General features: G+C 38.1%; 1 long non-coding RNA gene across 1 annotated transcript; it reads left to right on the forward strand.

Moving 5' to 3' along the window:
- Positions 1-1,361: 1,361 nt before the first annotated feature.
- On the forward strand, positions 1,362-45,833 carry LOC122457726. The gene is made up of 3 exons (XR_006277400.1): positions 1,362-1,440; positions 35,931-36,035; positions 45,725-45,833. It is a non-coding gene; the product is annotated as an uncharacterized LOC122457726 (long non-coding RNA).
- The last annotated feature ends 26,256 nt before the right edge of the window (positions 45,834-72,089 follow it).

Here is a 72,089-nt window from a genome sequence, read left to right on the forward strand (position 1 = left end):
CCCTTCATTTAATTTAGAATGATTGAGAGGAGACTTATGTATACTTCTACATAGGGCTCAGCTTCATAAACAAAAACAGTAGTGTGAACTTTTCAAATTGCCCAAGTAATGGCAAGCTATTAGTGTGTGTGAGAAGAGCATAAAATAAGCTTATTAATTAAACAATATTTCTGAGGGCAGCAAGGAGAGTACGTCTGTGAAAATTGGCCTTGTGGGAGAATTAAACTGGTTTAGAATGAACAGGGGTATAGTATTTTTAAACATAATCCTGAAATAGAGCTAATTCAAAATTTTATGTGAATCTTTGATTAAATGTGTCAAGGTTGAATCTCTGTGATACTTCTGTGTTCACCTCAATTTATTAGCTTTGATCCTATATTTTAAAAGTCACTTTATATCTATAGTATTATATGGACAGTCACAATAAAGAACTTAGGCCAGAAGAAGTCTGCAGAACTATTTTGATCAAATAAAAGGTATTATAGGATTATTAAAGACAGAGAAAATTATCCACTAGTCATTTTTTTTAAAGAAAAAAAAGCAGATCTCATAGATACACATGTGATGATGTGGTGTTAGAGTATCCCCAAATACCTATTGTAGCACCAGATACTTATTTCATTTATTAGTTTATTAGCAGGTTAGGAGGTGGGAAGATGTGTGGGGAGGCAGTGCTGTAGAGGATGAGTTCCCAGTCTCAGACAGACATTGTGGGAGATATTGAAAAATTTAAATAAAATCTTCATCACAATTTGAATTTTTGAAGGGCTGGAGCCACAAAATTTGGATCTGGATTTTGAAACTCTGCCAATCAAACCCACAAATAAAAAGATCAGAGGACTTTAAATCCAGAATTTTGGTTTAGCACCATTGTAGAAATGTGGAAGCTGTCACAAATTGTTGACTTGTAACAGACTTTGGATTGTGAACCACCTCCCATTCAGTGGTGTTTCCGTTCAGGGATTTGATTTACGTACAACTTTAATTTGAAATAACAAAAGACCCATTAAACCCAAGGTTATTCATCTTTGGGGAATGCTGGTCATTCATAAATTGCTTAAAATATGTTGTATGAGTTTTTGCTGGTTGATCACTTTAAAATGCAGTTCTGCTCTGCAATGTGAATGTGTAAAAAATGCATTGTGGGTATGACAGGGTGGTGATGTTTAGGAATACAGGCTGATCTGTTAGTCACCCTAGGCACAGGTGATAAAACTCTGCATTAAGATTCACTGTAATTACTAACTAATGGTGCTAGCAGGTGAGGCCAATTAAGTCCAACAAAGCTGTAAGAGGTGGAAGTCAGGTTAGGGAAATGTAAAGCTTAGGCTGATGCTGTAGTTTTGTGAGTATCAATAACGCAAACACTCCTTCACTCTGGGACATAATTAGGACACTAACTCAAGGTCCCTGTGTTCTTCCTATCTTGGCCTGCTAACAGTAGGTTTTCATGTTTATTTATTTTTAATGACTCTAGATCAAATGTGCTTTGTTTAATGCTTTTTCCTCTAACTTCAATCCTGCCATCTCATTCTCAGATTTGAAAGTAATACGACTTTCTTCTACCACAGAGAGTTTATTCATATTTACTTATATACTCAGTTCCAACTTTGCTGTCTTCAAAAACCACTTTCAAAAGACTGGGCAGACTTGCACTAGTGTAACTGACTTGAAAGGTTAAGAAACAAGACTGTTGTTCATGCATAGAATCTAGCTTACTCTCCCATAGCTGCTTTTAGTTAATCACAGCCAACAGGAATAAAAAGTACTAAAACTTTTAGTTACTGGAGTAAGTGGATAGGACTTTGAATAGATAGAAGGTACAGATTTGTTCTAAAGATAGTACTATTTTTACATAAAGCACATTCTCTCCTAGTTAGTGACTAAGTGATTTATAAACTAGAATTTAAGCCGTGTCCATTTCCTGTAGGTAAGTGCACAGTCGCACAGAATTGTATGAAATCTCACATTCCTATTTTTTCAATTCATGCTACTTGGAGAATTATTAGAATCACTTAGCATTCTACAATTCTCACTGAATAAACTATATAGGCTTAAAAGAAGGGCATTTACAAATAATTACCTCCTACAGACCATCTATGTTGTTATCAAGGGGCTTGTAACCTATAAGGCTTCACACTTCTCCTGTGCCATTTGGTGTTCTATGGAGTGAGACCAATGTAGAGCTTTTCAAAACACACTGCCACAGCTATTTTTCCCCTTCTACCTACAATAAATACAAGTAAAATCCAATGTATGAAAGTGTGTGTACCTCAAATATTTCATGTAGTTGTTAAAGATGTTTTATATAAATCTTCAGTAGATCTGTTGTTTGGGTGAGCTAGTGAAAAATACCAACGCAACACTTGTTTTAATAGTCTTTTACTTAACTTTTGATTTTTCTACTTATAAAGGGGATACAGCTGCTTTAAATGGGATAAATATATTGAAAAATGTTAAATCTTAGGAATTAAATTGGCAGTTTCAGGACTAGATGATAGGTCTATTAGTACAAGCAGGAAGAACATCAACATAAAATAAAAAAAATACTTTCACTTTTTCCCACTTTTGTCTGCTGCTTTCTCCATTGATATTCTCCCTGGTCTCAATCCTGCAAACACGTATTCAAGTAAAGTTAAGCACATGCTTAAGTACTCCTTTGAAGTCAATGGCATAGTCACATGGATAAAGTTATTCATGTGCATCAGGGTTGGGGTCTAAACTAGTATTCATTAATGCTTTGGGTCAGCAAGGTACTTAAACGCACTTCTGACTTAAAGTACAACAGTCCCTTTGACTTATAAGAATACTCACATGCTTAAATGCTTTCCTTAATCAGCCTCTGATATCTCACTGTAAATTATTACAGTGGCATTGCTCGCTCCCTGCCCCCCCCCCCATCAGGGTCAGTGGCATGATCTTTGTGTGAGCTATTTATTCTATTATCAGTTTTTTATTGTCTTTCAGTTTTCAGCAAAGTGATACTGACTTTCCAGAGCAGATTACCAATAGCGGGTCATTTGTTTTGGTTTTCATTAAAGTAATGGTTATATGCAAAAGGTTCAGCATCCGAGTAGAGTGATATATTTTTCAAGTATAAATATTGTTGGCCTGATCTTCAGAGGCAGGGGAAAGTTCAAGATAAAGGACAAAGATAAAACAGAAAAGGACTGGGGATATGAGAGTGAGAGAGAAAAGAGAAGATGATAAAAGAAGAAAAATCAGAAGTTTATACCAGGTGAGGGAAGGAAAGATGATTTAGCAATTAGGGCACCACTTCTGTGATTCAAGAGGCCAGTCTTTAATTCTCTGTTCCACTGCAGACATCCTGTGTGACTGTGGTTGGGCAAGTCATTTAGTCTCTCTGGGCTTTGGTTCCCCATCTGTAAAATGGGCATAATAGCACGTCCCTACCGCACTAAGGTGTTGCAGATAAACACATTAAAGATATGAGGTGGCGGGATACTATAATAATGGAGGGAAGGGGGCATATAAGTACCTAAACTGGAGATGGAGCAGACTGTGTGCATTGGCTAGAGTAAGAGATGACATCAGGCAGATTGGGGTAAGAGGTACACTGTGTTTAAAATTCCTTCTCAAATCAATGAGAAGGGATTTCAGTGGTGGCAGCACAAAGCAATCCCTGCCAAAGTTATGTGAAACATTCCCAGAGAAAGCAGAAACCCAGATGAAATACACCTGATCTGGGGTCTCAATCCAAATATTAAATTGTGTGAGGTCAGCTGAAGGATGTGAGAGAGAGAGACACCCGAGTTATGTTCACTTTACTAGTCAAGCATGTTCTATTTTCAGCCCTGAAGAAACAAAGCTATTTCATAAAAATCACAATCTGTTTTTTCTTATACATGTATACACTATTAAATGGATGGAAGACTAGTTGGCTCAAAGTATGGATGATGGAATCTAAAGTTTTATTACTTGTTTGCTCTTCAAACATAGTGCAGGTAACTAGTAACCAAAGTTATCACACCTGCAAAGTTTGGTACCCTAAGTGGAATGATCTGGAGGTATGTGTTTCCCCTACACTGTTCATCACAAAATCCACTGATGCAGTTGACACTAACCAGCAACTTTTTTGAAGGAACAGCTCAAAGGCAGTCTGAAGAAGCTTTTAGGTGCTCCTGATTTGTAAGATAAATACACACATCAGTCTCCTGAGCTGCTAAATTGGACCTTTTCACCTGAATTACGTTTATGTACAATCCCCATTTTGGATTTTCTGCTGCTTTTTATTGATCCTTGAGAGACTGATTTTAGTTAGTAGCTGCTAGTGGAAGGGCTAGAAGGTAGAAAATGTTGTTGTTCAATTTTATGTAATGTTCCTTTGTGTACTTGAAGGGTTTAGCCAAAATTTCTACAGAATGTGCTCAGGGCACAGGTCTTATATGCTCATACTGTAATTCAGAGACACCCAAACTAACTTCGTAAGGAACAACATCATGCACTGCTCTTCAGGGTGGACTATTTCCATACCAAATTGCAAGTTTCCACCGAAAAGGCAAAGTTTTTTCATTATCTGAAAATGGCTTTTTGTATTTAAGGTACTTCTATGACTCTGCATTATCATAATAGCTAAATAAATAACCTTCTTTACTGTATTTACCCAAACAACACTCCTGGGAGATAGGCAAGTACTATTTATTCCCATTTTTACATTACTAAGAACTAAGGCACTGGGAGACTAAATGACTTGTCCAAGCAAGTGGTAGAGCAGGGACTTGAACACAGGTCTCTAAAATCCTGGTCTCTTAACCACTGGGTCATTCTTTCGCTCCATGGAAAATGGGATCATGGCTCATAGAAAATATTTTACATTCTTAATTATGGGAGCTTTATTGCTTCCATTCTGAGTTATACAGTTCCTTCCTTTAATATTATCTTGCACTTACTGTGTAAGAGCACCTGTCATATGAATGACTAAAGTGCTATAGTTTTAAACCAGGATTGGCAACCTTTGGCATGTGGCCCGCTAAGGTAAGCCCCCTGGTGGGGTGTGTGTGACGTTATTGACAGAAGCTGGGACCGTATAGATCATTGTTGCAAGCAAGGTCCTGTAGTGGAATCAAATCTTATATAAAGAGGGTCAAATGAGGTGTCTAAGACAAGGTTATGGTTTGCTGATTATGATTTTGCTGTCTATATGTGTGTATCATTTTTGTAGTTGAAGTTATGAATATTAGCTCTATACTGTCTGTATTTCAAGCTTATGCTATGCTTCTGGATGACACCCCAGACAAGTTGGTGTTAGCTCTGCCTAGCCTGCTGGATGGCCCATTAAGGACCAGCTACACAATTGACCCATTGAGAGAAGGCAGACACGCCTTGTGACTCATCAAGGTATGCAGGGACATGCCTATGGATAGAATTCTGAGGTTTTTCCATGCCGTGTGTTGGACAGCTTGTCTTTGGAACAAAGAAAGAAAGATCACATGGCATGAGAATATAAAAAGCTGCTGCAGCTCCTCCTTCTGGTCTTCAATCCTGCTTCTTACCTCTGGAGGAACTTTGCTACACTGAAGCATTGAACAAAGGACTGAGAGACCCATCTCAGCTGTGGATGTTCTCCAGAGACTTAATTTGAACCTGCAGTTTATTCTATCACTGCAGCAAGCCTGAACCAAGAACTTTGCCATTATTGTATGTAATTGATTCCATTTAATCAGTTCTAGCTCTCATCTGTATCTTTTTCCTTTTATGAATAAACCTTTAGATTTTAGATTCTAAAGGATTGGCCATAGCGTGATTTGTGGGTAAGATCTGCTTTGTATATTGACCTGAGTCTGGGGCTTGGTACTTTGGCATCGAGAGAACCTTTTTTCTTTTACTGGGGTATTGGTTTTCATAACCTTCATCCCCATAACGAGTGGCACTGGTGGAGATACTGGGAAACTGGAGTGTCTAAGGGAATTGCTTGTGTGACTTTTGGTTAGCCAGTGGGGTGAGACCAAAGTCTGCTCTGTTTGGCTGGCTTGGTTTGCCTTAGAGGTGGAAAAACCCCAGCCTTGAGATGTAACTGCCTTGCTTGAAGCAATTTGTCCTGAATTGGCACTCTCAGTTGGGTCTCACCAGAATCAGCATCGTTACAGTGGGACGGGACTGTTTGTTTACCTGCCGTGTCTGCAGGTTTGGCCAATAGCAGCTCCCACTGGCCACGGTTCATTGCTCCAGGCCAATGGGGGCAGGAAGTAGCGGCTAGCACATGTCTCGGCCACACTGCTTCCCACAGCGCCCATTGGTCTGGAGCCAGTGGGAGCTGAGATCTGCCGAACCTGCGAACGCGGCAGGTAAACAAACCGGCCTGGTCCTCCAGGGGGCTTACCCGGGCTGGCCACGTGCCGAAGGTTTCCAATCCCTGTTTTAAACATTACTTAAACCTGTAAACATAGGAAAGTGTATTAGGGGACACTGTGGTAAACAGAATTTAAGGGTGAATTCAGCTTTCGTTAATGTAAAGGTAACCATTGACTCCAATGGGAGTTGGATCAGGCCTTGAGTAATTTTATGAAAATGGATTGAATTAAGAATTTCTGGAACCCTATATTGACTGATTCTATGTCATGTGCCTGGAATTTTACAGGAGATATGTATACACAGTCTCTCTTATTCTGTGTCATGTTGACTTTCTTACTCATTGAATATATTTTACTAGCCTTTTTACCCACCAGCTTAATCTGAACCTAGACAGCTCCTTTTCCTTTTCTGACCACTTATGTCTCCCCAGCCATAGCTGTGATCACCTTGATGATGATGTCATGTAGGTCAGTCAAGTTGTTTTTTAAAAATATATCTTTGTGAACAGCAGTGGGCAACTAGAAGCTGTGTTGTGGACGAACTGCTAGCCAACACATTGGTTTCCTTATAGCCAGAGCCAACGATCTCCCAGGAGTATAAGCCCTCAGTGCCGGATGCCACTTATGCTAGTTTGGTAAGTTAGTTTTTATTTTAATATAGTGTTAGATAAGAAAACTCTCTTACGAATAAAGGGTGGATAATTATGTATTTCCTTTCATCCTTTTGTGATAGGCAATGGGAATGAATTAATACTGCTTGTAGGACTATCATTTACTAACCTCCTGGTTTTGTGATACCTTTGCGACCTTAATATTGTATTAAAATAGTTGCTTACCTTCAAATAGCACTTGTCTATGCACAGAAGCTGTTTAACTAAACAGGTTAAAACCATTAAAAACTAACAACTTATATTGTGTTAGCTGCTTGGATAAACGAACACCAGGTTTAAATTGAATTAATAGTGTCAATAAGAATTATCACTGTTTTTAAAACACCTTTAGTTAAACTGTTACAACTTTGTGTGTAGACCAAGACTTACAGTTTGTAAGGGCTTTAAGATCACCAGATCAACAAATTTGTTACACACACTATTTGGTGCTCTGTGTGTGTGTGTGTGTGTGTATGTACATACTATACAGTAAATTCATTATTTTAATGAGGAATGTAAATGCAAAGCAGAACAGAAAAAAACAAAATTGACACATGCATTATGGGATCTTTGATGCTCACACAGAAATACAAAACGACAGTGTTTAAATCTAATTCAGAGATATATTTGTGTGGTGTAAATAAGTCTTACATAATTTTATTACTTAGTGGTGATCCTGACTGTCATTGCTGATGACAGGGGATCAATATGAACATCAAAAGGTGGATAAGGAATTGTTTAAAGGGGAGACTACAACGGGTCCTACTGAAAGGTGAACCGTCAGGCTGGAGGGAGGTTACCAGTGGAGTTCCTCAGTTTTGGGACCAATCTTATTTAATCTTTTTATTACTGACCTCGGCACAAAAAGTGGGAGTGTGCTAATAAAGTTTGCCAGTGATACAAAGCTGGGAGATATTGCCAATTCAGAGAAGGATCGGGATATTATACAGGAGGATCTGGGTGACCTTGTAAACTGGAGTAATAGTAATAGGATGAAATTTAATAGCGAGAAGTGTAAGGTTATGCATTTAGGGATTAATAACAAGAATTTTAGTTACAAGTTGGGGACGCATCAATTAGAAGTAACGGAAGAGGAGAAGGACCTTGGAGTATTGGTTGATCATAGGATGACTATGAGCTGCCAATGTGATATGGCTGTGAAAAAAGCTAATGCGGTTTTGGGATGCATCAGGAGAGGTATTTCCAGTAAGGATAAGGAGGTTTTAGTACTGTTATACAAGGCACTAGTGAGACCTCACCTGGAATACTGTGTGCAGTTCTGGTCTCCCATGTTTAAAAAGGATGAAATCAAACTGGAGCCGATACAGAGAAGGGCTACTAGGATGATCCGAGGAATGGAAAACTTGTCCTATGAAAGGAGACTTAAGGAGCTTGGCTTGTTTAGCCTAACTAAAAGAAGGTTGAGGGGAGACATGATTGCTCTCTATAAATATATCAGAGGGATAAATACAGGAGAGGGAGAGGAATTATTTAAGCTCAGCACCAATGTGGACACAAGAACAAATGGATATAAGCTGGCCACCAGGAAGTTTAGACTTGAAATTAGACGAAGGTTTCTAACCATCAGAAGAGTGAAGTTTTGGAATAGCCTTCCAAGGGAAGCAGTGGGGGAAAAAGATCTATCTGGCTTTAAGATTCTACTCGATAAGTTTATGGAGGAGATGGTATGATGGGATAATTATTAATTGGTATTAATTATTGATTGGTAATTAATTGATCTTTAAATATTCAGGGTAAATAGGCCTAATCCCCTGAGATGGGATATTAGATGGATGGGATCTGAGTTACCCAGGAAAGAATTTTCTGTAGTATCTGGCTGGTGAATCTTGCCCATATGCTCAGGGTTTAGCTGATCGCCATATTTGGGGTCGGGAAGGAATTTTCCTCCAGGACAGATTGGAAGAGGCCCTGGAGGTTTTTCGCCTTCCTCTGTAGCATGGGGCACGGGTCACTTGAGGGAGGCTTCTCTGCTCCTTGAAGTCTTTAAACCACGATTTGAGGACTTCAATAGCTCAGACATAGGTGAGGTTTTTCGTAGGAGTGGGTGGGTGAGATTCTGTGGCCTGTGTTGTGCAGGAGATCAGACTAGATGATCAGAATGGTCCCTTCTGACCTTAGTATCTATGAATCTATGAATCTATGGTGGAGAGTTGATGGTTGTATTGAATTATATGGACTGGAGTCTTGATTAGCACAATACCATGTGCACTCAAATTCTTGCTTCTGTCAAAAAGGTTAAACAATCATTTTGGACACAGCTTGTGAACTAAGGAAAGATGATTAGGCTCAGGGAAGACTTGTCATGTGAAAAACAAGTAATGAAACAAAATGGAAAAAAAGAAAAAAAAAACTCGAGATGATAAAATGCCTTTGGCTTTGTGCTGCTGGATTTTGAAGATGACAATTAATATAATTGAATGTATCTAATATTGTTAAGTTTAGCTGGTGAAGCAGTTTGAGGCAAAGGAACTTGAAAAGAGTTGCACCCCCCAAATGTTGGGGCTAGCAAAAAAACAGAATGATCCCAAGGGACTGCTCTAATGTATGTATTGGGGAAGTATCACTTTGTGGGTCATTGCCAAAGCATAGAGTAGCCAAAGCTCACTGTACTCTGGCCACATTTCCTTCATCTCCTAAAAAATCCCCTCTTGCTCATGGCCCCAGAATGTCTTACAAAAGAAGTTGTGAATTGGGGAACGTGACTTAGAGCAGTTGCCCATCACCACCAGGGAATCCTCTGTACATATTTGGGTTACTCAGTGAAGAGAACTGCAAGCTATGGGGCACCTACTGCAAGCAGAAACAAGAATAAAGGCTTGTTAGGTCTGAATTGGAACCCCCAACAGGGGCTGGTTGCCTTTCTTCTAATTATTAACTGTTGTGATGTGCCTGATTATGTCAAAATTAATTGACTATATACAGTTCCCCCATTAAAGAAAGAAAGAAACATGCAGCACAACTAGCTGACCCAGTAGAGTTCTTTTTCATTTGTGGGTGTTTTGTGGTTTTGTGGTTTTTGCTGAGTGCTACCATCTGCTTAATAGAGGAGGATTAGATGTGACCCCCATATGAGTCAATCACTACAGCTTTAATGTAAGGTGTTCAGATATCAAGCTGACAGGCGCAGTGTAAGAATTTAAACAGAAATACCTGTTCAAAGGGCATGCTGTTGAATTCTGTGTGGTTTCTTCTTTTTCTCCCCTCCCATTGAAAATGGTTGTGTTTTTTCTGCTGCACTCCACCTCCTGGTGCTGTCACTAGTTCTGCCATTTTTTTCATAGTACTTTGGAGTGATGGTATTTCAAAGGTCATTTGTGGTCACCTTTTCCAGCCCCCTGCAGCTCACTATACTTTATATCTAGCGATTTAATCTTGCCTTTAATGCATCTAAAGATTGAACAATAACTACTTCACAAAACAAACCATTCTACTCTGATTGTCCTTCCTGTCAGAAAGTTTTTTGCTATTAACCAAGCAAAATTTATTCTTTTAATTCAGCCCATCACTCGTTGTTTTATGACTAATGTCCAAAGTGACTAATTCTTCCCCTCTTACGTTATTGCCCGTTAAGTATTTATATAGTTATCATGTTCCTCCTTAAGTGTCATTTCTTTAGACTAAAAAAATGGAATCCTTTAATCTTACTTTGTAAATTGTATTTTATGTAGAAATAAAAAAAGATGGGGTTATCAGAGATTTGTCTTTTCACAGACACTACAATAGTTAAAATAATTTACTCTTCTGTGAAGTTCTGCAGTTGACTTAGTAAAAGCCTTTTCCTTCCCCAGGAGCAGATGAATGGCAATAAGGAAAAAGTTCAAAACTGGCTATGTCTCTCTCCTTGACTTGTGTGGGGTTTACAGAGAAAACAGGGCTGTTTGAAACAGTAGCTGTAAAACATGATCTCTAAATGTTACTTTTTATTCTGTATCATACCGTTCAGTGTTTGCTAACTGAAATGTATTTGAAATGATTAGATGTTAATTTTTAAAGGTATTTTATTAAATTAAAGCTAAAGGCACAACCGCAGGTCTGGATTAATCCTGCTTCACTATCTATGATCATTTCTGCCCATAGCAATCTTTTTAAGAAAGAAAGAAAGAAAGAAAGAAAGAAAGAAAGAAAGAAAGAAAGAAAGAAAGAAAGAAAGAAAGAAAGAAAGAAAGAAAGCCAAATTAATCATATAATTCATCTGTGGAGCTGTGTTATCACTGGATAATCACCCTAAGTGTGAGCAAAACCAACATCTCTTAAGGTTCTGGTTTCTTGTTCCTCTACTCCTGCATCAGGCATAGAGAGAGAGTGAGGTAGTGTCATAGTTCAGGGAAACTGCTCCCATATTCCACTTTCATGGTCCACCAAGGGCACACACTTTTAGGCTTCTGGTTCCCTGCCTTCACCTCCCTCAGGCCGAGATCCACGTTTCTCTCCCTCCTGACTGGAGGCTTTCAAAGCTACACAGTTCCTGGCCTTACCCTGTGATATCCCCAGCAAAGCCAGACTTCCTAATCATAGAATCAAAGGACTGGAAGGGACCTCAAGAGGTCATCTAGTCCGTCCCCTCGTGGCAGGACTAGGTATTATCTAGACCATTCCTGACAAGTGTTTGTCTAACATGCTCTTAAAAATCTCCAATGATGGAGATTCAACAATCTCTCTAGCCAATTTATTCCAGTGCTTAACCTAACTTGACAGTTAGGATTTTTTCCCTAATGTCCAACCTAAACCTCCTTTGCTGCAATTTAAGCCCACTGCTTTTTGTCCTATCCTCAGAGGTAAAGAACAATTTTTCCCTCCTCCTTGTAATAACCTTTTATGTACTTGAAAACTGTAATCATGTCCCCTCTCAGTGTTGTCTTCTGCAGACTAAACAAACCCAATCTTCTCTCATAGGTCATGTATTCTAGAACTTTAATCATTTTTGTTTCTATTCTCTGGATTTTCTCCAATTTGTTCATATCTTTCCTGAAATGTGGTGCCCAGAACTGGACACAATATTCCAGTTGAGGCATAACCAGCATGGAGTAGAGCGGAAGAACTATTTATTGTGTTTTACTTACAACAATCATGATAGTACATCCAAGAATTATGTTTGCTTTTTTTTTTTTGCAACAGTGTTACACTGTTGACTCATATTTTGCTTCTGGTCCATTATGACCCCCAGATCCCTTTCCACAGTACTCCTACCTAGGCAGTCATTTCCCATTTTGTATGTGTGCAACTGATTGTTCCTTCCAAAATGGAGTACTTTGCATTTGTCCTTGTTGAATTTCATCCTATTTACTTCAGACCATTACTCCAGATCATTTTGAATTTTAATCCTATCCTCCAAAGCACTTGCAGCTTGGTATCATCTGCAAACTTTAGAATTGTACTCTCTATACCATTATCTAAATCATTGATGAAGATATTGAACAGAGACAGACTCAGAACTGATAGGGACCCCACTCATTATGTCCTTCTAGCATGACAGTGAACCACTGATAACTACACTCTGGGAATGGTTTTCCAACCAGTTTTGCATCCACTTTATAGTAGCTCCATCTAGGTTGCATTTCCCCAGTTTGTTTATGAAAAGGTCATGTGAGACATTATCAAAAGCTTTACTAAAGTCAAGATATACCACCTCTACCACTTTTCCTCTATCCACAAGGCTTATTATCCTATCAAAGGAAGCTATCAGGTTGGTTTGGCATTATTTGTTTTTGACAAATCCATGGTGACTGTTACTTATCACCTTATCTTCTAGATATTTGCAAACTGATTGCTTAATTATTTGCTCCATTATCTTTCCAGGTACAGAAGTTAAGCTGACTGGTCTGTAATTCCCTGGGTTGTACTTATTTCCCTTTTTATAGATTATCACTATATTTGCCCTTTTCCAGTCCTCTGGAATCTCTCCTGTCTTCCATGACTTTTCAGAGAAAATCGCTAATGGCTCAGATATATCATTGTCAGGTCCTTGAGTATTCTAGGGTGCATTTCATCAGGTCCTGGTGACTTAAAGACATCTAATTTGTCTAAGTAATTTTTAACTTGTTCTTTTTCTATTTTAGCCTCTGATCCTACCTCATTTTCACTGACGTTCACAATGTTAGATGTCCAATCACCACCAACCTTCTTGGTGAAAACTGAAAAAAAGAAATCATTAAGCACCTCTGCCATTTCCACATTTTCTGTCATCCTCTTCCCCTCCCCACCCCCCGGCCACACACACATGTTGAGTAATGGGCCTACACTGTCCTTCGTCATCCTTTTGTTTCTAATGTCTTTGTAGAATGTTTTCTTATTACCCTTTAAATCTCTAGCTAATGGGCACCCTACACTTTTCTTTCTTGCCAGAGGCTATGAACAGCATAATTACTGACAGATACAAGTCACCACACAGCACTTTATTCTTAAGGTGAAAGCATTAGAGAGAAAACATTAAAAATAATAAGCAAACCTGCATGCATGTGAAAAAAGCTTACCAGAGGTCACCCCACCTCCACCCTCAGGCTAGGGTGTCAGTTGTTCAAAACTCACAATTGGGTTTTCCCCGTGGTTACAGGTTCATAACTGTCTCAGGTTCAGATCCAGAACAACAAGATGGGCAGTTCAGCTGTTTCTGTATACAGATTGGGCCTTTGATCTCCACTCTCTGGGAACAGGTAATCAGCAGACAAGCACCCTCTCCTTGGGGCGTACCTTCAACAGCCTGGGGTTTTGCATAACTGGAGGAGAGAAACTTGCATTAACTTCCCAGTAGGTAGCCCACCAGGAAATCCACTTCACACTCAATGTCACAAAACACTCTTGTCTGGAACATTTTCAATATAGTCCTTTGAACTCCCAGGCCTCACATCACATCTTTGCCCTAGAGAGGTTACATGCAATCCAAACCCATAATAATATATAAACTTTGCACCTAATACACTGGACCCAAAAGATAATGAATTTTAATTCAATAAGGTCTCCCAAAGATATGCAGGAAATTGAAATATCTGTCACAGGCAAAAAGGTACATTAAAGTTAAACCACCTGTGCTCTTCTCACATTCTGGCCCCAGTATAACTTAGAGCACTTACACTGTGTTTCTCATAACTCCCTACGGGTGTAGCATAGAGTGGCCCAGACTCTCCCAAACAATCTCCTGTAGCCTATCCCCACCTCATGCCTACTATATCCTGAATGCTGGGAACAGGACCATTATAGAATCTTTATACCAGGTCTACATTGGCCAGCAAGGCCCCCTTTGCAAAGGCTATATTCAGAGGACCATTTCCATCCTTAGGGAGGCTTGTTTATACTCCTAGGGGGGTGTAATGGAGCCTCGTGTGACCAAAAATTGAGACTAAAGAGATCCATTTAGGTGCAGATATCCAAATGGACACTTTTGGATGAGAGACTGATATGGAGAGTGTCTCCCCTGATTATCCCCAAACTTTGCAGAGTTTGGTCCTGATATAGGGGCTTTGTGCCTCCTCAAATTTTGCAGATCAAGAGATTATTCCCTGCATAATTCTCTTGGTTAGGTTAGGATGAGTTAGGCTAATAAAAGGCACATAACTATGTTTGTTTTAGTGTAATCTCCTGAAAATCATTGTTCTACATGAACCTATTTAATGCCATCTGATTTTTGTGACACCCTGACAACAATTAATTTGATGACAAACCTGTCCTCTCTTGCAAAAGTTGCAATAGGTTCTATTAAATGCTAGGGCTGGAATCTTGCCAGACAAACTTCCCCATGTGTTTATCAATCTGTTCAGTTTTAAACTTGGAGATTTGTAAGTATAGGCATGAAGCTAAAAATACATTTCTTGGCAGTATGCTCATTTGGATTTTTTTCCCTGCAACTCATCAGAGCAAATGAGAGGATTTTCCATCTGTTTTGATCCTCTTATTGTTTTAAATCTCCTTTTCATAATCTGCCTTTTGGAAGTATTTAAAGAGAATATTTGGAGACGTTTCACACCCAGGTAACAAACCTACTAGATTCCAATTAAAATATGTTGATTACTTTGTGTATTTTGTGGGTTTGACCCATTTAAATTAAGAACTTCAGATTTTGTGTAATGAATTATATAGTTTGAGATTTGACTCATTTGTTTAACCAAGATTATTTCATACAATACTGGTTTAGAATGTAGGGCTGGATTCTCACCTTGGGTAAATCGGGGTAACTTCATTAGGTTCAGAGGAGCTATACCAATTTTCACCAGCTCAGAATCTAGTCCTTACATTTTCCATTATCTGCTAAGCCTAAAATGTTATCAACATTCGTATAGAAAAGTCCTCAGGCTCTAAGAGAATAGAACTCTGCCTGCAATATATTATTGCTACAAAATTCTAAAGGAGGGTTAAAATACATATATAGAAATGATCTCAAACAACTCAACTGTTGTATTTTAATATTTTCTCTTATGTGCTCCCAAAGGTTCTACCAAAATAAAAAAAATAAGAGGATTATGAATGAACAACACTGATAGGATTTTTTTCTGTAGGGGAAATAGTTCCAATCTAAAAGTTATTAACTCTCTTTTCCTTTGGGACATTAATGCACACGCACATCCAAAAGCACTACATTTAAAGAGTCAAGTTTACAAAGTCAAGAACTCAAAAGTTAGTAAATGGCAATATTAAGGTTGCCAGAGTATAAGATCATTTAATAAAGATAATATCAGAGTGCAAATACATGGGTCAACTGGCATCTCTAAGTTTTTCAGTGCTTGACTTTGGAACCTTAGCTTTCTTTAAATAGAGGGGTTCTTTTAAATGTAATTCGACACTGTACCCCATATTCTTCATAGCTGTATTATTATGATGCATCTGGTACAAAATGTCTTGTGAGGTGTCATTGGAAAAGTTATGATCTGCTGAATATGATTGTCCTATTTGTGTGCATGTATCATGTTTGTATCTGAAGTTATGAATATTGACTATGTATCTGTATTTCAAATGTGTTTACATCAGGGTGATACCAACTAGGCACAATGCTTCCAGTCTAGACAGCTGATTGTGAAGGGCCAATTCAGTGTAATGCACCATTAGGGGAAACAATAGGCCTTAGGAGAAGCTTGTCCTCCACCTGGTGAGCCTTCCTGAGAACACTTCAGATAGTCTATGAGTAATGGCTGCTATGACTCAAAAAGGTATGCAAGGGCATGTGACCAGACCACATGACACTGAACTCCATTACGGTACTGTATTTTTCCACAAATTGGACTGGGAACTGAGTTTGGAACAAAGGGTTCCCACCATGTGGAAAATCTATATAAGGCAGGGAGTGACATAATCTCTTGGCCTCACTCCCCACACAAGAGAAGTCCTGGAAACACTGGAGGAACAAAGACTGAAATGGGGGGGAAGTGCTGTTCCCAGCTAAAGAGTTTTCTAGCATGTGTATGGAAACTTGATGGATTGCTTGTATCATCAGTTAGTGTGAGAAATTAATTCAAAACCTATCCTTCTAGAATGTTAGGCTTAGTTTATGTTTTTGTTCATTTGCTAGGTAATCTGCCTTGACCTGTTTGCTACCACTTATCACTAAAAATCTATCTTTCTGTAGTTAATAAACTTGTTTTATATTTTATCTTTACCAAGTACTTTTTGAGTAAAGTGTCTAGGGAAAGTCTCAACTTGGTTAACACAAACTTGCTGTGCATATCTTTCCCACATCAAGGAGAGAGCAAACTGAATTACATTGTACAAATCCCTGTGCAGTGGAAGGTGGTATAATTCTGGGTTTATACTCCATCAGGAGTACAAGGTTGGGAAGTTGGGAAATTGGCTGTATGTCTTTGAGTGGCTTAGGTAATGCTCTCAGGTAACTTATTTGGGTGTGTGGTGCCACCTGCTGCCCTGTTAGGTGATAAGATGGCCTGGAAAGGCTGACTGAATCTCCAACAAAGCAGTGTGACAGAGGCCTGCCCAGCTGGGGGGTTAGAGTCCACAGTGATTCCCAGGGCCTTCAAACTGTACCCCAGAGGTGACAACTCGTCAACATTTTCTAATTTTTTTGGTTTTGTTTTTTAAAGCAAACTGGAAAACAGACAGTTATATGAAGTAGAATTGTACTGATTCCCACATGGTTCATCAGCAAGGTTGGAACCTTTAAATCTGCCACATAGACCTCTGACATTTGAGATAGTGAAGTAATTAATAGCAGTAGTAGTCTGTTATCCTTTATGTGGATCAATCCAGCAGGTTTCCTGGATATTTGCTGACTGCAGAGGAATGCTGGGATTCATGAATCCTGGGTTCTATTCCCTAATCTGGAGAGGAGTGATGATCTAGTGGTTATAGACCATTATTTCTCTACCCTATAATATTATTCCCTGCATCACGTCTCTGCTCCTCTCTCCCCCAAAATAACCTGTCTCTTTCACCTTTTTCACCACACCCATCATTTGTCTCTGTTTTGTATTACTCCTACAGCCTGTGACTGCCACAGTTGTCCTTTGCCCCTCTGCATTCCAATCACCAGCAGGAATGCAAAGAATATTGGAGAGAGTGTCTCCCTACTCTGTTCCTGTGCCTAGCATCACAATGGCACCTTGCTGCTAGTAGGTACTGTAACTCCTCACTTAACGTCCTCTCGCTTAACGTTGTTTCAAAATTACATCACTGCTTAATTAGGGAACATGCTAATTTAAAGTTGTACAATGCTCCCTTAACATTGTTTGGCTGCCCGCTCTGTACAGTGTATGTAAGATTTTGTGGAAGAACAGCGACTTACAAGGGAGCATTGCAGAAGTTCCTCTTCTCCTCCTGCTCCCCCTCCCTCCCAGCACTTCCCCCACCTCCAAACAGCTGTTTGGCGGTGCTTACGACTTTCTGGGGGCAGGGAAGGAGTGGGATGCGGCGTGCTCCAGAGAGGAGGTGGAGTGGGGGTGGGAAGAGGTGGACCTGGAGTGGAGCAGGGATGGGACGAGGTGCGCCTGGAGCATCTCCCAGCAAAGTCGGTGCCTGTTCTTCTCCAGGTAAGCTGCCACTGCTGCTGCAAAGGTGCTTCCTAACGTCCTTGCCTGCAGCAGGCTGTGTCTGTGTGAGGTAAGCCAGGGGTGCTTCCCAACCACAGTACAGTACAGTACTGTACAGTAGATAATGCCTTTTGTCTGCCCCCCCAAAATTTCCTTGGAACCTAACCCCCCGCATTTACATTAAATCTTATGGAAAAATTAGATTAGTTTAACATCATTTCACTTAAAGTTGCATTTTTCAGGAACATAACTACAAGGCTAAGTGAGGAGTTACTGCACAATTATAGGGAAAGCCCTGAGCAGCCCCTGTATGTTTAGAGAAACCCTTGGAAAATTTAGCGGGCAAATGCGAACAAGTCTTCACTGATCTTGTCCAAACTGAGGAGCATTTATTTGTTTTGGAGATGCATAACTCCACCAAAATTGGACAGATTATTATTGGCACAGCAGAAGCAGTATACCTGAAACTAGGGGAACCATCTGCCAGATTCTTTAAATCTTAAATTTTAAGTCTTTACTTTACAGAATGGGATAGCTTCTCAAATAAATAATTGTAGGATTTTTTAATATGGGCAAAACACATTTTTCAATAATCTTGCTGTCAGAAATAGCTGAACAGTTTTGCTGAAACTTTCCTAAAGATATTGTCTGAAGCAGACATCTGGCAGGGAAAATTTCAGTCTGAGTGATTTCAGTTTGGAAAATAAGCAACTGAAAATGGCAGGGGTTTATAATAGAAAGTTTTAGGCAAACTTAAGGATAGGTCTCACATCCAGTTGTACCTTCAATGAACAAAAATGACCTATCTAGTTTTTCAAATGCCTTTTTGGCACTGGGTGATAAGATATTTTGCTTTTTATTACTTGGGCCGAATTCCTCTGCCCAGCACAGAGCCTCAGTAAGTGACTTTGTACAAAGGAGTTTCTTCAGTCGGGGAAATGGATTCCCTCTAGGCCATGGGGCACCAATGGAGTAACTGTGAATGCTGCACTGCACACTTATCACTATACTTATCATTTCCCTCCCTCCCCATCCATTTGTAGAGGCTGTCAAAACTATGCTTCATGTTGCACAGGGGTGTAGAGGCTCTGTGCATGATACCTCTGCTCCCAGTCTGGAGGAACATGTAGATTCAGTCTATTTCCTTTGGGGAACTGCTTCAGCATATGTGCCAAACCATAGCTGTTTGCTTGTGTCCTCTCTCTGTCCATGATTCAACAAAACCCTTAAGTATATGCTTAATTTCACCCTTTCAATAACTTCACTGCAATTTAAGCACATTTTTCAGAGTTTAGTGAAGCAGGACCTATGCACTGAGTTGTTACTGGGGTTTGTTCCTGTGCAACCAGAATTGTTGAAAGCTCAAGGCTTTTATTAAAGCAATAAAAGCAACATTTTGGCAATGCATTTTATTAGAGCACTGCATCATTTCATCACCTTTGGGGCTTTTCCTTGGCCTAAGAATTTAACCTCAAATATTCTTGTTGTTACGCTATGCAGTTACATTGAGTTCATTCTATTAATTTTGAATCTAGTTTGATTGGCATCAATTAATTATTCATTAATGGTCTGATTCTTTGGGAAATATTTTGGAATGGTTCTTCAGATCAATGTAAAGAATGGAGATTAGTATGTAAGAACCACAGAACCCTTTTGATGATATGGCTATTTTCCATGTTTCAGGAAGCTGATTTTGATGTAATTGATGCTACCCCAAGAATGTGAATTATTTTAAATGTATTTACAAAATTCCCCAATGTAGCAATCCAGAACTAGAAATTACATTTCTAGAATAACATTTTTAAAAGCATTCTGCATTGTCTTATCTATGTTCAAAATTGAAATCAGTGATAAAACTCCTATTAACTTAGTGGAAAAAGAGTTAGACCAACAGTGAGAGATTTTGAAAATTCCACTCTTAAAAAGACTTTTTTTTTTTTCCAAATGAGGGTGTCTAAAATTTGGCAGCTAGACCCATCTTAAGGCCCCAATCCTGCATTGTGTGATGTGTGAACAGACTGATGCTGGGTGCCCACTCCTTCAATGAGGCTGAATCTGCCTATGCTGATGCTGGGTGCCCATACTGTAAAGGATTGGGGCCTCACATGTCAACATAAAGAAAAGGAGCTCACTTCATCAGCTGTAGCTCACGAAAGCTTATGCTCAGATAAATTTATTAGTCTCTAAGGTGCCACAAGTCCTCCTTTTCTTTTTGCGAATACAGACTAACACTCCTGCTACTCTGAAACATGTCAACATGAGGCCTAATTTTCAGTTAATTCAGTGGTAGAATGGTTAGATTAGGGACTGGAGAGTCAGACCTTAAAGTTGTGTAGTTGGTTGTGCTGGATTTCTTTCTCATTTGAGCTGTAATATAAGGACACTGAAACAGTTGGTTACTGAGTTTCTGTGGAGACAGTGTAACCGGAGTAGTAATTAGACCATAATCGAAATTATTTTAAAAATACTTAGCATTTTTCTGCATGACACTGTATAGGAATAGAAATACCAAAAGATCTGTTTTTTCTAGTTTAAGTTTCTAAAAATCATAAACTTCTAATAAACCTTCTCTTTTTTTGTATTTTTGAACACTCTGCTGCAAGGCTGAGACTCTGTACGGTATGTCAAGTTTCAGGGTGCAGTGAATTTTTATCTCACCTCTAAAACGCCTTTCAAAAAGGTTTATAAGGGGAGTTCCTGTAGAACTGTAACTATATTCCAAGGAACAGCAAAAATATTTGATAAGTGCAAAATATTGAAACTTTCTAGCCAGCCTTAGAATAGAAAGTAAATAAACCAACATCTGGTATATAAAAGGCATGGGAAAACTCAAGGCTTGATCTTGAATCCCTAACTCACATGAATAGCCCCAAAGAAGTAAATAGTGATCGGCACTGGTTTTATATTAGCCCCTGGAAGAGGGCCCTTTGTTAAAGGACCTCATCTCTGATTTTCTTAGCTTCAAAACCTAGAGCTATTAGGCCTCATCCAGGTGCTGAGTTGCAGTTGGGATGATCAATACCATTCCGGTAGTGCTTAGAGTTTCCTTCTGCCATTTTTTGGCAGAAGAGATTTCCAGTATAAAGATATGGGCTTGAAACAGGGAGAAAGATTGACTGATTTCTACATTAGAACAAGTATTGAAGGGGAGAGTTTCTGTAGAAGAAGAACTTAGCAATTGGCAAAGATGGGAGGCACCACAGAGTGAGATGGCAACATGTAAGAGTCCCCTTTCTAGTGCGAAGGAGAAATGCCAATCTGACCAAAAAGGATAGTGGTAAATGACAATTACTGAAATGAGGGACAGTGTCCAGTGTGTTACCAATTCCTGTTTAACAAATGTAAAAAGTTACTGTCACTGAGTTTTGGATGTATTCTCTTTAAAATATTTTTTCTTTAATTTCACATGTACAGTTTTTTAAATCTTTACAATGATGGGTAAACAATATTAGTCTCACTTAACAGATGGTTTAATGGAGGCAAAGGAGTTTAAGCATTTTCTCTTGCATGAGGATCCTTAGGGATCCAGTGGCAAAGACAGAAATGTAATAGATAGATCTTGCTTCTAATTCCAGTTTTGGTGGAAACTTCCTATCAAATCTTTGGAAAAAGGTCTATCCTATCTGTCTCAGTTACTTCATCTGTGAAACAAGGATGACAATATTTCTGCACCTCCTTGTGGATGGTGAGAGATCTATGCTACTTAAATTATAAGCTGTTTAGGGTTGGGACTGTCTTTGTTCTGTTTGTGCAGCACCTAGCACCGTGGGGTCCTGGTCCATGACCGGAGCTCCTAGGTGCTATGGTAATTCAAACACTAATTAATAATATACCCAAGTAAAGTTCTATGTATTATGAAATTGATACATTGGAAGAGGAGGGTTCAGAAGTCATTATGATCTGACAGTCTTTCTAGGTCATGGCAGTACACAGGCATCACTTATAAAGATGTTCTAGCTGATCTATAGTGTTTCAGTGGGCTAGGCATTCAATAGCTGTGCCTGTATGCACCCCCACATCTAAGGTTATCATTGCGGCTTAAACTCAATAGTAGTTTTCTGTAGTACATGTACCTTTACCTATTTTCAAACGTTCAGACCTTTGTTGCTTGTCAACAGAATGTTTTGGAATAGATAAAATTGCATGTTACACATTAAAAGAAATACAGATGGTAAATTTCAAGTTAATTGGTTCCACCATTTTTAAATTATACCCAAGCTCATACTTGTATACAAAGGTGAGGATATTTTTTCCCCAATGAGGAAAATGTCCTTCCCTCCCCACCTCACCCCACCTTCTCAAAACTGAACCAATTAGCTGTGCATTTGTGTGAAAGGCTTTCCTAATCCTCACTCGCTGGATGGACATCAGATGGTGGTTCAGTACTTGCTGTTAGTGTGGCCCTCAACCTTCCATTGTTTTTGCTATTGTGACAGGATTTCTCCCTTCATTTCTTTACTGATCACTGGTTTTGGTTTGCTGGGGAGAAGTAGCTTCCTGTGCTGAGGTGTACGATCTTGTCTCCCTAAATAAGCTGTCTCAGACATCAATCTGGAGTTGTTTACTCTTTCCCCGATGCCCTCCTGCAGTTTAAAAATATCTTCCCTAGCTGAAAGGCATGAGTGATAATGATTTCCATTAGGTAAGAATCTGCTCCTCAGGTCAGCCTGTCAGTCATCATTTTGGAGGAAGGGATATTTTATGTCTAGTCTGCAAAGGCCAACATTCATACGTGCTGGGGGTGGTGCCGCACCCCCTGGCTTGAAGTGGTTTCCATCATATGCAGGATTTAGAGTTTGGCTCAATGGCTTTAGGCACCTCCACTGTACAAATTGTTCTAGGGCCCCTGCCAACATTTGCTTCATGCAGATACTTCTGAGGCAAAATACTTCCCTATTCCATTTTTAGCTTCCTCCTTCCCGAAAATAGGTAGCATCCTCTGCAATTGGAGAGCCCAGCAAAATCACATAGCCTTTTCATGTTACACAGTGATGAAAGCAATTTGGGGCTAAATAAGAGCCCATAATCAGTAAAGTGTTCAGGTCTGAAAACAGTTCTTGTTAATTATCTGCTGCTGCAAAAAACAGCAGGGGAAGCACAGAGGCTTTTGTTGAGTTATCACATGAAAAGGTAGTTATCTTTGTTTTAAGATTTTTTGGCAGTGAAATGGCAGAATGTTTCTTTGTTTAAACAGGCATTTAGAATTTGAAGGGCATTCTCTGCAAGATTATTATGAATATTCTGATAGAGGTCATATATTTTGCCTGAACATTTTGAAAATATCCCTTTAATATAGCAAATGTCTACACTATCTCTTCTTCAGGAAATAGCTAGAGTGACTGTTTAAACCAGATTATGATTAGAATCAATTAGAAGTTAACCTATTTATGTTTCTCAAATGAATTTGCCATAATGGGTATCTTGCTCTAAATACTGAACCCATTAAAATCAAACAAAAATATCAGGGGAAATGGACACCAAGCTGTTTTTCAAAGGGTTGTGTATTAGTGTTACAAGTAATTCTGCACAGAGAATAAAACAAAGCTACCCAATAATTTTGGATCTCCTTTTTCATATATCCAATAAAAAAATCCCCTCCTTTTGATGTAGATGATGATATAAGGGGAAATGTGAAAATAGAAATGTAATGATGGAGAGAAGCTTTAATCCACCTAATTAATACTAGCCCTTGCCATCTGCTCGAAAGTACACCCAAGAACCTAGTAAACTAGAAAATGTCCATTTTTTTTTCAATTGCATACTTTACAGTAAAGCTGGTCAGGATTTTTTCAACTAAACGTATTTGTCAGAAATGCCAATTTGTCAAAACAAAACTTTTTGGTTTCAACAAATTTGACTTGATTTAAAAAAAAAAGTTTTGAAATGGTCAAAATGTTGATTTTTTTACATTTTCTGAAGGAAAAATATCATGTTTTCAAGTTTAAAATGACTTTGGGGTTATGTTTACACTGTGAGTGGTGGTGTGATTCCCAGCACAAGGAAACAAACCTGGTCTGGCTCTGATTCAGTTAATGCACTAAAAATAAAGCCATAGCAACATGAGTGATGAGAGGTGCCAGCCAAACTGAGTACTTGCCTAGTGTGTATGACTGACACCTTCTTTGGGTGGCTAGCCCCTCCCTCCACTTGCACTAGTTTGGCTATGCTATATTTTTAGATCACTAGCTCGGTCAGAATCGTACCTCAAGCTTGAAGGGTAGATGACATACCCTTCATTTTGAAATTTAAGTCAATTATAGTTTTTTTGAAAAAAGTTTAAATCAAGATGACATATTCTAAAGTTATCAAAAGAAAAAGAAAACCATTTTAATTGGCCCAAACCATTTTTAAAAAAAATTTGGTTTGCAATTTTTTTTTTGAGATTTTAAGTTTGTCCTGTTTGGAGATGGGGATTTTTTCCCCCTGCTATACTGGAAATTTTCAGGGGATAGCCTCTCCTAATATCTATTGTGCTCACTCAGTTGAGTGTTCTAAACATAGTTTCTAGCACAATAGCTTCAGATCATCAGCTGTCACTAGCCATTTCTTAGGTAAACTAAATAAATCCTCCAAAGCTCACATTTTTCTCTTGGCTTTCAATCATGTCCTGTGTTTCCTACTAATATATTTGTATCATCTCACACTGATGCAATGTCATTGAGACTCGAGTATGTAACAGAAAAATTGGTCTAAATTTCTGTTTTTCACCTAATATTCTCTTTTATTTTACTTTTTCCTTTAAAATATTTGTGGAAAATGTTATGTTTGTATTTTATATTGCTTATCACTCATCCTTGCTATTCTCCTCTAAGTGTCTCTTCTAATTTTCTTTTGGCACACCCTAGCTCTGTGGGTCATCCTTCCTTAAATAATTCCCTCTAGATGTTTCATAGTTCTTTTTAAACCCTATTTTTCATTAGAATTCATTCCTTTATTTCCTTATTTGTCCAGGTGGGCTAGTTGGACTCACTGGTTTGAGTGACTGAAGTGAGAGGAACCCTTCTTCAACACTGAGTATTAACACATGGATCCAAGTTTATTCCTTTCCCAAAATCTTGTCTCTTCAAAACCCAGGTCCTTGTTAATATTGTCTAATTTCTCAGCTTTTAAAAAGAAACTTGAGGTTGTGAGCAGACCAATGGCTCTTGGGAAATATACTGTACTCTGCTCCAGCTTGATCTCAGACAATCAGCTGCAAGAGCCCCTTAATAACCCATCAAAATGCCACCTTCCAGAAAAATATCTCTCATAGGAAATGACCCAGAGCTGATCAAAAATTGGAATTTCGGTCCCATGGGAAATTTTAATATGTTTTCATTGCAAATAGCGACAAAGTCAGAATATCAACGTTTTTCTCAGGAAAAAAAAAGTTCCCAAAAGATTTGATTTGGCCCGGCAGGACTACATCTCCAGTGAGCATGATCAGGGCTCTGCCATGATACACCGCAGTAGCTCAGCCAAAAGTGAAGCAATGGTACATCATAGGAGGTACAGTCTGGTGAGGATCCTGGCCCATATTGGTGAATGGAGGCATGAGGCTCCCAAACCACAACTCAGTTTGACTGTGGCACCCACAACAGCTCACGTGGATTTAGAAAATTCCTGACCAGCCCGAATTATAGAGCACTTGATAAGCAGAAAAAGATACTGAATTATATTTATACATTCTAGGTAGTCTGGAAGCCTATTCAAAGTCCCAGAGCACAAAAGACAAAATATTGAAGCTGTTCTAAATGCTCATTCATTTAGTGGGTATTTCAGATACCTTGGTGGTATGTGATATAAATACCTAATCTGATCTAGTGTGCAGCACCTCTTCAGAATAAGTAACAAAAATGTGTACTCACTAAACTGTGGACTGCCTTTGTGGTATTGCTATATCTATAGAAATATTCCTTACAGAAGGAAAAACATGTATATGGTATACACAAACAGATTATTTGTTCTGTAAATGGCTATATGAGTTTCTGTAAAGGTACAAAAAGAAAAGGAGTACTTGTGGCACCTTAGAGACTAACCAATTTATTTGAGCATAAGCTTTCGTGAGCTACAGCTCACTTCATCGGCTCACGAAAGCTTATGCTCAAATAAATTTGTTAGTCTCTAAGGTGCCACAAGTACTCCTTTTCTTTTTGCGAATACAGACTAACACGGCTGCTACTCTGAAACCTGTAAAGGTACAGTGTGGGTTGGGAGACAAAGTAAAATCTTGCCACTTTGAAAATAAACAGGGCATGGCCCTACATGTAGCATAAAGTCTCATGTTACTAAGTGTTTCTTGAGCAATAGCACAGAATATATAAGTGCAATTAAGAAAATAAGACACGGGGTGGAAAGGGGAATCTATTACAAAGAAAATGTGGACTTCATTAATGAAATCTGTTTCCAAAGTTTAATATTAAATAGTATAAATTAAACCAAATGTTCAAATATATTATTGAAGTTTAAAGGTTTCTCTTATTTTTAACTTGTGCATATGTGTACATTTGTTATACATATGCTATATGTTATACCTAGAATATGTACATATTGCCAAAATTTTAAAAATTGAGGGTCTACAATTTTTTCTCAAGTATGTATTTAGGTATTTAAATATGTAGCTAACATTTTTGGAGCTGATGATCCAGCAGCTCTGTCAACACTGTCTGGAGTGGCTCACTACCGTGACTATCAACTTCAGGGCAGACTGTCAAGAGGCAGGGCCTAAACCCCAAATTGGTTGTATGTTCTAGAATTAGATTTCACCGACCCAGTAACAAGTGTTACTCTCCCCCCATAGCTAGCTGCTTAAAAGTTGCGAGTTACAACCCAGTCCTGAATGTAAATGCCAGTTTTAAAATACGATTGGTGAGGGAAAAGGATTATCATTAAGTTTATATTTGATTTCTGCATTCATCTGTGCTCCCTCTTAAACCCTTTCTCTTGTCATTATTCATTTTTGTAGCCATCAGTTTTTCTTTAACTTGTTGGCATATAATCTATAGTCTACCCTAATGTGCTTCTAGAGTTAATGGGAAAACCATGTATTGCTTAACGATATATATATATATATATCGTTCTTTTACCCATGTTGGTGGAAGTGCCGAAAAATTAAATTTTTATCAGCAAAAGGAAAAATATAATATGGTTTTAACTTCTTATACCATAGTGCCATCACCTAGGCGATTTACTCTTACCATGATTTGCGTGCCATAAAGTGGCACAAAAGTGTCTCTCTGGAAACAAAGCATTATAGAGGCAGAGCAGCAACTTCATACTGTTCAGGATGTAGGACAGTTTCCATTCCAAACTCAGTTTTAAAAATATGCTCTCCTTTTAGTTTTCACAAATATTCCTTTTGTTGAGAAAATTCACATGCTTAGTCTTAGACAAAATTCTACTAAGTTTAATATTAATCAGTCTTTCCATTTATTTATATATTTACATAAATATTGCCTACACACTACATCCCACAAATGGTTTAGAGTAGAAACTCATCTTGATTTGGATGATTTATTATTTTAATTATCCAAATATAAAATAATGTTTGTGGGTACGCCTGTGATACTTATAAATGGTCTGAACTTGGTGTGCAGAACTAGTAACATATGTCAGACAAGTAAAGCTTCGTGGGAAACATTTTTCCCATCCGTCAAAACATTTCAAGATGTGAATAATTCTCCTGTTCTGGATCAAGATTAATCTGAGACCTTTTGAGGTTTTTCACAAGAAACAAGAGTGAGATAATAGTCTAGTTGCAGGGATCGGCAACCTTTGGCACGTGACACTCCAGGGCTAACACATCCCTCAGGCCTGCACCGCTTCCCGCAGCCCCCATTGGCCTGGAGTGATGAACCGCGGCCAGTGGGAGCCGCGATCAACCAAACCTGCGGACGTGGAAGGTAAACAAACAGGCCTGGCCCCCCAAGGGGCTTACTCTGGTGGGCCGTGGGCCAAAGGTTGCTGATCCCTGGTCTAGTGGTTAGGTCACACACCTAGGATATGGGAGACCCAGGCTCAAGTCCCTCTTCTTGTCTGAATCAGACCAGGTACTTGTCTTTGAGTATGTCACATCCCAGATGAGCACTCTAGTCCTTGGACTATAATCTTTCTGTAGCCCAATGAATACTAATGTACGTAAAGTGGCAAGTTCCCACAGAAGTTTCAGATTCCTCAAATCTGCATTTTCTGACCCCAAAAAAGTGGTGTTGAAAAATTCCCAACCAGCTCTAGAGAAAAGTAGGAAGGGTTCAAAAAAGCATGCACTCTTCTGGCTTTGTAAGTGGGCCATTGCCTAGTGATCTGTGCATGAGAATTGTGAACTTCTAAGCTCTATTCCCAGCTCTATCACTGACTCTACCTCTCCTGCAGTACTGTTGTGAGTATTAAGTAGATAATGTCAATCAAGTGCTTTGCATGTGAAAAACGCCAAGTATTATTGTTTTATGATGAGCTTTTGGCTGTTCCACATGTATGAATCTCGACACCCATGCAGAATCAAACCAACTTCGGCAGGGCTCTGCGTCGGTGAAAGGGTGCATCTATGCAGAGCACCTTGCAGCGCTTGAGCCTCTGACAGCAAACTTGGCAAAAAGTGCATGAGATATTGTGGGCACTCCTAAAAACAAGTCCTGTGAAAGAAGTAACTGCTTCAGATTGCTCACAGTGTTGAACTATTGGAATGTGTGTGAATGTCCACGGAGCTTTTCCACTGGATGCCTGAAGCAGACAGCAGCCTAAGCTTGGGATCTAATATAAGTTATAACAAGTGCCAGAGGAATTTCCTTACTTTTCACAGTTTACTTGTTTTTAAATGAATAAAAAAGACATGTAACAAGTTTCTTCCTTAACTCTGTCTTAACAAAGCACTCTGTCCAGGATTTTTGTAATAATTACCTTGAATGCAATATAGCAGATACTGGTTTGACAAAGTACAACACAATGTGTGCTTTACGCATTCACAGTCCTACTTGTCTGTTTAGTTCTGTTTTTTGGGGAGGTACAGTAGTGGAAATCTTAGGCAAAAGGCAACAAGGATGAAATTGCCTTGGCTAAATGTAGCCCAAGATCATAGAGTAGAGTGGGATTGCTATGCAATTATAATTTTCATGCTTGGACACAGATTCGTTGTCTGCCATGAATGCCTTAAACCTACTAACATTTTTTTTTAACTTTTATCCTGGGGTTATAAAAATGTAAGCTCAGTTGACTTTTATTTCACTACTGATCAGGTTAACTATGCCAAATGAATCTTGCTGTCCACAACATTGAGCAACCTCATAGCTTTGTCCAAGACAAATGTTAAATATAATGTGAGGGTTAGTGGAAATGATACAATAGTTGCTGGGAAGTACTTACTATCACTTTATCCTTAAACAGTCTTCTCTCTTAGTGAAACAGAAAGATTTAAGAAATTGATTGCAGAGATAAAGAAAAACAGAAAGCAAAACATTAGCAGCTACGTTTTCAACCTTGAGCATTCAAAACTTGAGTCAAAGCTCTTCTAGAAATCCCAAATGACCAGATTTAAATATAATAATAAATCATAAGGTTGTTTGGTCTGATTACTGATTTTAAAGCCCTTAAGTGAAACCACCCACCCTCAATTGGTGTGTGATAATTTCAGGTTCAGAATTCAGGCCTGTCCACTGCCTGCTTAGTTGCGGACTTCATTTATGCTCTTCTAGCCCCTGGAGTCATTCTTCTCCTCTTCTATCAGTCTTCTGTTTACTCTCCTTCTTTCTCCCACCCAGATCCTTTCTTCCCCTCAGGTTATGTTTACACTGCAATTAAAAACTGGCTTGGTTTAAGGGGCTGTTTAACTTTTGTGTAGACATTTGGGCTCAGACTGGAGCCCAAGCTCTGGGACCCCTTCACCTCACAGGTAAAGTCCCTGCTTTAGGACCATGTGAGGTGAGAGGGTCCCAGAGCATGGGCTCCAGCCTGAGCCCAAATGTCTACACAAAAATTAAACAACCCCTTAGCCCAAACCCAAGACAGCTGGCATGGGCCAGCTGTGGGTATCCATTTGCAGTGTAAACATACCCTCAGCTTCCTATCCCCTCACATTCTGCCACCCATTTTCCAATCTTGATCCCCACCCACCCATTCACATTCTGCTTTATTGTCCACTCCACATTATATTAATCTCTATAGCAGTGGTTCTCAACCAGGGGTACACAGTGGTCTTCCAGGGGCTATGTCAACTCATCTAGATAGTTGCCTAGTTTTACAATAGGCTACATAAAAAGCACTAGAGAAATCAATACAAACAAAATTTTCATACAGACAATGACTTATTTATACTGCTGTATATACTATACAAGGTAATGTAAGTACAATATATACATTCCAATTGATTTATTTTATAATTCTATGGTAAAAATGAGAAAGTAGGCAATTTTTCAGTAATAGTGTGCTGTAACGCTTTTGTATTTTTATGCCTGATTTTGTAAACAAGTAGACTTTAAGTGAGGTGAAATTTGGGGCTACACAAGACAAATCAGATTCCTGAAAAGGATACAGTAGTCTGGAAAGGTTGAGAGCCACTGCTCTACAGTGTCTCACCCTGCTACTCAGCCATCTTACCTGCCTCCATTTCTTTTGCACTCGGTCTCCCTTCCTGTTCCTGCATCACATTCCCCTGCCTCCAGTATCCTCTGACTTCAATGGCTGACCATATTATATAGTTTTATTGCTACTTAGAATACTTTGACAGGTAGAATATTGCTTCCCCATATTGTGAAACATATGAACCACACTGAAAGATTTACACCTTTAAATGTTTCAGACTGAAACCTCATTTTATATTAAGAGTGATGTGACATATTAGTAATGGAATCTGACAATGCACAAAAGTGACTTGGTTTGGAGTTGTGTTACAAACTTCAAATTCTAGCCATTGTTTAGCAAAAGAATCTCTCTGGTAAGCAAATCTCTTAGAAAAAAAAACTAGGTTTAGCTTCTAAAAATCCTAGTCTGATTATTTGGTTTTGTGTGATAATCTTGTGAAATTTGAGATTGTTTGTATAAGTTTCAAATATGAATCCAGGTGAAACTAAACAATTTCAACTGAGTTTCATATGCATAATTAGGTTCCAATGAAACCTGAAAGTCAAAGTAAAACTCATGAAGTGAGAAACCCATTAATTGGAAATCAAATAATGCTTTCATGAGTTTCCCAGAAGCAAAATTGTCAGATTTAGTAAATGTCCAATATTAAGCCACTGATGGTTACAGACAACTTTACAAAGACAGGCCAGTCTGTATATTTTTGAAAGTTGTAACAGTAAAAGTAAGTAGTTATAGGCATCAGTCTAGCTGGAATATCTCTAACACTATATCTGGGTTTACGTCTGGCTTCAAATGATTACCTTTGCAACTTTAAGAAATCATGAAGTCCTTTATCTGTTGCTTATGTTAAGCTTTGCTGTTTGTTTGTGATCAGATCAGTGTATAGAACAGATGCTTTTAAAAATGCCAATGCAGTGTTTGGCTTCAATCACTGAGTCAGTGTTTAAATCCAACAGCTGGTACTGTGTGTCAGCACCTGAAGTCAATAACACTTTTAGTGATGTACTTGTCTGTCCCAATAAACGTGTTCATTTGAAACTGTCATTGATAGATGCCATGATTTATTACTGCTCGTGCTTCCTGAAAATAGCACACCCACAACTGCACAACAGAACATTTAGGCAAAATCTATGGCTGCTTTCTGAAGCATAATATATTTTATTTGTAGAGGATTTTAATAATAGATCAGAGCAGAATATAGTTTAGTAATATCATGGAGATGTTTGTAGCAATTCTATATTTAATTTCTAATCTCTTCCAACTTTTGATTGGGGTAACCAATTTATTTGCAAATTGAAATGCTTAAAATAGGGTTGATTTTTTTTTTTGAGAGAGAGAGAGAGAGAGAGCATTTAAAATATGCCAGATTCAAAATGTTTATGTGCTGGTTTAAAATTGCAAATGTTTGATTTCTCCTCCGCAACCTCAAGGTATCATGATTCGTCAGCCTGTCAGTTCTCAGCAGTGGCAGGTTTTCAGAAATCCCAGTGTTACAATCAGCAGAGGGTTATTTTTTTTCATAATAGGGTTGCTTTACAGAAGAAAATTATGAAGAAGTCTTCATTTCATTATTCTTTGAAAGTGTCTGAACTGTTTACAATTCTTTATGATTCTGGACTGGAGGATTCTAATTGTTCTCCAGGATATGAGAATTAGAGGAGAGCCTGGGGAGAAAATGGGAACTGAACAGGAGAATGTCAGGAATAAGGAGATCAGGATCACAGAGGGGAACTGGTGGCAGAGATAGGAACTAGAGAGAGGAAGATGGGGGTAGATATGACCTGAACAGTTAAACGGGGGGGTTAGAGTATGTGAGACTATAGCAGGATGATTATAAAGGGTAACTGTGATGGTGGAAGGGCATAGATATGGCAAAAGTGTATGGCAGGAGAATATATTGTTGAAAGTAATAATGTCATTCAACAGTGAACACATCAGCACTAATGCCTTTGTTATTGAAATCTAAAGGTGGGAAAGGCAGTGCTCAAGCAACAATGGGAAGTAATGTAATGATGCTTTATGTGTTGTTTTGATGTCCATGTCAATACTGCAGTACCTCACTGGGGTGAATTCTCCCTTCCATCTGCTCTGGTGGAGGGGACCTAAGGTAGTTCAACTGGATAGGATGGCACTAAAGTTGGGAATGAACTCTTTTCATCTTCCCACTGGAGCCTATGGTAGCCTGAAGGCATATAGTGAAAGTTGGAGCTCTGTGAGTTGGAAGAGGCATCACATATGGTAGGAGTATGTGATGCCAAAGGAATATCCATTTTCTTCAACAAGCTCCCTTAATCTGAAGCAGAAATCTGTCTGGGACTTATGATTCTCAAGCATTTATAAGGACCTAATTTACAGCTCATTAAAACAAATGGAAGCCTTCTCACTGGCTGTATTGTAGACATGGTTGAAATTTTTCCTTCAAAATGGTTTTGAGTCAAAAATTATTTTGTATATTGATGAAAGAGATATTTTCACTGCCAATATTTGTGGTTTCATTGAAATTTTCACAGGCTTATTTTCCTCTTATACAAGTTTCATTACTTTTTTTCAATATTGCTTCAGTCAGGTGAGATTATCACAGTATTTCATCTAAACAACAGCCTCCTTACAAAACTAGTACAAGGAGAACTAAGAATCTGGAAATGGTTGTCTACTTCCAAACACATGGGGCCAGATTCCAATACCTTTATTCATGCTGATTAGCAGCTTTTGAGCATGAGTATTGCTAATGGGATCAGCATGAGTAAGAGTGCCAGAATCTGGCCTTTAATGCTTAGACTTGTAGTTGTCTAGTAAAAACTCAGCATAAAGGAGAGAACCTTGTCTCAAAAAACAAAATAACCAAATGACATAAATATTCCCATCCTTACAAAAATGATTATATCATATGTTGGGGGGGAGGTTATAAAACACTATGTATTTATTAGTATGATGCAGTATGAAAGTGTACAGCTTTTTTAGACTGCAGCATTGTGATTTTTTTTAAATGTATATACCATTTGATAGTTACAAGAAGAAATGAACACAGGTGCAGTTTAGAGATAGCGGCTTAGCCACACCATTTGGATGGATACGAATAGAATCTAAGCTACAGAAGTCTGAGAAGTAAGGTTTATTAAATATCCCTGACAATTGTAACTATTCTTTATTTAAAAATAGCACTATAGCAAATCTCTTTTCTAATCCCCTCACCAGTTTGGGAATTAATTGTGCTGTGCTGTTTTGGTTTGGTTTTTTAATCAATTTATATTTTTAGTTATCTTTTGTTAGATGCCCAGAGACTCCTTGGCATGGCACCTTATAAACCAAAAATGTTCTCTTATTTCTGTGTGATTGCTACACTGCTCACCGAAAACAGTCATCGTAACTCAACAATATGATTTGTTGGGATCTATGATTGTGATTGTCTGTCTCTATTGTGGGACGATATGTGAGAATTAGTCAAGTAAAAAGTGTTACACAGGAGGGAGGGAGAAGGAAGAAAGGAGGATAGAAAAGAGATCAGGAAAGAGGCTTTTTCCCCCCCAGACTATGTTCAAGAATGGCATTTAAATAAAAAGAAAGATATGTTAATATCATAATATATTGGACCTCAGGTAATGGAAAAAAAAATTAGGGAGTATAGAAACAGAGACAATCTGCACCTTCAGGGCAAGAGAGGAAATAGGGGACAAAAGGGGGAAGGAGAGAGAGAAGGCTGACATCAACATAAGGGAGAGACTGGAATGTCAATGAATTTCAGAGAGAGCTGATTACAGATTTCAAGTGAGATGAAAATAAACTATTTTCTTTAAACATTAATCGAGAAACATATATGGAAGAGGTCATTTTTATTAAACATGCATATTACATAGCAAAAATGATAAGAATATTAAATTTCAAGTGCTGAAAATGTAGGAAATGCAGAATTAAGGCTGCTTGTGCAAACTTAATTTGGCCCCTTTGTACATATGCATTATGATATAGTCTTTTATCACATGGCCATAATTTTTTTTCCCAATAGGACCCAGAATTATGTTGCCACGTCTGAGAATATATCTTTCAAAATGAGTGATATTGTAAACATTGAGAATATAATGATTCAGATCCTGGCTCCTGCTAGCACCCCTTGGTACCACCTAGCAATGCAAAGGGGACATAAAAAGGACTTCACCGGCTAGGTGAGAAAATCCTTTCCAATGGGGAGACCTCAGATGGTATAGTTGTTTCTATGACACCTTCCCTCATGGCTACCAGCATAAGAGATTGTTAGGGATGCGTACTCTGAAGGAGAGAAGGTGACCAAAGGACTAATGCATTTCAAGGAGATCCCCAGGTAGAATCTCAGCATTTTGGGATCTGTTACCGGCTAGCACAAAATTAGCAGCTGTGAGACTGGACATGAGGATGAAGCCAAAGATTTCTTTTCATAGACGTAATATAAGACTACAAGGATATGTATACAATGGGACTAAATCAGCCCTAATGAAACATCACTCAGTGGAGTTGCAATGAATTTGATGCAATAAGTATTTTTAAAATCCAAGATGATTGGTGGCTATATTTTTTGCTGCTAAACTTAAGACATCTTACAGGGGCTTGATTTTCTTAGACTACTGAGAATGCAGTCTCTGAAAAAAATCAGTTCCCTTCAAAGTGTCTCAAATTAGGTACCCAAAATCACTATTGACTTCTGAAAATCTTGGTCTAACTATGTTTTCAATGGCTGTACAGTTTAGAATGTCATAAGTTGCTTTAATTACCCATGTTGAACATTTGTGATCTTTATTTCAAATGAATAGAAACCTAATATTAAAAAAAAAACAAGTGATTTTTTCCCGAAAAAAACTACGAAGGAAATGATAAGGAAAAAATGAGTAAATTTAGTGACTAATATGGGAGAATATAGAAGGAAAAACTACAGAAACAAAATATATAGAGAAGTAAATAAAGAACATTGTCAGGAATATTAATTTTTCATCTTTTTTTTTAATTTAGGTGGTCACTGAACAGTGGTATCTATCTCGTGTTTGAGTCTCTTTTGATACTTGTGCTTCATTTTGCATTGTGTAGCCAGTCTCTGAAAACAGATATCGTACGTGAGCAGAAATAAATTTTCTCACTAAATGACAAGCATTCTGTTTGTTATAGTTGTGACTGCAGTCTATGCTAGGATGTGTTATAGCACTACAGGCTGATGGAACAAAATATGTATGTGACATCAAATTGAAGGTTCAACTGGTGCAATGCAAATATGATGTAATTCCTGTCCTACTCTTTTGCTACAGGAATTCTGCCAGCAGTGTGAACCAGGACACCCTTTTCTGCTGCTTTGAAAATATTTGCACACAGACTACCTGTAAGCCTAAAATGCAAACCAAAATTGGTACTCCATACACCTATGGAGTCACAGTATACTGTTAGGTGTAATAATTGTTTACTTCCCCTTCTAGGGATATCAAGAGATCTAGTTCTGCCTCATGGATTAAAAGGAAAGGGTCCCTACTCTCTTTTCTTCTTTCATTTTTGTACTCCAGCAGATCAGAATATCTAGCCAAGTGAGTATGCAATCCCCAGTTCAGCCTAAGAAACATACAAGACTGCATCTTCAAGTTAGAAAGGTTTGATTCCATGTCACTCAAAATGGCAAATTCATATGTTTCCTTTTTTTAATATCATGGTATAATCTCTGATCCTTCATGACCTCGTTTGTTTCTTTTACTTTTACCTGTTTTTCCTGGTAACTTAAGTGGAGATTGAATAAAAATAATCACAGTTGACACCTTTGATAGTCTGGATACATTCCACTGTTATCAAAAAGTTTATCATGTATTGTAGGTCTCATGTATGCTGCTTCTAAATCATGAGTAAATTCACTGAGATCAATAGAGTTGCACTACAGTAAAATAGGTTTAGGAAGATAATCAGATCCCACTCTTCCCAAATCTCATGAGTCATCCCATCCCTATTCAGAAAAGCACTTGAGCACCTGACTTTCAGTGGCATTTGGGTGCCTGCCTTTGTATTTTTTTGAGAATCTCATCCTATGAGCTCTGTTGAATTGGGGTCTATATTAACCACAGTTCATTGATAAAGGCGGAAATAATATAAAATGACATTTCATATTGATTTATTTGTGGTTTATCTGTGGGGTTTCTGTGGTATGCTTCATGTGGCTTTGGATTAGTTTATCAGATCAAACTTTACTTTTACAATAAAAGTGAGTAAGGAAAAATATTTTGAATAAAAGTTTACAAATATTAAAAAACACTTTTCTATAAAGGAATAAACATATGTATAAATAAATTCATCTAACATGCTCTTGATGAAAAACATCATTACACAAGAGAAATTAGCAGCCAAATAATGAGAATCCCATATAAAACAAATTCATTTTATTTTCAGTACACAGACAAGGACCTTAGTTACATGACATTTGCTGTCATGTCATTTTTGCTTTCCACTGAGGCGCAGAGGTTTATAACACATGTGCCCAACTCAGTGAAATATGAAAAAGAATGGTACATTTATTCATTTTCCTATAATTATATAAAAATGTAACTTACAGTATAAATGGAAGAAGGAGCTGTGATACATGGAAAAATAAATCATAAGTGAAGTGAAATTGTCTCCTTTGTAGTCTACATTTATGAAGTGTTAAAACTACAGCTACTCTGCAGTGAGCATTGCCAATTACCACAACTCCAGAAAGTTTCACAGTCACCTTTATCCTGACTCTTTATCCTGCCCATTACAAATGAATTAATAAAACTAATCAATCAAGCACTAAATTCTTCAGCCATCTGGGATCTGAGACCTCCCTTCCCCCATTCAAGATGTTATGTTCATGACTGATTTAGCACTTTCCAACACTGCACTTGGAGACCTTCCATGCACAGTTTAAATGCTAAACTTTACATATTTTCAACATTAAAATTTTATAAATCAAATACATGAATGCATCAGAATTAGAACCAGTAACCCTTGTAATACAAAGCACTTCTTAGGCCAGAACACTGATTGCAATACATCACACTCTTGTTTTCTTTTACATTGATAGTTTATATAAGTTTTGTCGTCCATTTATGAGCTTAATGACTTTTAGTGAGCACCTACTCACATGAATAGTCCTCTTGCTGCTGATGTGACTTAGGGTATGTGTGCACTGCACAGAAAAATCTGCAGTGCCAAGTTTCAGAACCTGGGTTAATTGACTCAGGCGGTGGGCTAAAAATAGCAATGTGGATGTTCCCCCAGTGAGGGTAGAGGATCTGGGAGCTTGGGTCCCAGGCCAAGCGGAACGTCTATACTGTTGTTTTTAGCCATGCAGTGCTGTGAGTTTTTCTTTGCAGTGTAGCCATATCCTAAGGGCTCATCATGATGCTTAAGGGTTATACAATCAAGCCCTATGCTTTTTTGAATAATAAGGTTCCTATACTGAAGGCTTTCTTTCAGAATAATGAATGATATATATCAGACCAAAAACAGGGTTTTATAAATAAAACCCTGCAGTCTGTTGCTTCAAATGCCTGTTTTGGGTCTGATCACACCTGAAAATTCATTAACATGCTATATAACCTCTCTCTCCCACGTATTTAATGAAGTGTTTATAAGACAAAACCTAACATCAATCTCCATAGTTTGCCAGTATGTCTTCTAATGACAACATTATTATCGATCATTACCCTTTTTTTACAGTTATCTAGCTAGCTTTCATACCATGTGGCAGTGTTGCTATCATAGTCAATTTTATTGAAATCCAGATATACTACATCTACTATGTTCCCTTCAGCCGTTAATTTTATGATGCCTTCAAAGAAAGAAATCAAGTTTATCTTGCAAGACTTGTTACCAGATATACTGCATATATAGTAAGTAAAAGGAGAGCCCTGTTATAAGGGGCAAAACCTGCTGCTTTCTCCATGACTCCAAAGGGCCCTCAGGATGTGGAATTAGTAATGTCATTGTGCAAGGGGTGGAAGGAAAGTTTTGATGGGCAGCACTTGTGCCACAGAGCCATGCTTCCTAGGGGCTCCCTGCAGAACAGCATGTGCAGGAAACGGCCAGATTCCACTGCTGAGCAAATACTCCTATCCCATGCTAATGAGACCTATTAGGGCTGCCGCAATACTGCTGCCTGAGGATTGCAGTAATAGACATGGAGAATGTCTGCAGTCACTGTCTCCAAGGTGTTAATAAATTTTAAAGGGGTCAAGGAAACTTTCTTTCCAGAAAAGTAAATACAAAATGGCAGACCCAAGAGAGCCCTCACTGCCGTGTATTGGGACAAATTTTACATACATATGCACCCATAAAAGTAGTAAGTTATATCACAGTGGCTCCCAGGGTTCCCAGTTATGGATGAGGAACCCATTGTGCTACGCATTGTACCATCCCTGTCTCAAAGATTTTATCATGTAAGAATAAGGAGAGAGAACAGATGGATGTAACAAACAGAGGCGTACAAGGAAACAATGATAGAGGTCAGAGCACAACACCTACTTAGCCATTTCAAAGATACTCTAATTGACCCCACTGAAACTTGCATTCTTGTGTCTGAGGGTGAGCTTAGCTCTCAAACTTGGAAAACACTTTAAGGATATAGTGAAAAAATAACAAAGAAATGTAAAAATTTTATCTTTTTGAGGTAGTGCAAAAAAAAAGTGGAGGCTGGCATATAAAGGCTTTTCAACTTCCCCATTTTTCTCTTTGGCCATAAAATGCTGGTGATCGGAAATTTATACTATAATTTTTAAATAGTTTCAACACTTTTAGTAGAAAAAGGCAATAAAATGGGGTTTTGTTGTAAAATTAAAATTAGGAACATTCTGAATTACATATGTACTATCAAAAGTATCAATGTGCCCTTTTTAAAAAAAACAAAAGAAAAGGTAAAATGTCAACATAAACATATCCAAATTTAGATTTTGTAAAAAATGGCATTTACAAACGGTACTGTTGTCTTTAATTTAGTGGAAAAAAGTTTCTTGGGGGCTGAGTCCTCATTTGACAAATCTCACATTTAAGAAGGATTTTTTTTTGTCCAGTTATAAATCACTAAGAATATAGGGACTTATAATAGTGCAGCTCTCTGAATATTAACCATAATGGTGCCAATGGGAGCTACAATAAAGCTACCATAATAGCTATTGTAGATACAAAAGCAAAAGAGATAAGAGGACATAAGAGTGAGAAGAAAGGGCAAGTGCAGTCTTCAGCTGATTTTAGATATCCAAATTGCAGCAGTAGCAGGGAACACTTTTTTTTGTTTGTTTTTAGCTGAGGAAGGAGCTTGCACCTTTCACTGAAGATGTGGACTTTGCCTCTATTATCCTTCCCTTAATTATCTCAAAAACAGATTATTGCAATGCACTCTACTAAATGTAGGGTGACCGGACAGTAAGTGTGAAAAACTGGGACGGGGGTGGGGTAATATAGGCATCTATATAAGACAAAGCCCCAAATATTGGGACTATCCCTATAGAATTGGTACATCTGGTTACCCTAACTAGATGTTGTATAAAAAGATATCTTCAAAACTTCACTCAGTGTAAAATGTGGCTGTCCCACTTAAAAGGTATGTTTCTTGCATGGAAAACATTACATCTGTGTTCTTGGGTGCCCTGAATTCTAATTCATTTGCTGATACAATCAAATGTTTGCTCCTTTGTATAAGGGCCTACATGGTTTATATACTGGCTGTCTTAAAGGCCACAGTGTCTCTTCTCATATCTTATAGGGATAAATGAGATCACCTGTGGCACTGAGCAATTTTCAAAATCCCCCGATTTAAATGTCTCGGTCTAGGATAGTAGTTCATAGGGTGGATCACATCTTAATAGAGATTGTCTGAACTATTGGCTTTACTAGCCCCTTCCTACTTATATTCACCTACAGCAATTTCTATCCTGGTAAAGTAAACTAAGTAACTCGTTAATGTATTTTAGTTGCCCTTTAAGGTGATTCAGCAACTGGAAACAAAGAAAACCAGCACCATGTGACCAACCAGTTCTTGGTAGACCTCCAGCAATCTGCAATAGTTAGGCATGGGTCCTGCTTGAGCTCAGTTCTTCTATGCTGTTATGATCACTGAAATATTGTATCACCACCAATCAGAATTATTGGTAGAGTTATGCAAAATGTTTTCAACAAATCCCCAAATAGTAGGACTCACCTTGTTTTGACTTTCATTGCAAACTTGAAATTTAGTCCTGGTTCCTCAAAAGATTGCTAAAATTCAAAACCACAGCATTTCTGTGAACACATTTTTTAGTATACATGGTTTGATTTGTGGATTTACATATAATAGAATGAAAATCACAAGTTTGCATATTTAATGAAAGCAGAGTACAATTATTGTTTTTACTTGGCTTCACTTTAAGATTTGGGGTTTGTTCAATCATGGATCAAAACTAAAAATGCTTTTATAACATGTTAAAGTTCAGAAAACAAAAGAATAAAACAAACACTAAACTATTTTCTTGTTTTATCAAACTCAAATGTAATACCTTGGTTATTTCTCACATAATTTACATTTACTACTGTGTGGTAAATGTTCAGATTATGTTAAACACTGTCTCTCATCTGCGTTTTAGTAAACTGATGTTTCCTGTATCTTGAACATCATGTCACTCAACAATCCAAAGACAAAAGAAAGATTTCCTAAACTTATGTGGATTCCGCTATTTCTGTTATCAAGTTTCGTGACAGATTAGATGGAAATAAAGAGAATGATGACAAGACAAAGTGAAAATAGGAACAGGTTCACTTAAACTGTTCTAGCAAACTTCAATCCTGACATTGTCAGCTTTTGGTCATGTTGTTTCTAATGGTTTTGGAAGGTTTACTTGAATAATTGATGTAATCATTATTAGCTCACATTTGCCTGCCACATAATGTCATCCAAAAATAGAACATGCAACTAGAGTGAACACCTCTGGCTCAGTGCATTTTGCAGTCTCATATATAAATTCAGGACCATGTCCTGTTATAAAGAATTGATTTCCACCTGAGTGGGCAGAATCTATGGATCAAATGTCACACCATTTACTACATGTACAGTAATCGAGGCTTCTTTGTGATTTGTGTTTACAGACTACTTTTATTTGTTCTTTCACTAACTGCATTGCAACTAGTAAATTCAGGTTGCAAAAGAAACAGATGAAAATTGCCCAATCTAATGAAATACAGACACTCACAGTTAATTAAGACTGAGAATCAGAATGTACATGCTAAGTGAGGTCATGTATTATTTTAAACTATGGATGGTCTGTACATACTATTAAAAGCACCACTTGTCAGAAAAGAATGATTGTTTTAAAAAAATACACAATTGTAAGTATCCTATTGTTCAGAGTTGCAGTGTTTCAATACATGATAAAGTCCAACCTATGGTAATGCTGTCTATGTTGCATTGCGTGAAAACTAGAGGTAGGTGAAGATAAGTATTTATAGATCAATTGTCAAGAAACAGGAGAAGAAGGGCTAATGGTATCACAGCGCACTGCAATATCTTGTGCAAAATGTGTATAAAACCTATGCTTGTCTGCACTCTCAGCACTCTAATCATATGAGAGAGACAAGTACACGGGGGAAAAAAACAAGAAAATAATATGAAGCAGTACAATATATAGCGCTTTATCAGATCCACTGTCATTAATGCTTACTGGATTTGCATAAAGATCTATTATATAAATGCAGAATATATTCCTCATGTATATTGTACATAAAGGTAGAGTCAATATCTGAGTATTTTATAAAAATAATCTGTACCTTATGAAGAATTTATGCAAATTTGGGAAAAAACCCTTAAGCAATTACAAGTATTGCATATGAATTTTAAACCCTTGGGAAATAACCTTTTAGAAAGAAAGAAATGTGGACAATGGATACAATTTTTAAAAGCACTCACAAGCCTAAAATGAGTGTCACTCTACCAGGTAGAGCATTCCCCCCACAATAGGATCTCAAGGGAGGTACTGCCTCCCCAATCAAGCACTCTCCGTTGTATTTCTTGACATATATGGGGGGGGCTTATTTCAGACTCACTCCCCTCTATGAAAGGGGCAAGACTCGGAAGTTCAGTACAAGTTGTGTCTCACCACTTCAAGATTTCCTTATCTCTTCACAAACATCACGTTTGACTGATCTTTTTGGAGGTCCTGGGGTCTCCATACTGCAGAAGAACCTTGAGTCTGGGTTTTGCCCTGAGAATTTTTTATCTGATCTGTTTCTATGCTGCCCCATGACTATATTATCCGTGCAGAAGCCAATGCAAACCTAGCCTGTAATTTTCTTTTTCTTCTTCATCATCTTAAGGAGACAAAGGCTCATCAATAGAAACCATGTGACTTGGTGTAATGACCAGCTTGGATGTGCCTATAAACAAAAACTAAAACAAACAAAGGCTGCACTTTAGCACAAACAGTGCAACCAGGGAAGGGCTTTCTGGCTGCATATAAATGCTGCTTTGATTAGCTGTCAGCATTGTACTCAAGGGTATTTGGCATGTTTTTAAGGACAAAAAGAAAAGCTCTGTACCTTACCATTTGCACCTTAATTCTGACATTTTCACAGTTTAGCGTTTGGCTGTGTCCTTTGCATGAATAAATATCAAACCATGTGTTACCGCTTTAGAAGTAAGATTGTTCATATAATGTATGTGGAAAAAATCTGACTGGTTGATATTCAAATTTCTGAGGTTGTTTATGATTTCAAAAAAAAGGAAAAGTCAGCATTTTGACTTCATCTCAGTATAGTATTTTGCAGATTGTTCTAAGGTACCCACAATTAGAATAACTAAAGTATATCTGTAATAATGGAAAATAAGGTCATGAGCTTTTGAGAAATGCTGTATTACTCAGCAACTGGAACTGGGTTGTATCTTTCAGCCACTAATTGTCCCCAAACAGAGAGTTTTTAAAAAAAATCAAATGTCCTAGAATCTAGCACCTTTTCTGAGAGTTTATAATTTTATGCAGTATATAGAAGCATTCTATTATACCGATTAATTTTTGGTTTCACTTGCAAAAGGCAACAAGTGTATTTTCATAATTAGTAAACTGTCATGTGTGTTATAAACCATTCTTGTTTCAATAGTGTTAATGATCTCTGGCTATCCACAGAGCCACAATTTGGTGTTTTCCTATTTTGAATGAGATTGTCCCCGGACGTAGCATTCTTTCATTAAAGGTCTCTACTTGATAAGAGGCTTCCATGAGATTTGTAGGCAGGAGATATGTTTTTAGGAAACATACCCAAAATGGATTTCCCATGGGGATTTTCAAAGACATCCCTTTACTATCAATTGCAATATTCTTTTCAGTGCAGCTGCTCCTTGATTTTCAATAGAGATGTTTGCTTTGAGCTCTTGTGGTTTCTGTGAGTGAAATCCTATCACCACTGAAGTTGGTGGGAGTTTTGCTATTGACTTCAATGGGGTGAAGATTTCACCCATTATTCTTTATTTAGACCTTACTTAATCCTGCCATGTTAGTCACAGTCCAGATTGTGTACACTGATGTAACCGAGGCCTTTTACAGTTGTGAATATGCTCACACATGAGACTTGACTTGCTCCCATTTAAATCAATTGCAGAATTTCCATATATGGTGCAGTTAAAAGCAACAACAACAGCATTGGTTCTAAATTTAGATAACTCAGGTCCAGGTCAACCTGGATGTAAAAGTAATTCAGCTCCTTCCCTTGGAATTAAAATGGTCATAGTACATTTACTTTTTATCCTGAGTTTGGTAAATCATGATTTCTATTGCTATTGATTACTTCTCAAATGGTGTAAATCAACTGTTGGAGCTGTGTTCATTTAAACCAGCTGAAGATCTGGATCCTGAATTTTACCACTACAGTATTCTGGATCCTCCTAATTACTCTGGCTGTTATGTAATATACAAAATGATAGTGGTAGCTGGCATTTCTTCCAGTACCACAGCAGGAAGTGTCAGTGTTAGCTGAGCAGGTGTTTTGGGGGAAGAAGGACTTATTTTGTTTTCATAAGAATGCTCCAGGTGGGCTAAAACCCATAGAAGAGGTCAAAAGAGCAGAGTCAATTGTTTCAGAGTGAAGCATTATCTGAAACCTAGGCAAGAGATGGACAAGAACAAGGACCTTGGTTGAGCCAAGCATCCTAAAACAGGACTGCATTAAAATACATCTTTGAGTATCAAAATGTTATGGTGAAATAGTGAACAAGGCTTGATAGGTTAGATGTCAGATAATCAAGGGCATTGCTTATGGAAGTTTTGAAGGTCACTTCCTGGAGAGGGAAAGGGAAGTTTTTCCTTTTCACTTTCAGCACAGAAAAACTGAGGGACATTACACTGGATTGGATAGCAGGGAGTTTTGGACAATTATGGTTAGAATAACCTAAATTAGTGTATTATGACTAATTTATGCATTATGCTATATTGTGCTTAATCAAAATTCCTGCTTTGAAGAGCTTGTGTGTTCAATACAATATAGAACAAATGTGATTCTAATAAGTAGAGTGCTTCACAGAATGTTATAAGACTTTTTTGGAGAGGCTGGGGCTGAAACCACCAAATCTACATGACAAAATATAATGCCAAATGTTGGTGTAGATGCTGATTACCAGGACACTGAAGTTAAAAATAGTGTTATTCTCTTCAAGTGTTAGCTGATTTGTTGACATTCACTTACTACTTGTTGTCACTCATAATACTTCAGTTGTAATTTCTTATGCCTTTAGTAATTTCTGTGCTATATAATATGAGTGAATTGGTGATTGATATTGTGTCTGATGGCTATTCTGAAATACTCCATATAGGAGATGTGCTAAAAATTCACACTGAACCTCCTGGTGAGGAAATTAATATAGCTACCAAACTGAAGAACACTCTGATTCATGGATGAGCCATCAATCCTTTGAAACAAGAGCCTGAAGAGCAACAGGCTCATCCAAGATAAGTGGGTTGAGTAAAGGAGGGAGGAATATAGGGGGTCACCTACAGGGGAAGGGAAATAAGCTTTTCCCTTCCAAAGTTGACTGAACTACAACCTCTAAATGAATCTATAGAGTATTGTTCACTGTCTTTCCCAAGAAACAACATCAAGTTTGAGTTTATGGAACCACAGACCAAGCCTTGCAGGGTTCTCATAGTTCTAGTCATACCTCTGACATTGGTGATGTAATAGATGTAACACAGCAGTCTTTGGTAAGAAATAATCTGGCAGCTGATTCGTTGATTGCTACTTTGTTTTGTTTACTCAGGGTCTAATCCTGCATCTACTGAAGTCACATGTGATGTGCTCTTTCCTGGAGATTTTGTTGTTGTTTCCTTTGTTCTCTGAATAGAAAGTCAAGATATTTCTGACTAATTGTATAAGGTTGCTTTTTGTGTATGGAAAAAAGGTAATTAAATAAGTTGTTGATTCCAGTATATTCATGATGTATGCATGGGCCTCCATTGTGCTTTTAATGCACAACTCCCGATTGGCAGTAGTCTGGAGTTTCACCACCCCTTCAGGACTTCCATGAGCTCAAGGATTCCAACTGTGTGGATTTTTGTGCAAGGGTGAGAAAGAGGTGAGGGAGGTATTTCACAGTCTCCATTCTTCTCGTATAACTGTTGGGCCATATTGTATTGTATTCTATACAAATTCTAATTATAGATGGAAAGAACTGAGGTGCCAGTGAATTTCAGAATGGATTCAGATCTGAAACAATCACAGAAGAACATAAGAATGGCTATACTGGGTCAGACCAAAGGTCCATCTAGCCCAGTATCCTGTCTTCTGACAGTGACCAATGCCGTGTGCTTCAGAGGGAATGAACAGAACAGGTAATCCTCAAGTGATCCATCCCCTGTCTCCCATTCCTAGTTTCTGGCAAAGAGACTTGGGACACCATCCCTGTCCATCCTGGCTAATAGCCATTGATGGACCTTTCCACCATGAATTTTTATGATTATTATATAATTTTATGTATATATATACAAACACACACACATATGGGTGCAGCAAAATATGTGCTTTGAGTGAAGGAGTGAACATTGTGATAACTTGCCATTTGCTATGAAGTTTTGTAAACGCTAAAATAAACCCATGCTAACAACTGAATTCTTAAATCATCAACGTAATGCCTGTACATCAAAGCCAATGGACCGTTTCTAAACAAATTAAGATAGAGTTCCCAAAATAGCATCTCCATATGTACTGTATGAGTGAGTGAGTAATAAAAAGCACAATCATTTGTCTCTTCTAAATAATAATTCAAACAGGATCACAATAAGTTTACCCCTTCCAGTATGAAATCAATTAAACAACACTCTTCTGTAATTTATAAAAGTTAATACTGCTCTCCATTGTCATTGGAGAATAAGCCCCATGTGTCTCTTTCAAGATATCCACAACATGAATTAAATATCAATAAAGAAGTCATTGTTTCATAAACTGAGAAATACTTCCAATGGTATGAAAAATATAATACTTTATATAAAGGGTTTTTAATATAATATTTTACATTTATTTAAAGCTCATTGAGGGTGCCAGATTCACAACCCGGGATGGTAATGTCCTTTGTTTTATCTATAGAACAGATTCAGGTCAGCCAACAGCACTGCACATGTCCCTACACTGCTCTTTCAATATGTATCAACCTTGACCCAGTTGATATATCAGAGATTAGTTCAGTCTGTGCACCTATTTATTTCTGATTTCCTTATGTTGCATGGTCCCACTGCTGAAGCTGTGAACAAGCTTACAAATGCGTGTCAAATAATAAAAAATGGGTGGTAAATTTTATGGGCTAGCTGCATTACAAACAACTGCCTTGAGTCCACCAGCCTATTTTATGTAGGTCACCGAACAATTGTCAGATAGTAATTATTTTTGATCCCTACCAATCTGGGCTTGATATGAACTGGTGACCTAGATATAGGTAGGAGACTCAATGTCTCATTACTGATATAGAGCCATCCAGCCATTCTGACCATGTGTATATGCCTATTGTGTGTTATATGTAAAATAAATGTTAGCATTTTTAGGGTAAATTAAGAGCTAATGACTGAGAGGGATGTCTAAAATTGCCTACTCACATGAGAACTGATGCTAGCCAATGATAAAGCTTTCCTTATATAGCTTTTCTGATACAAATTTATTCCTACCCTACACAGCCCCCAGATGCCATTACTGATCCTCTCTTGAATGGAGATTGGCAATCAGATTAGGCTCTGTGCATTGATTTTGAGATGTGCCCACATGGGGACTAGAGTGGTGCAAACCTAAAATGGGATTTAAATGAAGGCCTTTGGTTGATGAGACATAAATAAGAATAGCAGTCTAAATTCAGCCCTGGATGAAAATCAGAGTTACATGTAATGCAGGGTATGTTACACTTTGATATAATGGAGATGATGAAGAGGAGCCGTAAGAAGGTGCAAGGATGTGTTTGTGAATTATTTGTGGGAAAGTTCCTTGGTGGCTGTAAACTGGCATAGCTTTATCTAAGTCAATGGACCTAATACAATTGATATCAGCTGAGGATATGGCCAAGTTTTTCTAATTGTCACAAAGTGCAACTGCAAGGGTAACCATGCTCCTGATGCTGGAAAGTTAGAGAAGAGGGTGGTCAAGTTAGAAGTTGAGTGGTCATGGGGAGGAAAGTCCAGGGCAACTAAAAATGAAAAAGCAAAAAGTAAATTTAAAATAAATATATGGTTATCAAGATAACAGAGAAAAGACATTTTAACCTTCCCCTACTATTGCCACTGATGCTTCATAATAAGGTGCTATGTTGCATAAAACAAAATCCTTCCATAATTGAATTTACATATTTCAATATAATTTTAAGTAAAAGATCCTTTACTGCAATAACAATATGCTATGCTTGCGTATGCATTAGAAGCATGCTGTTCTACTTCTCATGTTCTAATCATTGTTCCTCGTAATACTTGTACATATAGCATACTTATGTACAAATCATTTTAGCTCATATTTATATTATTCTGGCATATATGTATGTTTTTATTGTTTATGTTAGTCATATACATATTTTAGTTTTGCTTACTGAAAGGCCACAATTAGCAAAAGAAGGAACTGTGCAAATTGATCCAAATGCATTAGGTGATATTTTAATAATATACTATATTATAATAATTTATAAAAAGGCTATCACAATTTGTCATACATGCAGGGTATAGAGTGAATAATAGGCAATGAAGAGTTCAGGGGCTTTAATTCTGTTGGGGTTTTCTTATAGCTACCCAAACTACTCAAGCTTTTCTGTCAGTGTTGAGAATTTCTCTGTATTTAAATCTATTTTTTTATTTTATTGAAAGAGCAACAAAAACCAGATACTCTAGGTAGATGAAGCACATTAGGCTACAGATTTAACAGTAGTGAACTGGTACAGTTCCATGGACATAGTATCCAAATTAAAAAATAAGCTTCTTTTAGTGAACAAAATGGGGAAAAAGATGTTTACTTAGAATAATCAAGCATGAAAGGACACACATAGTAAAGTCTCCTTAAGCTCTGATTAAATTTAATCAGCGTTCGTTCAGTGTCCATGTACAAATGACACATTAAGACACAGTTCTATCAACAAATAAAATACTGTAATTCTAAGAAGCGTGCCTTAAAAAAAATCTTGGAACTTGATTATTTCTAATTATAACCTTGAGATGTAGAAGAGAGCTGAAGTAAAAAGATTTTCCAGAAGCCCTCAAGAAGCAGGCTAAATTGTTTAGTCTGCATGTATAAACAAGGAAATGTTTATTCTCTGCTTATTCCATATTTAATTCTCACAACCACAGAGACAGTATTTTGTACATACACGAAGGCACTCATTGCATATAGCTAGCTAAGGACCATAAAGCTGTAAGCATAAAGCCTAAAATGGTGGAGGAATTTCAAAGCCTCATAATAATATAAGGCCCTGTCATGAAAAAAAAAACTTATGCAACTGAGTAACTTCACACATGTAAATAGTCTCGTTGAACTCAATGCAAAAAGTGTGTAAGTGTCTGCAAGACTGTGATCTACAGCTTGATTTTTCATGGGTGCTTAGGCCTGCCATATGTGGAGATTAAGTTAATGGAAACTTCTAGTACTTGGAATTAAGCCATAAAAAGATGATAATGACATTTTTGTTGGAAAGCTTAAGGAAATATAGTGTTGAATGTAGACAACTGAAAAAAATAGGATATTCCTATCTCCATTTAAAAGATCTTTTCTCTACATAATGCTTTAGGGCACTGCAACTAGTGCTTTCTGTCAGTGATTAACAGGTGGCACAGCTCCTATACTGACCTTCTCAGCAGCCAAAAGAAACTGGTGACATGCTATAGAAGAGGTCTACATCTAGTGCCCTGATACTGTAGTGATTGGTGATCTATAAATACCTAAAGTAGATTTGATTAGAGATATAGGTTAAACATTATACCAGCATAAAGGGGATATACCATTGTGCATATGACATCTTTAGGTCCTTTGCACCTTGTTCCCACAATAATGTTTCCCCAGCCTTTCTATGAGATTAGACAGCACTTTTTGCTTTGACCTGAAAGTTCCCTGTTTAGAAAACACATAGCCTGATTATCTCATCAGACACTGTCAATGTAAAATTCTATAATGTACCACTTTATCTTACAAATATGTATATAGACAGGTGATTATTTCATTTTAAGTTTAATTTTCCCATTCTATATCTCTTTGTTTAGCTCAAAACAGCAGACAGATTTAGACATAACAAATCCTGAATCTTCTCAGGGGGTTAGAGATGACTCTTGCGGTCCCTTCTAACCCTATGATTCTCTGATACATACACAGATTTCTCTACAAAAAAGCTTTTATCCTTCTTTTATGTGCATGTCCCTTTTTTCACCTCTGCACCCAAATGGTCATTAATATTTTTTCTCTAAATGCTTGCTGGAATACACAAGCTTTTCACAAACATATCCATTACTAACTTGCTGGATTTATGATCAGTTGTTCTAGGTCACACTTGCTTGAAGCAGACCTCCATTAACATTTTAATTATAATATCATGCTAGTGGCCTTTTTGAACTCAAAGGGGAAATAAAGTTTTTAGATTAGAGTTGACAGACAAAGTACCGAAAAGGAACAAACATCATAAATACAAATACATCACAAAAGCCCCCTGTTGCATAGGTGGCCTACAACATGTCATATTACATGAGTAGGCTGTCAGTCAAAATGTGTAAATTGATTTTGGTATGTCTGGATTGGGGCCAATATTAGTGTCTTGGGCCAAACTGTCAGCTCTTCTAAATCCGTATTTCTGTTCTTTCAATGCAGCTATGCAGATGTACACCAGCTGAGGACCAGGCCCAATGACATTCCTTAGAAAAATAAAATGTGTATAGACATTTCCTTTTGGATAACTCCATAATATAGGGTATTTCTCCTTGTTAAGCCTAGGTCTATAAAATGAATATTAGTCATTTAAATCAAGTGGGCAAATGAAAAAGATTATCCAGATCAACACACACAATCCGAAGATCTATCTAGACGGGGTTGTTTGCTCTTCTATGTTTGTACAGCACCCAGTATAATGGAGCTGCAATCCCAACAGGAACCTTTACATACCACAGTGATAAGCATTTTCTACTAATGATATATTGTCTAAATGTTAAATCTGATTTAATTTGTCAGTCTTCAAGTAAGGAATCTCTAGACGTTTTGGAGACACTGAGGAAGTCAAACTTAGCAGCCTTTCTGTGGGAACTATCAACTCCAATAATGAATTTGAGGCTCTGATATAAACAGTCAATGCCTATAGTGGAAGGGTTAGAAATGAAATATCAGGCAGGTAAATCAGAAGTCTGACATTTATGTTATTTTTTAAAAAAACTACTACTCTCAACATTAGGTTGAAAAAGACTAGATATACCAAGATGCATAGGCAAAAGAAAATGGATTTTCATTTGTAAACATCTGTTATATGAATAAAATGCTTAAAATCTGTCTAAGGAGGCTACAGAGCAGTATAGAAAAAACAATTAGTCAGAAACATCTGTTCTAAATACTAGCCATGGCTAGCTGTCATTTTATATTTGAACCTGCTCCTAGATAAGTGGTTCTATTAATTATTTTAAATTAAGTAAGCCACCTGAAAAAGTGTGGGTATACTTGAAATTACAGTCCTAGATGGCTTGTTGTAGAATAAGGAACTAAATTCCAGAGTGCTCTGTATATTTTCAAATTGTTTGGTTGCATAAATAATATTCTCAGATGTTACAACAGAGGACGCGATTTTACACAATTTTTGTGCCAGTTCCTGGAAGCTGGATTCCATCAACTCCATTAGGGTACAATAGCAGTGGATAGGATCTGATTGCTCAGCCTAGAGGAACATGATTGTGTTCTACTTATTAACAATTTCTGAAGTAGGCCATTGTTCGGCTTTGTTTCATTGTATCATGGTTGCAAGACCTGGGAAATTAAAGCCAGACAACCTTCAGGCTGTACTTTCCAGCATGCAAACTAGTTTGTCTTTATGTTCATATTATTGTACACCTATCTCGTCTTCAGATCTTTCATTGTATATGAATGAACTGAATATTTGCATATGAACATGTCTAGGTAGTCACACTGTCATGCTCAGTTTATGGACATGCAAAGCGTAGAGTCAGACACATTTGCTCACACACAGTTGTGACTGAGTGAAGTCACCTCTGCTTCATCCCACTGCTAAGATCCTGTCCATATTGTTAAAGCATAGACTACACAAGAATCATGAGATTCTGAAATATGGCATGAACCCTGGGTTGCAACTGAAAGGGAAGCCCCCAGAGCGGGGCCAAAATAGAAAGACAGAAGTAGGCCCAGCATAAAGAATCTGGCCTGCCAGACCTGCTAGGCTCCACCAATGGATTTTAAAGTAAATAGAGCAGAGCAGGGGTGAGACAAACCAATTAGAACATGGAAAAAAAAAAGATTTGATTTCAAGAATAAGAGAAGGTGAAGGCCATTTCAGCTATCCCTATCACACATACAGAATTACTGGGCACGTGGGGTCACAGTCAGCGCACACTTTGCCATTTATTTGAACTGTAATTGACCCTACTGTTAAGGGGAAAAGGAAGTGGCTGGGTACAGTGTGCTATATAGGAAATCATAAACAAAGTGATAACCATAAATTTCCTTTTAATGTACATGATCTGCTATCAACATCAGAAGTCTCTGAACAAATTTAATAGCATCCTCCACAGCAACGGAATCCCTTGAGCAAAGTGGTTTTTTTAAAGAATTTCTATTTAGCATAAAAAAACTATAGCAGTGACAGCAATTGCTTTTTAATTTGTTGCCCAAGGAGACAAGCATAACTCCATCTAGCATAAAATCCAAAAGCATACCCATGGATATAAAGCTCACTTATATTTTAATTTTTATGGGGCAATTATGATTTATGTTCTCTCTGCATCTGTAGCTACTGAGCAGAAGGAATGGAAAGGCTTGGTTTGAAGTGATGTGTCCATTAAAACACCATATGCTGCTCAGTAACGGCTCTAACTATAGACAAGCATTCGTTCAATATGGAGTTTTAGAGTATTAAAGTATATTATAAGGAAGCTGAATGTTAGGATATAATCATTATCAGCAATTAGCTTGTGAATTGTCCTGTTCAAGGGTATAAAGGGTTCTGTTCAGCACACTGCTCCAACATGGCCACCACTCCTTTCTGTGAGCAACTGGGTGGACAGTAGGCAGAGAATAGCTGGGAATGGGCATAGGGTGAGAGCAGTAAGTAAGTGAAGTAAGATGCAGTAAATTACTTTTCTCTTTCCTGCCCTCCAACCTCCCCCGCACCCCTTGGAGGGCAGCAGAAGAGGAATTGTTTGAAGCTTGGTCTATGCTTGAAAATTGTACCAGCATGAATATATTAGTAAGGGGTGTGATTTCTTCTGACATAGTTATGCCAATACAAGCCTTAATGTGATGCACTTTTACCAGTATAAGGCATGTTATACCAATACATGTTATTTCTCTTTGATAAACCACAATAAACTATACAGTCATAAGACTTATATTGGAAATACTGCATCTACACCAGGGGGGATGCCACTAGTTATAGTAAAACTTTTAAGCGCAGACAAGGCCTGAGTTACAATTCTGCATGGTGCTTCTCTGGGGATGGTAGAGCTGCATACCACACCCCAAACTCAGGGCTGATCATACAGTCTCATTCTGGTGCTTTAGCAGAGGCTTTACTTTATGAATGGTGTACATACATTTTGTAGCTAAAACCAGAGGCAATTAAAAGGCCTGGGATGTTACAAAAAGAATTAGAAAATATTTTAGGTGAGAACCCATGTGAACCAGCTGAGAGGCCAGTGAAACTGTTGGAGGGATTGAGGAGCAGAGAGAAAATTTTGGAGGGGGTCAGACAAAGTTGAAGGGCACAGTAAGGTTAAAGAGCATCAGGTACACCAAAAGACACACACGGAAAATGGACCTGAAAGAGGGACCCAGGCCAAATTAAAAAAAAATCCAAAAAATATAGTGTGTGGTAGGATGGTCACTGAACATGTAACAATCTGGAGTTCCTGCCAGGACAATGGAGTGATGAGCTGTCTGAGAGGATCCACCTACCATGCTAGAGCCATGGAAGAGAGTGCAGTTGGAGGAGTCTTTTCCCCTTCTAGCACCAAGGACAGTGCCTGTGGGGAGCAGAGGTAAGTTCCCTGAATGCTCCCATACCAATGGGCTTGACATTCTACAAAAAACTACAGCAACCTAAATGTCACGATTGTATCTGCATATATAAGAATATGAGTAATTTATGGCATAATTTTGTTTTTATTGAAGCAACAAATGATCTTGGATGCATTCATATAGCTATTAGGCTAACAGTATGATGAATTTCACAGTTAGTTTCAAACAGGATTCAAGCTAGGAAAGTTGCTTTACCTAATACAATGAACTAAATAAAGAGCAAACCTAGGCAATAAAAACAAATATTAGAAGACTAATATGAATCCATTCCACAGCTAACATTTAACATATAACATTTGTGGCATTTTACAATATGTCCAGACTCTCCTGACATTTTAGTATTTGATTGCCTCCATCGCTGTGTTCACATGTACAAAAAAAATCCATTGAAATGATAGTGTAGTACTGTTACTTATGAGTTATAATTTTCAAAGTTGTTATTATTTCATTGAAATAATCATGATTTTGTTTAATTTGCTCTTCTGAGGTACACACAGGTCAGGTAACTTTTCCTGCATATTATATTATATTATATTATATTATATTATATTATATTATATTATATTATATTATATTATATTATATTATATTATATTATATTATAATCAACCCTTAATGATTCAGTGTAGTTTTCACAAGCTTCTATTCACTAAAAATAGTGCCATCATGACTCTATTTGATATCTTATGCTGGGTCCGACTCCATTATCAGTCTAGATGGAGAATAGGATTATTATTTTATTATTATTTTTTATTTTAAGGTCAAATTACATCTAAATTAACTAGGGCTCCTTCATGCAAAATAAGCTAGACTACACTGATACTAATCACTCTTTTCAAGACCAGGCTAACTAGTAGAATGTATATATGTCTTTTATCTTGTTACAGTCATTTGTTGTCTAATGAATAGGCTATTAACCTCATTAATTTGTATTGCTGATGCCTGGCTGCTTAATTTTTTACAATAGTCTTGCTGACTGCCTTTTAGAAACAGACAGCAATAGTAGTGTTCAGCATGAGAAATACCCCAAACAGTGATTTCTTCATTATAAGTTTTACATTCCCACATTTTTACTACAGTAAGTGATTGACATAACTGAACTGAGAGAAACACCTATGTTTTTTGCTGCATGAAAATGTCATAGCAAATCTTGAAAATGTCAGATAGTGTAGCGAATGTTATTGTTTTGCAAAAATATTCACAAATAAATCAAAAATTATTTTTAAAGAGTGGGGAGAAATCAGGAGAAGACTTTGGTGATGAAAGCATATGGATACAGCAGCAGCAACAAAAGGAAGCAAAAAGTATCTTATTGCCCCTTGCCTTAAGCCAAAACCATCACTTTGGAAAGAGGAGCTATAGTATCCTGTAGAAAAAACTAATGGTCAAATCCTACCATTTGTATTCATGCACAATCCCCCTCAGCTATTCACTTGGAAAACTTAGCCACAAATCACACAAGGTTTTGTCGTTGTTTTTTGTTTGTTTGTTTTTTGGTCAAAAGGGGTTAACGGAGAAGGAAATTTAGTCTGTCAGACAGTTACAAATGGATTGTTATGGTTTCTTGTAAACAGTATCAGAGTTCTCAACCACTCTGGTCCCCGTTAACATTTTCAGTGGCCAAAAACCAGTTAATGCAAAAAATAGAAAGTCAAATGCCAAATAAAAGCAGAATTATTTTTTTCCTTGAGAGAAACTTGGTACATCAAAATCTTCCTTTTTGACTCATGGCTGCTTTCACTATTTTCCAGGGGAATTACTTTCTTCCCTGTCCCCTCAAAGAGGAAGCCAAACTTTTTCAATAAATCTCACCTGCTGTGGTTAATTCAGGTGTAGCAAAGTAACCATCTACTTTCACTCAGCTTTTCCTGGCTGAGTGGGGGTTTCATGTCCTTCCTTTCTACAGAAGTACAGCTCCCAGGGTCCCACCAGAATGGACAGGATCTGAATGGACAGGACCCACCAGCATAGACAGGATATTGAGCTCTTGATCCCACAGTTTTCATGGGAATAGTAGTTGGCTTCAGTCTACATGTGGTTCCCTGCACCTTTTCTGTACTTGCTTTGGCATGTGGCAATTTCCTGTAGCAGGAAAGCTGGGGCAGAGAATGCTTTGCTCAAGAAGGGTTTTTTTAGAGTCCCGCAAGTGTCTGTATATCCCATTGTATTACCATTAAAGTCAATAGGAGATTAGTTCTGATAAGGACTGCAACATTTAGTTCTAGGTACTTGTTAGCTGGTGGATGGTTTCACCAGCTAAGGAAGGGGAAGAAAGTTCCAAACAATAGTCCTTTTAAGTCCCTTTCCTCAGAGCTTGTTTTATTATAGACAAAAATGGCAAATCAGCTGAAAAATACAGGGCAGTATTTCCCCAGAGGCTTTCTCCGCTTCAGTAGGCTGGAAGGGGAGAGGACATATCTTTCCCCTTAGCTCTCCTTGAACCTAGCTTCCCCTTCCTTTATGACTCTGCCCTGAGTAGCCACATGTCTAGCCAGGACCTGTTGACCCACTGTAATGTCTCTATCTTGTCACAAGACTGTCTATCCTCATAAATCTCTATTTCTCTCTTAAAAATAAATAAATAAATATCTCTAGAGAGAGATAGACAGACAGACATACACGCACACACGCGCATGTGCGATTGGTCACAAGCAAGGCCTAAGAAGTGATCTCCACCAGGGAAAACACTCTGCAATAACATAACCACCATTTATTAAACTTAAACAAAAAGTACATAGTTACATAAGGGATAATAAGTTGGGCTCCACTCATGTTCTGTTGCTTTATCCATAAACCTAAGACTGGAACAATAATAAAGCATGTCGTCAGCTGCTACATCAACATAAAGTCTCATAACAGACCAAAGGCTGGAAGTCTATTTAAAAATCCAACTAGAAATTTGACACTGGTTGTTAGTAGTGAGGATAATTAATCAGTGGGACACCTTAATAGGGAATAGTCTTTATAAAAATATAATACCAATTCAACACAAGTGACTGGGCTCTGTGCAGGCCTGTATTATGTAGGACATCAGGCAAGATGATCGCACTACTCCCTTCTCATCTTAAAATCATTGAGTCTCAAGTTTTGAAATATTTTATTAGTAATCTAGACTGTTATTAGCATTAAAATAATAGATGAACGATAAAACAATCCTTACCCCACCAAAAAACAGTTAACCAACCAAAAAATTCAAGTCAACAACCAGAAAATGGTTGTTCCTCATGCACCTGTCTTATCTCTTCTCCCCAAGGGCTTTGGACTGCAAAGCAGTACATAGGTGCTTTAAATATGAAAGTCATTTTCATTCTACTTACTACTATTAATCTTTGCAATGTCAGACTCTTCAGCATCATCAATGTCACTCACTACCATTATTGCTTTCTGCAGCTGCACCTCTCAAGCCTCTGATGACACATTGCTTGACAAGTTAGAAATACTAATAATTGGGCCATAAGCTTCATCCCTGAAGGTGACCTTGAATTTTGAACTGAAGGCATGACTCAGTCATAGCAATCTAATTGTTCTTGCCTTTTTTTTTATTGAGACAGTAGCTAAAGACTCATCACCTGTCACTTCTATTGTACAGGGGAAGTAACTATGAGAATGTAGCAATCTGGTTAAGCTTGGACAAGACTCAAACTATAATGGGTAGATGCTGCATTTCAGTATGTGATATGAATGAAACACCCTAGTGAGTTCAATGGGAATAATATGAGATACCTATTTTATTTAATTATTAAAGTTTCACTTTTAATACTCCTAAAGAACTACTGATAAACTCACATGAGTAGGAAAAGGAGATGGCTTGGTGGTATAGGCTTCAGTTTAGGACTAACTTGTGTCCCTAGACCCCAAGTTCAAATCAGCCCTCATGCTGCTTGTAGGTGACTAAGTTCCACATAGTCTACTATTTTGGGTAGAGTGGGGTCTTTCAAATGAGCCTCTACAAAGAGAAGGTCTGGCCCATTCTGTGTGAAAATGAAAGATCGCTCTTCACTAAAGAAGGGATTTAACATTTGTGGTGTTACCCCAAATTTCCCTTCTCCTATGCTGGGCCTGATTCTTCCACATAGGCTCCCATTAAGTCATATATTACTTTGCTAGTGTTGATTTAAATGGAACTGTTTTCAGAGCAAAGTACTATTCTACATGTGTAAGGGCAATAGAATTGCGCCTTACTGCTAAAGTTATTAGGTGTTAAGCTGAAACCTTACTACTGCACCCCCACCACACCCATAGGTGGCCGTAAGGGTTTAGCCCCTGATTCAGCTCAAGCACTTAGGCACAGGCTTATAGTGCATGCTTAACTTTAAGAACTTGAGTAGCCCAAATGACTTAAATATGAATTTCTTGTGCTTAGCACCTCTAAAAAGGAGGTAACTTTTATTTAGGAACCAAAACTGAAAATGTTGGCCATAGAAATTAGAGACAGAACATATCTACTAGCTTATTTACTTTGTTTCAACCTTCAGAAAGAAGGCTGCTTTAATATGAGTCGTGTGGGTATTCCATTGTTTAACATAGTCGCTGTTTTTCCCCCCAAGCATCTGGTACAAGTGAATGTATGGCAGACTATTTTAACAGATCACCCTTTTGTTATTGGGAAGCTCATCAGTTTAGCACATCTTTTACAAATGTAACATTGACTAACCCCTTGAATAATATTCTAGATGGCTGTCCTTTTTCTTGAATCCCATATAAACTCTTGAAAACTCACAATACTATAAAGAGTGAACATCCCTAGAAACATAAAAAATATCCATTAACTAAGTATACAATATGTTATGAATGAGCATCTTAAAGCATCAAGAGGATAATTTTGATGCATTATATTAGAGGCATACTTGAACAATTAAGCAGGCTTATTTTGAAGCATATTGTTCCAAATTCTTCCATATGTCATCTATTATTTCACCTTTTTAAAAAAAAACCACAACCCTGCTGCTCTTTTCAGTTCTTTCTAGTAGGCAACTTGTCCTTGAGATGTTGTGATAGAGGAGCACATCTTTCACTGTACAAGGTGCAAGTTGTTTCAAATTATGCATGTGTCATTAGCTACACTTATCCAATCTGAGAGCTATTAACTTGCTCAGGTAACACAATAGGAAAATAAATAGATCTAGGATTGATTTTCTAGGCTATGATGGTATCCCAGCTTTTGCCTCACCTTGAAATTGTGCCTTGTCTTTAGCCTTTATAATGACATCTTGTCATAATCTAAAGGAAAACTGTTTTCTGATTTGTAGTAATAGCAGGAGAAATTTCAGTAAAGGGATTTAACTTGGTCTGCCTTTCTGCTTCCCCTTTCCTTTTATTCCCACCTGTGTCTTTAACATTATTCCCACTTTTATTGTTATAAATTTGATTTGAGAGAATTCTGTCCAAGGTTCCTGACTAAGAGTTAAATTATGCATAATGTTTTTAATACCAAGGGATATTTTAAATACCCAGTAGATGCAAAATACAACATTTACTGAGGAATAAAAGCTGCTGAAACCTTAACAATTCTTTTGAAAATACTCTCAGGTAAACTATCCTATCAGTATTTCAATTCCATGCTAACTTTAAACGTCACTTTATAAGAAAGATGTTTTTATGTCACTTTCCATCTTGCTAAGTATACTTTATAGGATCTAAAGTTTTGAATTGTAAACGATAGGAACCCAGAAGTCGGACTACTTGTCTGAAACATGCAAACCTCTTGAGGAAAACTGTGCTGAAAATGACAGAGCAGAACTTCTTACCTGAAAGATTTTTGTAATGTTAAGACAGGAATCAGGTTGGCTGGAGAGAAGACAAAACATTTGAATAAAAGGTCACATTAATGCTTTTTTGTTGTTGTTAATTGACTACATTTCAGATTAAAAATAGGTTCCAGTACTATATCAGCTTCTTAGTCTCTCTGACAATATTTTTATAGCTTTACAATGCCATTATCCTATTTTTAAATGGTCTTTCTCTCCTTTGCCTTTGTGCTTCATGTGAAAGACCCATGCAGAGAGAAAAGAACTGCATACTGTAATGACTGTACAAGGGAAACAGTGAAACTGGCTATTCACAATGGTTGAAACCATGCCCCCTCTGAAGTCAATGGAGGTTTTACCACTGACTTCTGTGGGAAAAGGATTTCACTCAAAGGGTTGTTTAATGCAAAAAGTAAAGATTTTCAAACTCAGAAACATTGCTATTAAGAAACTTGAGTCCCTGTTCAACAATCCCATACTTTGGTTTCCCATTCCAGCATTCCAGAAATTGCTGATGTTCCTTCTGATCAGAATGAACTACTTATTTTTGTTCATATTACAATAATCTTTTGGTCTAATACATCCTTACATAGATTTAATTTACCATCACTTTATGTAAATATTTTATAAACCAGTACTTTGAATGTTCTGTTTTTCCTTTTCTTCTCTATTATTGTTCCCTTCTGATCGACACTGACACAGAAAATCCATTAATATTTATCCATTGTAGCTTTTTCTCCCAATTTCTTTCTTCATTTTCACATCCATTTATTTTTCCTTACATAAGATGTGTGCTTCCCTCCCCGTACAATTTGAATGATCTCCTCAACTCTTTACATTCTAGCACTCATTTAGTAATGACCTTTGTTAGAATTGTGCAGTTAACATGCTGAAGACATTTATTTTGGTTTTAGGTTTTTAATGGAGCTTATTAAACTTGAATTGTAGGGTCATTGCATTTATCACTGTTTATATTTAATTGGAATTGGTCTTCAGAGCTGTAATTCACAACCTACCAGCAGTTGAATTTAGACTTTCAGGATTCCTTTAGTGTCCTGAACCTTTAATAATCCTACATTGTAAAACTGTGTTTAGTTTACAAAAGATATCCTTATATATCTTAATAGTAGGAAAAAACAGCTCTTAAAAAACTTTAAGTCTTATAAAGGAAATCCTGTCAAACATGTTTGTTATGTTATCTGAAATAAGGCAGTACCTTTCATTTCTGGAAACCTGACTTCCAGTGTGGATTTGGTGATTAAATGCAAAATTTTCTGTTGATTCCCAAGTTCCTTGTGGATGTCATGAAATCATCATATAGTCATGAAGTACACTGTGTTCTTGGAAGGGTCACAGGGACCTGTTAGCAAAGTTTTGGATTCCATTTAAATTGTTTCCCAGTTCTGTGAGTGATCATCAAAACAAATTTCCTCATTCTTTGAGTCATCATAAAAAGTTAAAATATATTGGCATACAAGACCTGTAGAAGGGGAGCACTGTTTAGGCAGAGGTCATGAGGTCCAGTAAAGTATGGCTTCCCTCTTGTAATCCGTGTGGGACTTGAAGACAATGGATGGTGGAACAGAATGAAGGGGGAGACAAGGAGGCTTACTAATGTGCAAGCAAGACGGTCAGTTTTCCAGCTCCTCCTGGTTGCCTGTGCCTAATTCTGGGAACTTTTTTACCCTAGTTCCTCCATTTTTAAGATTTTGAAATCACTGGGAGCCTTTCCATTGATCCCAATGAAATTTGGATCAGACCCTGTGGGTTTGTGAAGAGGGGGGGTGGGCAGGGTGAGAGTGTGAAAGCTAGTTTCCTGTGTCATATCTTTATATTTCTGCTCTACTGAACCTCTAAATTACACCATTCCCTGCCTATTTTATTGTTGAGTCTGAACAGCTCATCACTACGTCTTCATTTATATAATATGATCTTTTGGATTCCCCAACTTAAGCACTTAACTCCCTCTTTATTTCTATTCCAACACCCCCAATAACAAACGAAACAATACCAACAAAAAACACCTGACAGACACCTCACTTCAACAAGCCAAACAAAAGAAACATGGAGTGTATAAATCAAGCCATTTTTCCAAATGTGATGTGAGAAGATATTTGGGTAATATGAGGAACATGTTCAGGAGCGCAGCAAGAGAAATACTTTTTATAAGACAAAATCTTAACTCTTTTCACATTGTCGTGCAAACATCCCAGAAACATTTCGCCACAGGGTGAGATGTGGCTTTTGAAATTTCAGCAAGATTGCTTTGTTCCTGGGGAAGTGGAAGTGTTCATTTAAGGTTTATAATAGGAAGCTAGCTTCTGCTTAACAATGGAGCAGCTACCAAGGTTCCATAATTCCCCACATAACTATCCAGAACAAATGTAAAATCGAGTATAACCATTATCAACAATCTGAAATCATATTATTCCATCCAAGGGTACATCTGTACTGTAGATTTAATCAGTTGAGAAAAATCACAAGATGTCCAACATCAAGGAATGGTGCATCTAAAGTTCTGTCTCTGTGTAACCTTAACACAGGGCTGAAAAGGTAAATATTTAACAAGGAGAGCGTCCCCTTCTCTTCAGGCCTTTCTCCATATTTGTAAAACACATGAATTTTAACAAATGTAGATGACATTTTACATGTTATCTTCAATTCAAGTCCTGTATTTAATGACAAAACAACAACAAAAACAAAAATGTCTGTGGCCCTGTGACCAGTCTTGATTATCATGATGTTTGTCGCTAAAGTAAAACAATGACATAAATTACAAGTTTGCTGCATTCTTTATAAATATTGCACAATAGTCTCTGACTAATATTTGTCTCTAGCTACTGCCATCTGGAAACTGTTATTGGATGAACTGGTGTATCTTTAGGAAAATGTGGCTTTTAATGTCACTATGAACTAGGGAAGGGATGTAATAATGAAATCAACCTTGACTGCAGTATGAATTATAAAATCAGTTGATTGCTGAGTAAGACTCAGAAAGTACTGAATAAAAGAACGGGGGAATATAAAGAAGATTTTTGAAAACATTTTTAAAACTAAAAGCAATATTTCCCAGAACTGTGTGTTCACTTACTGTGCTTATTCATATTGAAATGACAGGACTTTGAAAATTACCTATTCTACCTGCTTCAATGCATTTTTCTGATCTTTTGTTGCTTGTATGCTCTGGACTTTTTATTCAAACTTCATAGTGTGTATTTGAAGCCAGACATTTCTACTAGAGTTAGTCAGAAGATTTTTTTAAGAAAATTTCCACTATTCAGTGAAATATTGAAAAAATTAAATATTTTGGCCAAAACCCAAAATATTTTGATTCAAAATGGTGCCTTGTAGTAGTTGTAGTTTGGGTACCTTATGCTCCCATTCTCCTCAACGGGCCAGGTATAAAATATTGGAATAGTCACTGGGTTGGGGGTGGGGAAAATTACTCTATGGCTACATCTACATTACGAACTAGGGGAGCGACTCCCAGCTCACCCAGCTATACCATGCTAGATCACTGAAAGCTAGCATGAGGATAAATAGTAGTATAGCCACAGTAGCATAGGCAGCAGAGGCATGAGCTACCCAACCAGAGTACATACCCACAGGGGTCAGATGGGTTTGTACTTGGGATGGCTAGCCCCTGCTACCATGGCTACGTCACTGTTTTTAGCATGTTAGCTCAGATTGGAGCTAGCATAAGTATGTCTACGTGAACTGGGAATCTCATGCTTCTCATAGCGCAGACAGAGCTTATAGACTGTTGGTTAGAGCGCTTACCTGGGGAGGAGGAGACCCAGGTTCCAGTCCATCTGTTCCAATGACTATTTAATTACTTATACACAGTGAAACAGCTTTGGCAGGAGACTCTGAGAGTGCTCCATCCTAGAATAGGCAGTAGCCTCGTGGTTAGGGCACTCTTGAGGGAGTTCTAGGTTCAAATCCCTGCTCCAAGGCAGAAATTTGATACTAGGTCTCCTCCCTCCCAGGTGAATTGCCTAAAGGCTATAAGGGAACTGGGGCCACAACTACCTCCTCCTGCTGTCTGTTTTATGAATGGCACTTCTGTTTCCTTTTGAATCTAGTCCAAAAACGTTGTTTTGGGGTTGGTTTGTTTATTTTGTCTGAAACTATTTTAAAATTTGTGTCAATTTGTGAGTAGTTTGGGGTTGACCACAACTGTTTTCAGTGAATAAATTATTCAGTGACTAAATAAATCTTTTCACCCAGCTCTAATTAGTGCTTATTTGGAAGGCTAGAATTCAGACATCTAATCATTTGATGATCTCATAATCATATAGTACAACATATATATGTGTATGCATACACACACACACACTAATTAGGCCAGCTGCTTTATTGGGATGTCTCAGGACCTGACTTATTCTACTGAACAATAGTAAATGGAAATAGCTACTGCTTAATTGGAACAGTATTATCATAAATACTTCTTTTATGGGGACCAGTAAGTCCAGTGCCACATGATTATATAACTAGATGTTTAATAGATATGATGGTTTTATCTCTAGTGTATTAGGTGCTTAATAAAGATTGTAAAAAGACCTGTCTCAAGTGAAAACCTTGCAGCTGATGTGAATGACCTGTGCTCATAATATTTTAGCTCTTGCAATCTCTGCCTAGAATCTATAGATATTGGAAAGGGTGTCAAATGTGACAATGATTAAAAGCACAGAAAAGGAGGATTCAGCCTCATGCTTTGAGCCAATGGAGTTGGCAAATGGAAAGTAGCCAATATTTTTTCTTCTTCCACAAACACAAAGCAATACCTCAAGATATTTAACTTTTTGATAGTTTTCAAATTTGCCAAAAATTCATATACGAGGCACAATTTTGCTAGAAATTGCCATTTGTGAAAATGAAAAGTTGCATGCCACAGCAATGCTGACGTGACCAGCAAGTCTATAAGCACAGCAATAGGAAGCAGTAATGGAGATAAATACTGTAGTTCAAACAAAATCAAGCACATCCTGCATTTCCCATCAAAGATGAAAATACTCATTTCTCTATTCTAAAATTTTTTGCTACCATTCTGGTTGGTTGGTTGGTTTTTTTAAAAAAAAAGGTTTGAAAGCAATTTTTGTTTTGGTGTGACATAGGGTGAAAAACTACAGTGAAAGGTTTGGAATGGGATTTGTATGAAAACAAATGCAAAGATACAAAACAATCCTTTCTGTAAACTCCCATATCTCCAAACGTTTTTTGTTTGAGACATTATGGGCAGCTTAATTAAATTTGATATAGTCCATAAAAGCCAAATAACTATATAGTTCTATTATCAAAATAGCCACAGATCTCTGAAAAATGTGATTTTTACCCCTTCACCATTTTACTGCATTGCAAAAACCATCTTATCGTTCATAACTGTTCATATTAAAACCAGTACTACCTGGATGCTCCCATCTCATTGTAATTCCTTTATCTTTGTTCTGGCAGATCTTCAATCACTTGTTGTAAGGTCCATTTGTACTGTTGAAGTGGCACAAACACACTGTGACACAGTCCTTAACAGGGTTGAGGAGAATTTCCTCAGAATGGGAAAATCATAGGCAACCATAAATTTTTGTCCATGCACTGGTTAGCAATGCACTGTGATGGGGTAATTGTAGAACTGGAAGGGACCTCAAGACGTCTTCTAGTCCAGTCCCCTGTACTCAAGGCAGGACTAAGTATTATCTAGCCTAGGGATTGGCCCGCCAGAGTAAGCCCCCTGGTGGGGCAGGCTGGTTTGTTTACCTGCCAAGTCTGCAGGTTTGGCCGATTGCAGCTCGGACTGGCCGCAGTTTGCCGCTCCTGGCCAAAGGGGGCTGCGGGAAATGGCGGCCAGCACATCCCTCGGCCCACACTGCTTCCTTCAGCCCCCATTGGCCTGGAGCGGCAAACCATGTGCAGTGGGAGCTGTGATCGGCCGAACCTGTGGATGCGGCAGGTAAACAAACTGGCCCAGCCTGCCAAGGGGCTTACCCTGGTAGGCCACATGTCAAAGGTTGCTGATCCCTGGTCTAGACCATCCCTGATATGCGTTTGTCTAATCTGCTCTTAAAAATATCCAATGTCAGAGATTCCACAACCTCCTAAGCAATTTATTCCAGTGCCTGACCACCATGACCCTTATGAAGTTTTTCCTAATGTCCAACCTAACCGTCCTTGCTGCAATTTAAGCCCATTGCTTTTTGTCCCATCTTCAGAGATTAAAGTGAACTATTTTTCTCCCTCCTATTTGTAACAACCTTTTATGTACTTGAAAACTGTAGTCATGTCCCCCTCCCACCTCCTAGTCTTCTCTTCTCCAGACTAAACAAACCCATTTGTTTCAGTCTTCCCTTATAAGTCATGTTTTCTAGACCTTTAATCATTTTTGTTTCTGAACTTTCTTTAATTTGTCCACATCTTTCCTGAAATGTGGCATCCGGAACTGGACACGATACTCCAGTTGAGGCCACTGAATTCATCCATGGAAAAGCTTGTAGCTGCAAACAAAGATCCATTCCCTTCATCTCTCTTTGCAACTGTAAGCAAAAGCCTTTTTTCTCCCCTCCTGGCTTCAACAGCTAAACATAAATATTCAAACTCCCTTCCCAAGTTTAATATTAGTAAGTACCTGAAAATATTTTATCAATTATCAAGTGACTTATGACTTGGAGAGCGGATTCCTCCCCAACCGCTGATGAGACTTCAGTGAGTTCCCTGCAGGTTGCTGTTGAAGCCCCTTGATAAGCACAGCTACATGGAATATGTAAAAGGTCTCGCCTTTCTTCCACTGCCCAACCTCACATATACACTGCTATTCCAGAGAGAGACTGCAGTCAGCAGTAGCCTGGAGGCTGTGAGTTTTAAACTGCAGACCTAATAGAAAAGACCACTTTTCTATATCAATCCACTTGAGATATTTTTCCTAAAACAATCAGCAGTAAAATTGTTAGTGATAACATTTTAAATCTAATATTTAGGTGTCTTTTTGAGGTCTGCATATAGCAATTTTAACAATAAAGATTCACACTTACATCTCAATTGCAAACACAAATAGGAGAAAAAATGCATGATGAAACATAAAATTTGGATACTGATAAACTTGTCTAAACTTCAGGGGTAGGTTTATATCTACAGTTTGATTTGGACCCGTTTCTAATACATAAATCCATAGGTTCATACATCTTAAGCCAAAAAGAGTTACTAAAACCATATCGTCACAGTTCAGTCCTTAACCAGTGATTTCTCAGGTAAAGTCATCCAAATACTGGGCAGCACATGCTCCAGAGCTGATAAAATAGTACAACTGGAATATTTGTGATAATGGAGTATTTCTACAGCAAGGTGTTACCCAATACGAGGAAGGAGTTCAGAAGCTAGACCTCTCTTGAGTTACTGGACTGTAGTAGAATGAAAGCCCCTTGAGGAAGGGACTTTCTTTCATTATATCTGTTTTCATGAACATTTATGGTGCTCTGTGTCACTTATGTTGCACATTATTATTTACAAGGTTAAAATGTACCGTGCAATAGTCTGAGGTTAAAGCTGTTGCTGGTATGCATGGTGTTAACAGGATAGCAGATAAAAATGTGAAGCCCAGAGTGAAGCAAAAGTGCAAGAGTAATCTGAAATAAAAACAATAAATTTTTGAACATTTGCCAATTTCTCCTCTTGGTTGCTTTGGTGTTACAAAGAGCAGAATCTGGTCTTCTGTTTCTCTGTGCTACAATGAGTCTCATCATTGGTGAGTTTTTCAGCTAACAATGGAACAAACAAGGATATCTCCAGAGGTATAGAAAATTCACATTTGTGTATTTATTTGTCATCATAGAATCATAGGAGGGAACTTGAGAAGTCATCTAGTCCAGTCCCCTGCACTCATGGCAGGACTAAGTATTATCTAGACCAGGGTGGGCAAACTGCAGCCCTCAGGCCACATCCAAACCGTCAGACCTTTTAATCCGACCCTTGAGCTCCCGCCGGGGAGCAGGGTCGGTGGCTTGCCTGGCTCTGCGCATGCTGAGGCTTGATGTGGCTCCCGGAAGCAGCAGAATGTCCCCCCTCTGGCTCCTACACATAGGTGCAGTCAGGGGGCTCTGCACACTGCCCCTACCCCAAGTGCCAGCTCTGCAGCTCCCATTGCATGGAAACTGTGGCCATCAGAAGTTGCAGGGGTGGCACCTGCAGATGGGACAGCAAGCAGAGCCGCCTGGCCGGCACCGGACCTCCTTATAGAAGCCAGAGGATGGACATGCCACTGCTTCCTAGAGCTGCAGGGGCAACGCCTGTGGCTGGGGCACCATGAAGAGCTGCCTGGCCATGCCTCCGCATAGGAGCCAGAAAGAGGGCATGCTGCTGCTTCCGGGAGCTGCTTGAGGTAAGTACAACCTGGAGCCAACACTCCTTCGTGCCCCAACCCTTGCCCCAGCCCTGATCCCCTTCCCACCCTCTGAACCCCTCTGTCCCAGCCCGGAGCACCCTCCTACACCCCAAACCCCTCATCCTCAGCCCCACCCCCTAGCCAGAGCCCTCACCCACCTGCTGTAAGTCCAACCCCCTGTCCCCTCTCCTGCACTCTGAAGCTCTCAGTCCCAGCCTGGAGCCCCTTCCCTCAGCCCAGAACACCCTCCCCTGCACCCCAAATTCCCGCCCCAGCCTGGAGCCCCCTCCTGCACCCTGAACGACCTTGGAACCTGCACCCCCAGCCCAAAGCCCATATCCCCTACCACCCCCAATCCCCTGCCTCAGCCTAGAACCTCCTCCCATTTTTCCAAACCCCTCTTCTCCAGACTGAAGCCTCTTCCTGCACCCCAAACCCCTCATCCCTGGCCCCACCCCAAAGCCCAAACCTCCAGCCGGAGCTCTCACCCCCACCCTTTCCCACATCCCAACCCCCTACTACACCCTGGAGCCCTGTCCTGCACCCTGAATTCCTCATTTCTGGCCCCACCCCAGTTCCTGCACCCCAGACGGAGCACTCACCCCCTCCTACACCCCAACTCCCAATATTATGAGCATTCATGGCCCGCCATACAGTTTCCATACCCAGATGTGGCCTTCCCTAACATGTGTTTATCTAAGCTGCTCTTAAAAATCTCCAAAGGTAGAGATTCCACAACCTCCCTAGGCAATTTATTCCAGTGCTTTACCACCATGACAGTTAGGAAGTTTTTCCTAATGTCCAACCTACACCTCCCTTGCTGCAATTTAAGCCCATTGCTTCGTGTCCTATCCTCAGAGGTTCAGAAAAACAATTTTTCTCCCTCTTCCTCGTAACAACCTTTTACGTACTTGAAAACTATTATCATGTCCCCTTTCAGTCTTCTATTTTCCACACTAAACCAACCCTTTTCAATCTTCCCTCATAGGTCTTGGTTTCTAGACCTTTAATAATTTTTGTTGCTCTTCTCTGAAATCTCTCCAATTTGTCCACATCTTTCCTGAAATGTGGCACCGAGAACTGGACACAATACTCAGGTTGAGGTCTAATCAGCACGGAGTAGAGGGGAAGAATTACTTCTCGTGTCTTGCTACAACACTCCTGCTAATACATTCCAGACTGATGTTTGCTTTTTTTACAACAGTGTTACACTGTCTTTTGGTGGAAAAAGTTTTTTACTTTTTTGGGCGGGGGAGGGTAGCTCTTCTGCATAAGATTCTGGTAGAGGAAAGTACTAGAACTTGTGCACACTACAGGAATCACTGGGTGAGGTTCTGTGTCCTCTGTTATGAAGAAAGTCAGATTACATTATCATAACAGTCCTTTCTCACCTTAAAAACAATGAAGTATGGAGAAAGGGTGGGGTTTTCTCTCGTGTGTGTGTGTGTGTGTGTGTGTGTGTGAGAGAGAGAGAGACAGAGAGACAGAGAGAAAGAAAGAGAGAGAGAGAGGTCTAACTTTCATTCCATATCAAAACAGAAATATTTTGAAACTTCAATTTATTTTTATTTTTATTTTTTTACAAAATGAAATTGTTTTTTTCTGGCTAGCCCAGCTATGCAGTGATTTAATACAGCTGTATTTAAATAGTGCCTTTAGTATGTCTAAAAAAGAAAAGGAGTACTTGTGGCACCTTAGAGACTAACAAATTTATTAGAGCATAAGCTTTCGTAGCTCACGAAAGTTTATGCTCTAATAAATTTGTTAGTCTCTAAGGTGCCACAAGTACTCCTTTTCTTTTTGCGAATACAGACTAACACGGCTGCTACTCTGAAACCTGTCATTTAGTATGTCTGTCCACAGTGCTTTTTATATACTCATCCAAATAGCCTTCAATCACTTTTGCATGAAGGATACAAAGATGAATAGAAAACCTTACAAAAGATACTTTTTATTACATTCAAGTCAGTTTCTGATCTTAATAAAAGAGCCTGCACATGTGTGATACAACAGAATTCAGTTGGATAATATATGAACATAAAAAGAAAAGGAGTACTTGTGGCACCTTAGAGACTAATAAATTTGTTAGTCTCTAAGGTGCCACAAGTACTCCTTTTCTTTTTGCGAATACAGACTAACACGGCTGCTACTCTGAAACCTGTCTGTATGAACATAGAAGTCCAGCAGGTTTTACTATTGAAGGAAGCAATTTATTAATTTTAGGTTGACTATTGTCAATGTGTTTTAGTACAGATTGTACATGAAGTTACATTCCCTGTCCCTAGAAGCTTCCAGTCTACATTGGGTGGGCAAAACAGTTGAGACTGGTATTGTACCAAGTCTCTCGGAACTCAGAAGGTCCAACGTAAAGCAGTGCATCTTTTCTTAATTAACTTTTTTATTTTTATAAAACAAAAATAACCACCCCTCTCCTCCAGAAAACTCTACATTATTTTTGTGATATGTGACTTAGTGGGGTACTTTCTATTACAAAGGGTTATTACAAGTTTGTCTTTGATCACTAACACTTCCTTATTTGCTCATTGGCTCTTGTTTGGGTTATGGTCCTTGGATTGCAATCTTAAATCAGGTTCCTTTATTTTCACAAGGAGGTGTTGTTGGATGTGTCTTCTGTGTTTCTCGCTATCACTGATGATCCTTTACACTGAAAATAATTGACTTTTATTTTTTAATTTTTGGATCACCTCAGTGCATTGATGGATTTTCATTGAAAGTTTCACAGAAAAAGTGTTTTATAGGGCATTTAAATAAAGACAGTGAGAGTGGTTTCGAGATGATAGAAGAAAGCCCAATATTTAAATTGGGAGATGGATATAAAGGGAGAAATTCACTGGGAATCTTGAGTACAGCTGTGTGAATAACTGATTTTTTGTTGTGTCACAAAACTCAAGAATAATAAATAAATAAATAAAAATCAGGTTGAATGAAACATTTTATCTGACCTGAGATAAAATGCTTGATTTTTGGGTTTGAGGTTTTAACATTTTTTTAAGAAAATGGAAATATTTTTTTAAAAAGGCATGTTGAACTGAAAAAATGAAAATCTTAATTTTGAAGATGTCTAAACAAAATGGTTTTTTAAAGACGTTTGGCCTTTTTTTATTATTGTCTGAACAATTTGATGAATTCAACATGGATTTGGGAAATGGTTTGCTCAACTTGAATATACAATTTTATTTTATTTTTGTGCAAAACATGTTTCAACTGAATTTTTTTGCCTAACTCTAACCTTAGGCAGAGAGAGGAGAGAGTGCAAGTAGCAAGAAACTATAGAACAATGATGGATGTGGAACAGAGCTGTACAGATCCCGACCTGAATGTAGGGCAGGAAAAATCTTGGGGACTTAGATATGTTTAGATGTTGCTAGTACAAGTAGAGCAGTTGAAGCTGAGACAGCAGAGAAACAATGATAAAGCTAGGTTTCAGAGTAGCAGCCGTGTTAGTCTGTATTGGCAAAAAGAAAAGGAGTACTTGTGGCATCTTAGAGACTAACAAATTTATTTGAGCATAAGCTTTCATGAGCTACAGCTCACTTCATCGGAATGATAAAGCTGTGTGAACAGATGTGGTTGTCCCCGGGCAAAATGTTATGGTGGAAAGAACCTGTAGGGGTGCCAACAGAGAATAGGAGAGAGAAATCAAAGATCTACAGATGGAGATTTTGATGAAGCAATAGGATAGCCTGGAAATTTGGGGTAAATGTTTTGAAAACATAAGTAATTTAAGAGCCTAAATCCCATATAACTTGTAACATAGGAAT

This window comes from Dermochelys coriacea, chromosome 1 (assembly GCF_009764565.3).
Source record: "Dermochelys coriacea isolate rDerCor1 chromosome 1, rDerCor1.pri.v4, whole genome shotgun sequence".
Classification (NCBI taxonomy): domain Eukaryota; kingdom Metazoa; phylum Chordata; order Testudines; family Dermochelyidae; genus Dermochelys; species Dermochelys coriacea.